At 41.1% G+C, this 72,089-nt stretch overlaps 1 protein-coding gene and 1 non-coding gene across 3 annotated transcripts; both read left to right on the forward strand.

Annotated features, from left to right (window-relative positions):
* Positions 1-26,653: 26,653 nt before the first annotated feature.
* On the forward strand, positions 26,654-26,735 carry TRNAS-AGA (transfer RNA serine (anticodon AGA)). The gene has a single exon. It is a non-coding gene; the product is annotated as a tRNA-Ser (tRNA).
* Positions 26,736-27,202: 467 nt separating this feature from the next.
* Positions 27,203-50,274, forward strand: CFAP418 (cilia and flagella associated protein 418). 2 transcript variants are annotated; one of them, XM_049633081.1, is made up of 6 exons: positions 27,203-27,387; positions 32,587-32,674; positions 36,322-36,386; positions 36,928-36,993; positions 44,477-44,572; positions 48,126-50,274. In XM_049633081.1, exons 1-6 carry the CDS (start codon positions 27,233-27,235, stop codon positions 48,277-48,279), a joined length of 624 nt encoding a protein of 207 aa, XP_049489038.1. In that variant the 5' UTR covers positions 27,203-27,232; the 3' UTR covers positions 48,280-50,274. The 2 variants fall into 2 exon arrangements, with proteins under 2 accessions (XP_049489038.1, XP_049489039.1); XM_049633082.1 differs by lacking the exon at positions 44,477-44,572.
* Positions 50,275-72,089: the final 21,815 nt, after the last annotated feature.

Genomic DNA, 72,089 nt, shown 5'->3' on the forward strand with positions numbered 1-72,089 from the left:
TATATGCATTGGTTTTACATTTGCTTTAGTGGAATTTCCTTGAAACAGATTGGCTTTGACTAACAACTTGGTTTGGGGTTAACTGGGACTGAAAGTTTTAAGACTTGCATTAAGGAATCTGGAGCACGTTCAAGAAGGGAGGCCCAGAGGCCTGGGTTCCAGGGGCCTTTAGGTACCCAAGGGCAGCAGAAGGACCCTGAAGGAATTATAGAAGGACCCTGAAGGAATTTGTGAACACTTAAATTTTCCCTAGGGTAGCAAGGTGTTCAGATGGTACCACTCCCATCTCCAAGTGTGGGCCATGTCCCAAAGCTTAGAAAATAGATGCCAAGGCCATCCCCACAGGATTTGCAAGGGGGTCACCAAAGAAATTCTTTTTCCAAAGAGAGCTCATCACCCACATCCTGACAATATAAAAAGCAATGTATTCATTGGAAGAGAACAGAGCTAGGAGGTAGAAGATATTTTAAGAGAGTTGGTGCTCCAAGAGTCCTCCTCATCATGGACAAGGAGGAAGTGGTGCCTCCCCGCCCCCAACCCCTACTTTCTGTGAAGTGAGGGATTCTTCAAAAGAACTTAGAGTTTGTCCTTTGTTCCCTGGAGACTGCAGGACTGACACCGGACTTGTCCCTCAAGTGTTAAAAGGTAAGAAACTAGCTGAAGTATCCCGCCTGCTGACAAGGACAACAAAGGAACAGCCAGCCTTTCCAGAGTTTGGTGTGGTAAAGATGTTCAGGACTTTCCTGTTGGGCAACCATAAACCCGCATGGAAGAAAAATAAATAGAGACTTGGTTTATCTTAAATAGATCCCCTAGAAGGTCAAAGTGATCCCAACATAGGGACATCACAAGGAGTCAGGAACTGAGAAACACAAATGTCCACTGCCCATAGCAGGGGAGCTGTGGGTGACAAAATGCTATGACTGGAAGCCCTGAAAACTCACTGAAAGCCTCCCTCTCCCCAGGAGTAAATACTAGCACTGTAGCATCCAACCCACCCAGGCACCCCAATGCCAGATAACAACTGTTCTGTCAAATAAGACCTTCCAGCTCTTGCTCATGTCCTCCCACTGCCACCCAGTGCAGTCCAAGGAGTGATGCTGAGGTAGAAGAACAAGGAGAGGAACAGAGGAGCCAGCCAAGCCCTCCCTTTCTCTCCACACAGGCTCACAACTCAAAGAGCCTGATGTGGAGGAGAGGAAAACTTGGCTTTAACAAAACTTTGCAATGACGGCAATTATTCCTTTATTCATTAATAGATAAGGAAGAAAGACAAGGAGTTCCACTGCAGTTCGGGTGATGATGCTGGAAGACATTCTGTGTATGCCTCTAAGTGTAAGGAAAACACAAACACCTGAGACCTCTCAAGGTGTCTCTTTTAATCTTCTAGTCTAAGAAACAAGACTTGGGAAGGATAACAAGTAGTACTGAATAGCACTTTCCAAACCACAGTCACATGTTATTACTCTATTTCATTCCCATTATCATCCCCATTTCAAAGATGAAAAAAAAAAAAAAAAACAAGGTTCTGAGAAATAACTCACCCTGGGAGCAAGTGCACCTGTAACTGAATTTGAACCTAGCCTGACTCCAGGGTACTGAGAGCACCATTTGTAAAACTCAACTTTCAGCTTCTCTGGAAAAATTCTGAAAGCTTCAATGGATACAAAGGATTTGGTGCTTTACTTCCTAGCTACTAATCCGTTAATGTGATCCACTGGCTAAATGCCAGAAGCCAAGCCTACCAGCCAATAAATGTCCCTTCAAGACGACCATCACTGATTTTCCTGTGCCTTCTTAAACTCCTTAAAATACTCCTGAAAATTGATCATCTTCAGTTACTGAAAGATAGTTAGGAGGTCCTTTTTACACTGTCAAGCTCTGGACCGCTAGATCATTTCATGGTTTCTCACAGCCTGCCCCAGTCTCCAGACCATCTCACTGCCCAGGCATATAGGCCTTCCGGTGAGCTGTGTTTCTCTACAACCCACAATAAGCTTTGCTTGTTCCTCAAAGCTGAAATAGGGGTTTTTTTCCACACTAACAAATCCCAACACGCGTTGTTTCCATAACAACTAGTTTAACGTTGTAAATGATTTTTAATTATTTAGGTCTGGGATACAGCATTCATATTTTCTCAAACAGCATGGCAGGTTTTATTAACTCAGATTATTGGCCAGCCCCCCTCCCTTCTCTTTTATCAAAAAGATGGAAGAGAAGGAAGGAAAGGACAAAGAGGAAGAAAAGCCCAATGCAATAATACAGAAACAGCCCAATGCAATAATACAGAAAAATAAATTCAAGGCAGGAAGGAGGTTTAACATTCATCCGTTCTCCTGGGGTACCAAACTCAGGTGGATAGAACAGCAGCTCTTCTCTCGTGCCCCTCACACATCACAAGAGAAACTAGTCTTCACTTTCTGGCAGCCCCTTGCTTCATAGCCAGAAGCCTCTCTCCTGCCTTTTCCTTTATCATGGCAACCACTCCAGATACAGTTGTTTCATTCTTAGTTACACCAACTTCTAACTTCTTAGCAGTAAACTAGACTCACAATGTGCTTACAGCCAAGGTACTTTATTGTCCAAGAGGGGAGCCAAGAAATCAATTTGCAACTTTAAAAAGGCCATGCGGTAGGACAAATGGAGAGGCAGGATTCACTGACGTTGCCTCCACCCCTACATTCCCACCACTGACCTTAGGAAAGTAGACAAGAGTTCCTATCCTGGCTTGGCCTGGGACCTCAGAACAGCTCTGGCACCATATAAGCCTCAGAAGGGCTAGAGTTTGGACTGGTGGGCTTGTCTGCCACATCAACGGTCCCTAAACCTTGGGGTTTAGGCATTTCCCTCCCATTGGCTCTAAAAAGCAAACCCCAAACTAGCTCACTTTCTAGTCCTCCCATCTCTGTCCTGTTAGAGCCTGGTTTCTTTCCCTCAGCTTCAGTGTTCTGAACCTTGGTTCTGTACCCCAGTAGGAGGCATGAACTACTTTCTCTCACTCTTGTCTCACTTACTATAAACCTTGCCTCTATCCCTATCCCTAAACCTCCTCCAGGTTTAACACTTACCTATGCTCTCCTGGCATTTGAACCTTGGCCTCCCTGACCATGATCTCCGGGTCAATTCCCTGATCCAGCTCCAGCAGCGCAGAAGGGCCTGTTTTACAGACATGAGAAACAGGTACAGTGAGCTTGAACTGCCTGCCCCAAGAAGAAAACCTGATTATATAACCTAGATTCTTATCATCTGCGCCAGTGGTTCTCAAACATTAAGTGGGCATCAGAATCACCTGTAGGGAATCACGAGCTTACCAGGACCAAATCCCAGAGTTTCAGATTCAGAAGGCTTAGCATGAGGTCTGATCATTTGCATTTCTAACAGGTTCCCAAGTGATGTTGTTGTCTGGGAACTGCACTTCGAGAACTCTTGCTTCTATACCGTTGTCTGCATTTAAAACAGGTCAATTAAATCAATCATTAGAGGGGCAGCCTAGGCATTTCAAAAGCCCTTCAGATGATTCTAACATGTAGCCTGAGTTGAGAACCACAGGTACATCCTTACCACTCAAGGCACAATCCAGAGGCAGCAACAACATCACCTGGGTCCACTCAGGCCTGTTGACTCACAAGATCCCCCAGATGAGTCATACTGCTTTAAAGTTTAAGGAACACTGATAAACACTCTACTGCCTCCCAGTTCCTCTCCAGCCACTCAGCCCATTACCAGGGATCCTGGAAATCACTGTATCAGTTTCAACCAGAGAAACAAAACTGGTAAAAAGATATTATTAAGAGATTTATTGTAAGGAACTGGCTTCCAAGATTGTGGGGCTGCTTAGGCAAGTCCTAAATCCATAGGACAGGCCATCAGGAAGAGAAGGCTACACAGCTAAAGACACTATCCTAGAAAAAATTTCCTCTCTCAGGGAAACTTTGGCCTTGCCTTTTTAAGACATTTCAGTGGATTAAATCAGGCCCACTCAGATTATCTGGGATAATCCCCCTTAAAGTCAACTGACATGGGCCTTAATCACATCCACAAAACACCTCCATAGCAACACCAAGGTACAAGATTGACACATAAAACACATAAAACCAACCACTGCAACCACGGAGAATGTTTGACTTAGTAATAGAGCCCACAGCTAGCACCTTCCCTTTTATGCTCAACTGGAGCAGACAGCAGATCAATACATCTTTACCTGAGCACTGATGAAAATAGGAGTTGTGTGACAAGTGATTAGCTCTGCCTCCTTCAACTTTCATCATTGACTTCCCTTTCCCTAGGTGCTCAGAAATCCCAATAAGAAGGCAACACAAATCTTCACTTTCTCTAAAAGGGGCTATCAACTTATAAAAAACTTAAAGGGTCCTTACCATGTGTGGTTCAGAAGACTTTTCACATGTCTTCTAGCCTCCGTAAATTATAAATAATTATTACCTCTATGAGCTGGACTCTGGACTTCAAATAATACACCCTAAGATTGTGCAACATTTTTTAGCAGCCATGTCACATTATTTTGTTATTTTGAGCTTGAAGTCTACTGAATAATTCTCCATGTAAATTCCTAAAAAGCTGGATTTCCCCATAGCCCATACCTCTATGGTTCATTATTTGAACCCAATTTGAGACTTCACATTTCTTCCTTTATTAATTTTTTTTAACAGATATGCTAGGCATGAGACACACCGTCAAGTAACTTCCAGTCAGATGGGTGAGCAGAACCACATAAGAATATAATAGAGATAAGTACAAAGTAAAAGTCCGTTTTGTTAATTTTAATTCATTCTTATAACCTATAAAAATCTCTTCCTTCTGTTTCCAAGTGTATAACTACCCAACCCAGCTTTATCTTAACCACAAATTTAACAAGCATGTTTTATATTTTTGTCCAAATTGCTACTAATATTTTAATTGCATTGGTTGATACCTCAGAATCAATGCTCTTTGAGTTTATTTATTACAGCCAGTTGAATAGCAATGCCAAAAAAGAGGTATCACCATCCTAGCCCCTAAAACATGTGCATGTGACCTTATGTGAAAAAAAAAGGCTCTTTGCAGATATATTTAATTTATACAGATCTTGAGATCATCATGGATTACCTGGGTGGGCTCTAAATTTAATAACAAATGTCCTTATCAGAGACACTCAGGGGAGACAGAGAAAAGAGAAGGCCATGGAGCAAAATAGTCACAAGTCAAGGAACACATGCAGCCATCAGAAACTGAAAGAGGGAAGGAAGGAATCTCCCCTAGAGCCTTCAGAGGGAACACAGCCCTTCAGATACCTTGATTTTCAACCTGTGGGCTCCAAAACTGTGAAAAGAATAAATCTGTATTGTTTGAAGCCACCAAGTTTGGGTAATTTGTTATAGCAGTCCTAGGAAATTAATACTATAAATTTACTACCTATTGTGCATCACTTTGGTGTGTATATTAACAGGAGTGAGATGTTGTGTGAAGAGGACCATCAAAGGAGCATACAGACTTCAGGGACATAGGGTAGGGGGTCAGGTTAAAGAGGAGAGCTGTGAATGACAGGAATTTTGACTTGACTTGGTCCAATGGGAAGTCCAATGGTCCAAGGCTCTTGGAGCCTTGATTAAAGCTGGGTTTTTTAAAGGTTAAGCTGGAAATAATGGGCAGTACCTATGGGTATGAAAGCAGGGAGGGGTGGTTTCTGAAGTCAGGATACCATTTAGACACACAGTTTCAAGAGTCTGGACATTAGGTGAAGGCAGTGTCAGAGGAAGAACCAATGGGAACTAATATACTAAGCATAGAGAATTTCAATCAGATATCAAAATCAGAGCAGGAAAAAAAGCCTCTGTCCAAACTGAGAATACTGGAAAGAAAAGCTAGCTTAAATGGCAGCTTTAACCAATGTATATTTGAGTATCTGAGGCCTGCACTTTGTTGAACCATGAACAAATTGCCTGTATTTTCAGTATCAGTGAGAGAAGTCAGGTATATATCTCCATGGTTAAAGAGTATCTTTGCCCTTCTATTAGTGATTTTCCATTCTGGCCTTCCACCTCTCCTCATTCCACCTACAGGTTTCCCTTCGCAACCAGCAGTCGCTCAGCCTGGGACATTCAATAACTATGAAATAACTCTAGTCCAGTCATGAAAACAAGTTCTGATCCATTTGTCCAGTGACTGGATGTGCATCACCTTAGCAAGAGCAGGTATCGTGAAACTCAAACCATTGGAACTTAAAAAAAAAAATGTAATTTGCTCCACCCTCTCTGCTAATGAGATTTTTCATTAGAACTTATATTGGGGGAGAGGGGAGCATGGATGTCATTGAATTGGTAGATGTTTTAGCTCAATGAAATAAAGAGCTGTAGGGGCGCCTGGGTGGCTCAGTCGGTTAAGCAGCTGACTTCGGCTCAGGTCATGATCTCGCGGCCCGTGAGTTCGAGCCCCACGTCGGGCTCTGTGCTGACAGCTCAGAGCCTGGAGCCTGTTTCAGATTCTGTGTCTCCCTCGCTCTCTGACCCTCCCCCGTTCATGCTCTGTCTCTCTCTGTCTCAAAAATAAATAAGCGTTAAAAAAATAAAAAAATAATAAAAAAATAAAGAGCTGTAAGAAGAAACAGGCTAGCGGGCAGATGAAAAGGGAGAGGGACAGGCATACAAGCAGTGCCCATTTATATTTGTCAAACACATTTACTCTCAGCTTAACAATTTTTAACAGCAATTTTGTTTAAAATTTCTTTAATTTTGGGGGCGCCTGGGTGGCTCAGTAGGTTAAGCATCTGACTTCGGCTCAGTCATGATCTCGTGTTCTGTGAGTTTGAGCCCCGTGTCGGGCTCTGTCCTGACAGCTCAGAGCCTGGATGGAGCCTGCTTCAAATTCTGTGTCTCCCTCTCTCTCTGCTCCTCACCAACTTACACTCTGTCTCTCTCTCTCTCTCAAAAATATATATATATTTTTAAAAATTTTAAATAAAAATCCTTTAATTTTATAAAAATTTTATTAAAATTTTGTTAAAAGTGCATAGTAGTCCATTAGAGACAAGAATCTATTACAATAGCATGTAGTAAAAGTTGTAGGATGGAATCAGACCCAAAATCAAGGTCAACCAAGGTTCTGGGACAGAACTATATGGGTTTGAGGGAGGTCCCCTCACTAAGAGCATTAGTTAGTAAGAATCAAGACAGAATGAGTTAATTCATCTCAGAAATGTTTATTGGGTGCCTCCTGTGTGTTCTGCCCTGTCCTAAGTGCTTCTGGAAAGAGTGGTAAAGACAGACCAAATGCCTGCCTCCTTAGGTGGCTTGCCTAAGGTTATGATGATAATGGGACTCAATTTCCCAATCCAGTCAAAAAGATCCAAGGGTTTTTAGGTCCTTAGAGGTGAACAGGATATATCTACACAAAAACATTAATGAAATGTAAAGGATATAAAGGAAACTCCAACCCTTCAATTGTATTACAGCCACATGAGCTACTGATTTCAGGAGTGGATTCTTCCTCTTTAAAGGGAATCTGGGGGTCTTTGCAGTAATGAAAGAGTTCTGTATCTTGATTATGGTGTTTACACAAAGCTACAAATGTGGTAAAACTGAAAAGAGCAATTCACACACACAAATAAGTGCATGTAAAACAGGTAAAGTCTGAAAAAGTTCTGTGGATTGTACCAGTGTCAACTCCCTGGTTGATACTGTACTCTAATTAGGTAAAATGTTACCATTGGGAAAATGGAGTGAAGGACCTCACTGTACTATTTTTACAACTTCCTATGAATCTATAATTATTTCAAAATAAAAAGATTTTTGGAAAGGGATTTGAGAATAAGAGTGTTTTTGTGAGTTTGATCTACCCAAGATAGAAGATGGTCTGATTCTGGGACCATCATCAGAGTTCTAAGCACATCCCTAGAAGGAAGAAGGTTGATCCATGCAGTTTCCTCAGAGTCCTAGAAATCAAGCCTCCTCCCTGGCAGCTCCTTTAGCTCTTCCCAGGATACCCACACCAGAGGCACACATAAAAAGCCATGGCAAACACTGGACTCGGCCTCAGGAAATTCTTCCAGAATGCCTCCACATAGCCTGCCTGGAGCCTTCTCACACATCACACATGGTTCTCAGTTCTCTTGGCTTCTCACCTTGGCTCCCCCTCTGCTTATTTCCCAGGGTGGAGCTGGTAACAGTGCCCCAAACTCTTGGCACTGACCTAAGACTTTGTGAAGTAAGACCCAGACATCACCTCTCAGCTCCAAACACTGATGTCTCTAAAAAAGAAGGCTGAGGCCCTGTGACCTGGAGTCCAGAGGGACCAACGAAGGTCCCTGGTTCCATATCCATCCAATCCAATTCATTTTTTTAATGTCTTTGTTCTGATTTTATGCTCATCTTGCAACAGTTGATCATGACTTGGACTTTCAAGTGGATTTTCTCAATGGAAGGAAGTGACCAGAGAAAATAACCACTTATTACATCTCCTGTTGCAAATAAATCAACTTCCATTCTGGTTTCAGCAGGAGTTAAATCAGCCCCTCAGTATAGTATATATGACTCAGAACCAGACTGCTTGAGTTTAAATCCTAGCACTACCCTCACTAGCTCTGAAACCTTGGATTTTACCATTTACTTGCTATAGGACCTCAGGCAGAACCTCATCTCTCCGAGGCACTTTTTGTTTCCTCATCTGTGAAGTGGGTATAATAATAGAACTTACCTCATAGGGCTGTTGAAAACATAGGGCTGTTGAAAAAGGAGAAACACATCTAAAGTACTTAGAGCTGTGCCTACATAGTAAGGGTTATGTTGTAGTTATTATCACTGCCTGGAAATTAACAAATATTGAGGCCTATAAAGCTAGAAGGCAGACCCTATAACCATAAGAACTGAGTTACCCACAAACACTGACACAATAGCATACCCAAGCTAAGAAATAAGCCATCTTCAGAGACTTCTCTTGCCCCCAAGTGCCTATAGAATTGGTCTGCTTGGTGATAAAGAAAGGACACATGCCGATGCTAAGTTTTGCCCCTTCAAGGTCAAAACAACTTGACAAATGATTCAAGTCAGAGAAACTGCCTGGTAGTTCAGACAGTCTGTTATTCTGATGAACTGATTCACACATGGAGTAAGAAGAATTCCAAAGACAATCCATGTAATGGTATCTGAAAATATCCCCTGAAGCAGGGTTTTGAGAAGTGCTGCTTGAGAAACTACAGCGAATCAATACTTGTGTTTACAAGAAGCTAGGGGAAGTAAAACTATTGCAGGTTCTATGTATATGATAACAAACCAACTACTCAAGAAAGTTGACTGCAGAAACTAATAAATCAATTAATTCATTCAATTAACTTGCCAATTTAGTAAAAGATTCAGTTAACTTTGTGTTCAATTCAGTCAAAGGTATTCGACACGCTTTGTGATAACCACAGATTTTACCTATGGCTCACTGGCCAATTAAAATGGCAGTTCACCCAGGGAAATACACAAGGGTTAGAAAGTGATTACATTATTTCATAAATTACCAACATAAACTAAAAGTTAGGTATGGAAAGAGCTTAGAGAGTCAAGCTATAGCAGCTGTTTATCATTACCACCCCAAAACATGATCCTGGCTAAGTTGCATAAACAAAAGACATACCGGTCGCAGCATAATTAATAAATACCAAAGTTACAGCTGAATCAGAGCAGGTAATAAGGGGTAATTAGGCAGAGACACCTGGATGGAACTGATTCCCTTGAGTCAACTGGGGAAATGATATAACTGCCTCCCTGGAGAGACAGAGACTGGCTGAACACTTCTTTTGTTTTCCCTACAGGGAGTCACAAATGCAAAAATCCTGTGTCCAAACTATGCATAAGTCTAGAACCTCAGAAGTTAGCAAAATAAAACCAGAGATAGGAAAAAATAATACATTTCCAGGGACCACTGTGACCTAACAGAGCTGTCCTAACTGTCCATTCATGAATGTGTCAGGGGTTGGAGGGATGGGCTGGAGAATGGAGCTAGAACTCAGAAATGCCAAATAACAATAGCCAAGATGTGCTGGATGCCTACTGTGTGCCAGGCCCTCTTCTAAGCACTCTCATACATTAACCCCTTTATTTCTCAGGAGAGTAGTGTAATCAGCCTCATCTTACAGGTGAGGAAACTGAGATACAGAAAAATTAAGTAACTTCCCCAAGATCCACAGTAAGTAGCAGAGCTGGGATATTTTATCTAGGCAGTATGGTGTCAGAGTTTATTTATTTAAATACTATATTAGGGGGCTAAACAAAAGAATCCACTTAAATAAATGCACTATGGGGTCAAATGAGAAAGCAATCTATCAAATCCCCTTTGCCTTTAAAGTGCCTCCAACAATGAGCATCAGCACATATAAGGGCAGTGTTTGTAAAGAGGTTAGTCATTTGGACCTGTGGAGCAAACCAAAACTGGAAAGGGGCGGGGCACATGGGTGGCTGGTGGGTTGAGCATTCAACTCTTGATTTCAGCTCAGGCTCAGGTCGTGATCTCTCAGTTCATGGGATCGAGACCTGTGTCAGGCTCTGTGCTAAAAGTGTAGATCCTGCTTCAGATACTCTCTCTCCTCTCTCTGCCCCTCCCCTGCTCACGAGTTCTCTCTCCCAAAATAAACACACATTTAAAAATTAAAAAATAGAAGACTGAGGGGAAAAGGAAGGAAGAATTTGGTACTGTGAAAAAATACCACTCATCACTCTCCCTTTCATAAACCTTGGTATAGCCTCTATAGGCTGACCACATCCACAGGGTGCCATGCCTCTGAGGCATGGCAAATACTCTAAAGTAGCTTCCTGGCAGTGTAGAAGAAAGGTCAGACTTACAAATCAACAATAATGAAGTGCAACTCCCTGCCTGCAGCCCTGCCAGGCCCTGTGAACTGTTGGCAGCTCCTGGCACCTGTGGGGCCCTGGCCTCAGGGCAGGGTGGGCAAAGCCCCGTTTCAGAGAGATTTGGAAGGAGATAAAGGGTGATAAAGCCTGCTGTGCACAGAAAAGATATCATCACAAGCAGAAACTATATCTACCTGAAAGGGAAAAGTAATTATTACTAGAAGACAATGGAATACTCTGGGAGCAGAGAGACAACAGAGCATGTCTCTCCTGGAACAGTTAAATCTGGGCACAGATCAGAAAAAGAACCAAAATGGAAAGAAGTGTAGCTATTTAGAAACAGAAAAAAAAAATCTGTTTTAAAAAATCATCAGTCCCATACCCAGTTGCATTGAAAAACAGCTAAAATCTGGAAGTATGTTTACAAAAGGAATTGACTGGAATACCAGAGAGGTGTCCTGTGTCTGCTCAGAGTTCTTACTGGACCCCTGTAAGGAAGAGGGAGGCCTATTCTGTCCTTTATCCTAGGAAGCACAGTGTCCTGAGCAGGGAGCAGCACCACCCAAGCCACATGTGGCTTTTAAGGGAAGAAGGAGGACAGTGAAGGCACCTGGGTGGCTCAGTCGGTTAAGCTTCTGACTCTTGATATCACTACTCAGGTAGTGATTTCCTGGTCATGAGATCAAGCCCTGCATAAGGCCCTACATACAGCTCCTCACTGAGGGTGGAGCCTCTCTCTGCCCCTCCCCCGTGTGCACTCCCACTCTCCCTCACACTGTCTCTATCTCAAAATAAATAATAAACATTTAAATAAAAAAAGAAAAATTTCCACAAAGCCTTTTAAATGACTGAACACACCAAAGAGAAAGGTCCCATTGCTGTGGGATTGGAGAGTATTTTCTACCCTTACTTGTAATGATTCAAACACTGAGGGATGCCATACCAAAATAGGGAAGCAGAGCAGGGGAGGGAGGATCCTGATGGAGCTTGCGGATGCAACATATGGAATAAGTTACTGAAGAAAGTGGCTCTAACAGAGTTTGTAAAAGTTGAGGAGGGGCAGTTATGCTTCTTTTGGAGACAGAGAAGATTGAGGGCGTGGTGAAAAAACAGCGAAACGGGATTAAGATAAACCAAAAACAGAGGAGAAATATTGGGCCAGATGAACTTTCACCTTCCCTAAAATGATTTATGTACTTACGAATAGCTAGACTGGACTTGATTTCTGGGTGAAAGTTGCTGGTGAACCTGCACGAATCCAGAATTTCTGCAGGAATTCTAGGCAGAGCTACAGTTCTACAGGCAAACCAAACATCAAAGTTTCATGGCGATGAGGTTCAATATTTAGGTGGGATAAACCATTACTAAGTCTTAGACTTAACCACCTCACTCTGAGGAGAGGAAAAGATGAAGGGCATGGAGTGAAGTAGAAAAAGAAGAAAGAGAGGAGCTGATTTTACAGAATTCTGAGGAAAGAAGTGGTTCACTTTTCTTAATGCTTTAATCTAGTCTTTTATCTCTTCTAAAAAAGAAGTTTCTTTCTGTCTCATTTATGACTTATAGTTATCAGAAGTCAAGAGAGACCCAACTGTAACTAAATGCCCTGTGAGGACTCAACCAGATCTAACCAGTGGCTTCCATAATACTTTGGGCCAGAGAGGGTTGGGCAGAATAAAGATTGTTAGAGCACAATGGTGAGCCAGTGTATCTAACAAATTGTCACAGGGCAAAGCAGGAGCCATAATGGCAAGGAAATAAAATGCAAGATTGAGAAATTTGGTGTCAAGTGTCAGGTACTGGATAGGGAGACTGAGAGAGTACAGACTTGCCAAGTCTAAGGCCCAAAGAGTCAAAGGTTGACCCCGAAAGATTTACTACAGCTTGAGATCCATGGAAGGGTCATGAAATCAATGTAGTCCATTTTTCTCCAGAATTAAAAAAAAAAATAGTAATAAGATAAGATGGAATAGAATAGATTAAGACAGGGTAAGATATAAAGTAAACTACAATAGACTATACTAGAAGAGTGAATTACATTCTATACTAAGAATAAATATTGTTCAATGAAGTTTTTAATTCAGGGGCATTTGTGTATATGTGTGTGTCCACACATGCACTAAGTCTTTCTATAAAATACACACCTGACCATGTGTATTTACCAAAAAAGTCTGAAACCACTCATAAATAGAGGCTTCAGGGGAAATGGGGGATGAGGGAGGAAAGAATTATAAAATGCATGAAAATTGGAATTCTCAGCAAATGCTACAATAGTTCTAATGCCCTCCTTGAAGAATGGAAACCCAAAGAATCAAAATAATGTGCCCAAAGGTCTAGGGTTCATGACAGTGCAGATACTGGTATCTTCATGCCTATACTGTGAGTGCCTAACATTAAGTTTTTGATTGCCAAGGCATCCATTTTAAAAGACATCCATCTTAAAAAAATATATTATCAGCTATGTGAAACAGGTACCAGCAAAACAACCAGATAAGGAATTAGGCTGCCCCCACCATGAAGTTTGATCTTTCAGAAAGCCCTGGGTAACCCAAATAACTGACCACCCGAGTGACCTTGCTTCATCCTTCCCACACCCTAATTCCTGCTCTTGTGCTGTAAATTAGCCAATAAAAAGTGAACTTGCAAACCTTGGACATCCTACCCTCAGACCCTAACCAAAACAAAATCCCAGGTTCATTTCCTCTCCCCTCCCTGCACCCCTGCCACCCTCTCTCTCTCTCTCCACCTCACCCTCTTGCTTTTCACTTCACTGTGGCCTTTGGGTGTGCCGTGTACCCTTCAGGACTCATGAGTAATAAACCCTGATCCTCAAAATTCCCTGATGGTTTTGCTGAGTGCATGCCATAATCATAATAAAAACCACAAGGGCCAGTACAGCCACAACATTGGCCCAGGCTAGGGAAATGTCTGCAGGGGCTTCCTACAAATAATACCAGCTGGGCTTGGCAAATGCCTCAGGCATTTTTAGCTGAGAGCATCACTGTATAGGCTGGGAGGACACAACAATGCCAGTAAATGCTTTTTCCCCCTAAACTGTAAGGGAAACAGGTTGAGAGAGTAGGAGGAAAGGAGGCACTTCAGACAAACCTCCGCTTTGAGGAGCACCTTGTGTTGGTTCTACCATTAAGATGGACAACAGTTTGTAATAAGTCTCTGTTCTGCCACCCACCTAACTTGGGCAGTCACTCAACTTCCATAACCCCAGGTGTTTTTCCTCTATAAAGTGACACCAAATACTTGGACTACACCCCATTGAGACTTACCAGCAACCATTCCCCCCTGCTTATTTCCTATCAGTACCCTGACTTTATTCATTCATCTCCCCCACTCCATGTGACCCAAGGGTAATGAACTCCATGCTCAGCTCCAAGAGTGGATCCTGAATAGTCTATGCCAATCATAATAATCCCATCCTTCCTTGCCAGTAATTGGTTCAGGCACCCAAGCCTGTCACTGTAGGTCACCCCTCCACCCTCCCACTCCCCTATGAAATAGACATTACCTAAAATTAGATAATCTATATAAAAACATTTTATAAACTGCAGAAAATCTATACAAATGGCAGCCTTTTCCAAAATTATAAAGTTTCAACTAACCTAGATAGAGGGGTTTTTAGGAAAAGTCCTTAACTATTATGAGCCTCACCTCCTTTCTTATGGGACATATTTGCCCTCTGTCTTGACCTCTGAACAGGGATTGTATTCTGTAACAACACCTAGGGCATTATCAACACTTAATAAATGCAAAATAATGTTGTGTTAACTACAAATTGCCACCAGATGTTCTTAAGGCTTTAGAACCTTCAGGTGAAACTGATTGCACAAAATAGTAGTTTAATTATTACATCATCCATCTCCGTAATGGAGAGTGTCTGTCTCAGCACTGAGATCCCAGGTTAGACTGTTGCTGCAGGGTTGAAGACTCAGTGCTCAATATGTGGTCCCTAAAGGCAGGTTTGGGGAAGAGCCAACAATCAGCTTCTCTGTACATCACCATCTTGAATTATTTTGTTCAAAGACAAGGCTGAGCATCCAAAACAAGATGTCAAACAAGAAGATGTCAAAAAAAAGAAGTTTCTGGCTGAAACGAAGTTTAGGAAGACAAGTACTCCCAACAGTGCAGACAAGTAACCAGAAGCATTACCCATAAGTGGTTAATAAAAAGATAGGATGACAAGGTTGCTTAGAAGAGCTATAAGGAATAATCTCCTCCTCTGAAGGGCACCAGGAAAGGAAAAGGATTCCTGAACCCTCAGAAAATATTCCTCCCATCCAGTGGGTTGTAATCCTGTCTGTAAATTAGAATCACCTGGGGAGGGGTGGGGGTGGAAGACGATTAGTACCATATGTCCCTGAACCCCACCCCAGCGAATTAAATCCGAATTCCTAGGGGAAGGATTTAAAGTACACATGGACTACCAACATCATTAATATCACTAATATCACTTAGGAACTCATTAGAAATGCAGACTCTCAAGCCCCACTCAAACCCCCAGTCAAGACCTACTGAATCAGGATTTGCACTTTAACAAGATCCCCACGTGATTCTTGTGCCCCTTAAAGCTGGGAAATGCAAGCTCAGAAATCAAAGAAATTTATTTTTCCTCTCATAACAGTTCCTGTGCAGAGTAGCAGGGAAGCCTAACTCCACACAGTCATTCAGGGACCCAGCTTCTTTCCTTTATGTTGCTCTGTCATCCCTAGGACATTGCTAACTACTGCCTGGATAACTATGGAGTCCAAACAGCAGCAGGAGAAGAGAGCACCAGAGAACCTTCAATTGCCCTGAGGTCTAACACCAGAAGTACTATACAATGTTGCTCCTCTGAAATTAGTCACAGAATGACAGGTAATTCAAAGGATGTTGAGAAAGTTAGTCTCCTCACATGTCTAGGAAGGAGGAGAGGACAAATTGTGGTGAACAAAAATCAGTCTCCATGCTGGACACCCAGTAAGTGTCCAATAAATGATAGCTTTTAGTAGAGCTATAATTATTTTTTTTAATGTTCACTTATTCTTGAGACAGACAGAGAGCGAGCAGGGAAGGGCAGAGATGGGGAGACACAGAACTCAAAACAGGTTCCAGGCTCTGAGGTGTCAGCACAGAACCCAATACAGGGCTTGAACTCATGGACCACAAGATCATGACCTGAGCCAAAGTCAGATGCTTCACCCACTGAGCCATCCAGGTGCCCCAGAGCTATTATTCTTAACCAGTATGTATGCTTTACTAGCTCCAAATACATTTTACCCTTCTAGTGAACTGCTGGAGACCCAAAGAACTGCTTGAGATCAGCAGGAAGTCTGGAACTCCTTCCTTAGGGCCTTCCCCCTTCCTCCATCCTTACACGGCCCAACATCCTAGGGCCTTTTTCAGTTCTAAAAGGTCAATCAGCGGCATCTGGTTGGTTCAGTTGGTTGAGTGTCTGACTTCAGCTCAGGTCATGATCTCACGATTCATGAATTCAAGCCCTGCTTCGGGCTCTGTGCTGACAGCCTGGAGGCTGCTTGGGATTCTGTGTCTCCCTCTCTCTCTGCCCCTCCCCCTCCCCCTGCCCCTCCCCCACTCTGTCTCTGTCTCTCTCAAAAATAAACATTTAGGGGCGCCTGGGTGGCTCAGTTGGTTAAGCGTCCGACTTCAGCTCAGGTCATGATCTCGCGGTCCGTTAGTTTGAGCCCCGTGTCGGGCTCTGTGCTGACCGCTCAGAGCCTGGAGCCTGTTTCGGATTCTGTGTCTCCCTCTCTCTCTGACCCTCCCCCATTCATGCTCTGTCTCTCTCCGTCTCAAAAATAAAAATAAACGTTAAATAAATAAATAATAAACATTTAAAATAAATAAAATAAGTAAAATAAAAGGTCAATCATACTTCCAAATGCCAGATGAGCGAAATAACTAGAATGTTCTACTAGCTCACCAGGTACCATTTGCTTTCGTGGCTACATCATGGGCATACTAAACATTGGCAAAATCACCAACTTCTACTCAAGATCAGTTCTATTTACCAAGTTCTATGGTGAGGGGGCTACCTTTGTCAAACCATAAACAAAAATCCCTTAATAATATTACCTCAGGGGTAAGAGGTTACTGGCCTTACTTTTTCACAACTAAGGGAGGCACTCACATGACTTTTCCTATTATAATAAAAATTGGCTCTACGGCTGCTGGTGGACGTGAGAGGCTGGTTCCATTTTAAAAATTTCATCTCACCAGGGCACCTTGGTGGTTCAGTCGATTACGGGTCTGACTCTTGATTTCAGCTCAGGTCATGATCTCTCGGTTCATGAGCTTGAGCCCCACCTGTTGGATTCTGCACTGATAGTGCAGAGCCTGCTTGGGATTCTCTCTCTACCCCTCCCCTGCTTGCATGTGTGCTTAATATCTCTCTCTTTCCCTCTCTCTCTCGCTCTCTCTCTCAAAATAAATAAAACTTTTTTTTAAAGTGTGTAAAAATCTCATCTCACTAGTTCTCAATAGCACCTAAATCTCCTCAAGACAGGCATCATGATTTCTGTTTATTGTTTTAGAAGGGAAGAATTTAAAAGAATTTTAAAGGAGGAGTTTTAAAAAGGAAGAATTAAAACATGGGGCTGTCTCCAAATGTCCATCAACTGATGAACAGATAAAGATGTGGTTTATAGATACAATGAAATACTACTTGGCAATGAGAAAGAATGAAATCTTGCCATTTGCAGCAATGTGGATGGAACTGGAGAGTATTATGCTAAGTGAAATAAGTCAGTCAGAGAAAGACAGATATCAAATGTTTTCATTCATATGTGGAAGTTGAGAAACTTAACAGAAGACCATGGGGGAAGGGAAGGGGAGAAAATAGTTTCAAACAGAGAGGGAATCAAACCATAAGAGATTCGTATAACGAGGCGGGGGCTGGGGGGGTTGGGGAGAGAAAATGGATGATGGGCATTGAGGAGGGCACTTGTTGGGATGAGCCCTGGGTATTATATGTAAGCGATGAATCATGGAAATCTACTCCCAAAACCAAGAACACACTGTATACGCTGTATGTTAGCTAACTTGACAATAAATTATATTTAAAAATTTAATTTAATTTAATTTTAATTTTAATAAAAAATTGGGCCATCTCAATAACCACAAAGTCAGCACTCGAAACTTGGGCTTTTTGGCTGATAATAATAATATCTAATGTGCATTAAGCACTTTATATCACCATGTACTTTAAAAAAATTTTTTTAATTAATGTACATACAGAAAAGTACACAAATCACAAATATGCAGCTTGGTGAATTTTCAAAAACTGAGCACACCCAGGTAGTCAGTACCACAACAGGGAACACAACATTTCTAGCACCCCCAGAAACCCTCCTCATGCCACTAGCTAGTCATTCTCCCCAACTAGGGCAGTCACTATCCTATTTTCTAGTTTTGCCTGTTTCTGATCTTTATATAAATAAAATCACACTGCATTTACCTTTTGTATCTGGTTTCTTTTATTCTACAATACACTTGTGAGATTCATCCATGTTTTTTAATTTTTTTTTAAGTTTATTTATTTATTTTGAGAGAGAGAGAGAGAGAGAGCACAAGCCAGGGAGGGGCAGAGAAAGAGGGAGAGAGAGAGAAAATCCCAAGCAGGATCTGCACTGTCAGCACAGAGCCTGACTCAGGGCTCAAACTCATTACACATGAGATCATGACCTGAGCCGAAATCCAGAGTCAGATGCTTAACTGACTGAGCCACCCAGGTACCCCAAGATTAATTTATTTTTTTGCAAGTACATACAGTTTATTCATTATTGTTGCCATATAATATTCTATTACATAAATACACTGCCATTTATCCATTCCACTGTTGATGGGCATTTGGTAGCTTCCAGTTTGAGGCTATTATAAATCCTGCAACTGTGAACATTCTAGAACATGTCTTTTGGTAAATACATGTATTCATATATATTATATATACACCTAGAAGTGGAATTGCCAGGACATACGATATGCATTGTTCCACTAGCAGACACTAACCAAATATGGTTTAAGTGCTTCACATGTATTAATTCACTGAATCCTCGTAACAGACCTAACAGTGAGAGTGATATCATTGGTCCCCATTTTTACAGAAGCGGAAATAGAAGCTCTGAAAATTAAATAGGTTAAATAACACAGCCAGTAAATAGATGAATTCTATTTAAATATGGTTTATTTTTTAAACATTTACCTATTTGAGAGAGAGAGGGAGCGCACACACACAAGTGGGGGAAGGGCAGAGAGAGAAGGAGACAGAGAATCCAAAGCAGGCTTCATGAGTTTGAGCTCCACATCAGGCTCTGTGCTGACAGTTCGGAGCCTGGAGCCTGCTTTGGATTCTCTGTCTCCCTCTCTGTCTGCCTCTTCCCTGTTTGCGCTCTGTCTCTCTCTCTCTCTCTCTCAAAAATAAATAAATGTTTTAAAAAAATTTTTTTAAGAATTAAGTTGTCTGGAGCACCTGGGTGGCTTTGTCGGTTACACATCCGATTCTTGATTTTGGCTCAGGCCATGATCTCATGGTTTGTGAGTTCAAGCCCCACTGTCAGTTCAGAGCCTGCTTGGGATTTTCTCTCTTTGCCCTTTCCCTCACTGGCACACGCATGGTCTCTCTCTCTCACTCTCAAAATAAATAAATAAACTTTAAAAACAAAAAAAGAAAGCAAATTCCTACACTTGCCTCAGTTTCTTTTTTTAATGGGGAGGAGAAAAAATAACCTTAAAATAAATAATGAAAACATGTAAACTATAGTATGACATGGTAAAATGAACATGACTTAGACCCAATTTCAAAACCCAAGCTATATGACTTTGGGCAAGTAACTCTACCTCTCTGCCCCTAGTTCTTCAGCTGTGACAATTAAATAAAATAAGTTATAGAAAGACATCAGAAAATGGTAAGTGTACATACAATAAATTATATTATAGACATGAGACTACTACACCCAAATGATCACTGCCCTGAGGCATGTGGACACCTCACTGCCAGGCTGACAAGAGGATAAAAACCATTGCAGTTTGGCTGAGGCTAAAAGAACTGACCTGACTCTGGACTTATTTGTAGAAAAGGAGTCCACCAGGAAAAAAGCATAGTATTCAAAGGCAACCTTGGATCTGATCCAGCCTGACACTGATACCCAAGAGGATGGAAGTGGAGGCCTGGAAAGGCAGTAAGAATGTGTGAGGTGTGGAGATATTCATAGTTAAGTGGATGACAGAATTTGATTCCAGACAGACTCATTCATGTTGAATGTCATAACCACAAGAGACAAGAGGTCAGCATGGGCCAGGAGTTTGTCAGGGTCCTTATGGTAAGCTAAGAAATGGCCCCCAAAGGGGTGCCTGGGTGGCTCAGTCGGTTGAGCATCCAACTTCGGCTCAGGTCATTATCTCACAGTCCGTGAGTTCGAGCCCCACGTCAGGCTCTGTGCTGACAGCTCAGAGCCTGGAGCCTGCTTCAGATTCTGTGTCTCCCTCTCTCTCTGCCCCTCCCCTGCTCATGCTCTGTCTCTCTCCGTCTCAAAAATAAATAAAAACATTTTTAAAAATTAAAAAAAAAAAAGAAATGGCCCCCAAAAACCTATCCATGTTAAACCCCTGGACTCTATAAATGTTACCTTATTTAGAAAAGGGGGGGAGGGTCTCTGCAGATGTAATTAAGTTAAGAATCCTGAAAGGAGGAGCTCATCCTGGATTATCTGGGAGTACCTAAAGGCAATCACATGTCTCCTTTAAAACTGACACACAGGAGAAGACACACAGAGGAGAAGGCAGTGTGAAGACAGAGGCAGAGATTGTAGTGATGAGCCTATAAGCCAAGGAATGCTAATAGCCATGGGAAGCTGGAAGAGGCAAGGAATAGATTGTTCCTTGAACCTTCAGACGGAGTGTGGTCTTGCCCACAACTTGATTTCAGACATCTGGCCTCCAGAACTGAGAGAATAATTTCTGTTCTTTTAAACCACCAAGTTTGTGGCAATTTGTTATTGGCAGCACTAGCAAACTACTGCAGCCCTGGACAGTGGTTTGAGGTTTGGGTGAAGTTCAAGCCCAAGAATAGAAACAGAGTTCAATCTAATGGTAGAAGAGAAGTCCATCATACAGGAGTTCATGGGGCAGACAGCAGCATGGCCTTTCACTTACCAGATACCAGAGTTAGGCTATCCAGACCAATTCCAGATTGAACCCTGATGGAGAAGAGTGAGCAAGTGCTGAGCTGACTCAGAGGCTGGTGGAGTTCATCCTTCAGGTGAGATATTTCAGTACCCACAGGAGAGCAGGCAAACAGGAACGGACAGAGCAATCAGTGATGTTCTGCTAATAAATGATAAATATCTTGTAGAACCTGGTCATATGCAGTCTAAGATGAGTTGGTTTCGGCGGTGGGATAAAAAAAGCCACAAAACATGCTTCTCCTACAATGGAGAAGTCACATGCTAGGCACATGTCAGCACTAGAGGCACAGAGATGAGGCCAGGCTTTGCCCTCCGGAGCTCCACCTCCGGTCAGTCCCCCCCTGTAGCCCCCACAGTCTCTCTTAGAACAAGACCTCCCTGCATGTGCGACAAGACTCATTCTCCTTCAGTCAGCCAAAAGTTTCTGTGGCATTTTATGCCCATGTTAGCAAGAAAGAAGAATCAGGGAAAGGAAGAACTGGCCATCTCTATAGGCTTCCAAGTCACAAGTCACAGAATCTGTCTTATTGTTAGAAGACAGCAGGATTCCCTGACCCCTAAAAGTACCATTATAATAGGATTCCAGCTTAGATTTTCTCAAAAGCCATACTTCTCCCTCCTAGGCACTACAAAAGAAACAGATATGCATCAGTTACATCTGCATACAAACAGAGATGCATCCCTGTACTTCAAGGAGCCTGTGCTCTCATATATAATATGAGGTCTACACATAACCACTAAACTATAAAGCAGCGGGTACATTAGAGTGACACAGACAATCAGAGATTAAAGAACTTGAAGGGATAAGAGATGTTTTTATTGATATATCAATGCAGGCATGAAAGGGTTCCTAAATGTGGCAATCTGATATTAAACTTGTATCATCATTCATGGCCACCAGAAAGAGTCTTATCCAGAATAACCCAGCATGATAATGAAATAAGACAATGTAATGGCTGCAATGAAAAGCTCTTAATAATCAAAGAATTTCTAAATTATTTCAATTCTCGGGGTGCCTGGGTGGCTCAGTCGGTTGAGTGTCCAACTTCAGCTCAGGTCACGGTCTTGCAGTTCATGAATTCGAGCCCCATGTCAGTCTCTGTGCTAACAAACAGCTCAGAGCCTGGAGCCTGCTTCAGATTCTGTATCTCTCTCCCCCTCCCGTGCTCATGCTCTGCCTCTATCTGTCTCTCAAAAAAATAAATAAATGTTAAAAAAAATTTTTTAAGGGACGCCTGGGTGGCTCAGTCAGTTAAGTGTCTGACTTCAGCTCAGATCATGATCTCTTGGTCCATGAGTTCAAGCCCCACATTGGGCTCTGGGCTGACAGCTCAGAGCCTGGAGCCTGCTTCAGACTCTGTGTCTCCCTCTCTCTCTGACCCTCCCCCCTTTCATGCTCTGTCTCTGTCTCAAAAATAAATAAACATTAAAAAAAATCAAAATTTTAATCAAAATTTTAATCAAAAAAAATATTTTTGATTGTTTCAATTCTCTGGCCTTGATTGCTCCTTCTATAAAATGGAGGAGTTTTATACATAATCACCAAAGTCTTTTCCAGCTTCCAAATATTCTTTGGGCAGTTTACCATAAGAGAGATAGCCCTGTTGGCTTTATCCTTATTGACTCCCACGAGTTTTTTGTGGATGTGGAGAACTTTTGGATTTTCAGAAACCTATAGACATCTTTTTTTAAGGCCATAGAATGGCTGACATGTGGAAATGTGACTGAGAAAATAGAGCAGACAGGTCTGCTTAAAACTCTGGGTTCCTCCCTAAAAGGTAATATGGCCAATCAGGGAATGGAAGACTGATAGACACAAAACTTAAGCCCTGGCCTTGAGACATTTCTGATTGCCTCGGTCAGTTTCGTTCTCACTTTTCTTTCATTCTAACACCCAGCTGTAATTCCTACTCCCCCTCCCACATAGTTCTCCAATCGATCCTTTTTTTTTTTCTCTTGAGTCAGGTTTAACTTTCTGAAGGTTGAAAATCATAAAGAAAAAACTAATATGAAACAAGGAATTGGGGGAAAGGGAGCTGTACTCAGAGAACTGTAGAACTGAAAGGAACATTGTAATGTTTAAGCCTCAAAAGAAAGGCTGGACTACTGACTCCTCAGAGGGCTAAGTGGTTTGAGCCACATACATTAGCACTGGCCTCCTCAGACTGATCTGTTGGTTGGTTGCTATATGGAGGGTGATAAAATATCTATTTGGGTGGGGTCAAAAATTGTATTACACTCTTAGAGCACATCTGTGAATACTGGCCTTTTGAACAAATGACCATAGTTCACCAGGCTTCTGTGCTGTCAGAGGCTGCTTCCCAAATACCAACTTTGAACCTAGCTCTGCCATATGGACACATGGGGTCAATGAAAAATAGTGTCCAAGGGCCCCCAAGCATGAGAAGGTCTGGCAAAAAGTGACAGGTTTTATCCAGGCTGCTGAAGAGAAATGTACTGAGACTGGAAAGACTAAGGAGGTGCACGCCTTCCGAACGTGTCTGTGGATCAAAATACACCCTAACAGATTTCTGAGAGAGCCCCTGGTGGCCATGTTAACCTTGGCATTGTTATCATTAAGAGGCTATGCTCATTTCTGGCACCTAACATCGGACACATTGACAGCAACAGGGTTGATGGAAGAGGAAAGAATCTGTTTTGCAGTAAAAAAAGATTTAAAGATAAAAAAAAAAGCAGTTCTCAGATTTCTCAGGCCATTTGAAATCACGCCAGAGAAATACTTGATTTCAGCATTCTTAAGCCCTCTGCGATGATGCTGTGAGTGGTGTCCCCCACGTGTGATGATGTATTTTGGGGCCAGAGTTTTCTCAAGATGTTCCAAGCCTGCAGGCTCCTGATCCTTTTTCAAATTATGAAGATGATAGTATCCCAGTGAGGGTTGTGATTAGTCTAAACTCTCCACAGCTGTGAGAGTAGAATGGGCAAATTCCAATAAAGATCCTGCGTGTTCTGGACTGAATTTACCTACACGACATCGAGGCCTAACTCAGGGACCACTTAAAAGAACCGGAGCTGCCTCAGTGCTGTTCTGTTTCTTCCACAGCATCAGCTGCTGGGGGCTGGCAAATGTTCTGGGAGGATGCCTCCCCTCGCACCACTGTCATTGGGCAACAGTGGATGTTCATTTAGAAGGTCTGGGGTGTGTGGGTGAAAAGCAGGGCTGGGGAAATTAAACTCAAGTACATGGGAATTTAAAGAGGCCTTGCAATTCATTATGTGAATGGCCAGGAGGATTTTAAAACACCTTGTAACTGAAGAGGTTGGCCTGGAGCTGTGTGGGACAACAGAACCAGCTGTATCACCACCCCTAACTCATTTAGAACAGTGCTAGCAAGAAGGCAGGCTCAGAGCTTTCTTCAGTTACTTGGAAAAGCCAACAGGGCTTTATTTTCTTATTTTGGACACTTTTTTCCTAAAATACTTCCTTGGAATACTAAGTAATGTAATAATACACAGCATGCTCCTTTTACCATGTTTAATAATTGTATCATCTGAAGACACTTGGCTATTCTCCCTTACGACACATCTGACACTACGCTTTCCAAAACTAGGAAAGACTTAGGGGACAAGGATTTACATAACTGTCTACACATATTAACAACTATAGAAATAATAAGATTCCTCACTTTGGAAAACAAAAAGAAAATACCAAAAATATATATATAATAGTTTTTTTAATCTAATATGATTTGCATGAATGTAGAATCTTCTAAAGCTACGTATACATTCATCATGTACATCCACTTCCATTGTTTACAGTCCACTGAAGCACACCTGGTATCACTCCTGACACCTAGAGATTTTTAATAGTCTACTCTCTATGATTTACAGTTTATCACATAGCCACACACATATGTGACATGTGACATTTCTCCTTGTAAACACTGAACTTTTCTCTAAGGCAAACCAGAAAGACAACATGACTAAAGTCAAGAAACCCAATGGAGAGTTGAATGAGCTGTAAGCCAAATTCTGAAAGCACCAACCTCTGGATGATCTATCCATACGTGGTATTTTATTAAAATGAGGATGTGAGTGGAAGAAGATGGAAACAAGCTCCAATTTTTTCTAATATTCATAACAAACAAAACACACAACTACAAGCATTTCCACTTTTAACTTTTCATGGTCCTTCATGCAAATCTTCTACATGCCAATAGATCTTTCAACTATTGGCCCTACCACCTCAGATGTCATCATTTCTAGAGAAAAATCAAATCATTAATTTAAGCCTGTTAAACTGGATGGCGACTGTGCATTACTCCCCCTGGAACCCACGTTGCAAGGGCAACTTCAGTATCAAATGGCTTACTCCTGTCTTTCTGCTGGAGGCCATTTCCAAGTACAATCACCTAGTAAGGCAACTTGGAGGGGGGGCAAGGGAGGGGAACTTTAAAGAACTGAGTGGAAAATCAGACAGTATGTCAGGATTCTTATGGCTAAAACAAAGCTGCAGGGAGAATAAGCAGGGCAGCCCTACGGATAAGAGGAGTGTTGCCTTGCTGGGAATATTCAGTTGGTCTGATAGTAACATTAGTAGTTGCTGGTAGATGCTTGACAATCAGCTCTTACGGAGAAAAAGCCATGTTTTATAGCATTTGCAATTTCCCTGGTGTTATTACACCCATGAAGGCTGATTTCAAACTACCCAAAGTGATATCCCTGCATGAGATTCACCGTAACAACCTCTGTATATTTCAGACACAGACATAACTAATCTCAACAGCATAAATTATAATAAAATGTGGGGAAATAACTAGACTATGGTGAATTTTGAGCATTACTGTTGTTTTTAGTGTCATTATTTTAATTGTAAGTTTATATAATTTAGTTCTAATTAATGGTTGCATTTAACAATTGGCTCCCAAAATTCATAAAAATATAAAGGTGGGCTCTAGTGAGCAGGTACCATTGGCTCCAGCACACCACTGCATTTTGTTCTTCAGGGACATTAAAGACATTTTAAACAAACAACAAACCAAATAAATGAAGCTACTAAATCACCTGGATCAAACTATTTTCAGGGATTCCAAGGGTTACACTGTGAGTAGTATTTACAGGGATACCATTAAATGACAACACCTTACATTTGTATCACGCATTACACTCTTCAAGTTTAGGGCACAATGGGACAGTCTGATCCTGCGTAGTGAATTTAAATCGGTGAGTAATAATAGCATTCTAGTGTCTGGTGCATGAAAAGAAATTCCTGGGAGCTATCTGTACAAGAGAGAAGTGTAAGGAAGGAACTGGGAGCCAGGCAAGGAAGCCTAGAGCTGGCCAGAGCCCCTAGGTTCCAGATTCCGTCCCGGCAACGGCTCCATTACTGAGAAAGCAGGTGTACGTTATAGTACCAGGCTTTCCTAGCTCCCTCCTGTTTTCTGACTCTAACTTAAGAAGTCAGACTAGAACTCAGTTTTTTCTGATAGAAAAGAGTTGGGCGGGATATCCTCTAAGAATCCCTCAAAAAGATAAATTAGAACCATAACATTCAAATACGCTTTTATCTGACAGAACAGCTTTGAATGGTTTTTCTCCCCGATCCAAACATACCTGTTACACTGTACACACTCGTGTGAAGAGTCTACATAGATCTCACTGCCAAAATTAACAGCAGCAGTAGTCGTGGCCGAGTGGTTAAGGCGATGGACTAGAAATCCATTGGGGTCTCCCCGCGCAGGTTCGAATCCTGCCGACTACGGGAAGGTGAACTTTTGCTGCCGATACTTGTTTTCGTTTCGGAGAGTTCTTCCCAGTGTTTCCCGCAGATTATTTAAGGAATTTTGAACGGTTGGAATACAATGGGGACCCCAGTGGGACCGTAAAAGGAGCGCGTGAGGGAGCTAGGGTGTCGCGTGATTGTGGTTACAACCTGAGCCCAGGAGGGGGAGACGGAACAAAACACGCCAATATGGAGCGAAGAAAAGCAAAGCGTCGCGAGGTCGCGCAAAAAAGGACAGCTCCGACCTCCGGCCCCGCGGGCTGGCCAGCTCCGCCAGGACTCGCGGACCCCCTGCGCCCCTTTGCGCGAGCGCGTCAGCGTCCGGGCCTCTCGGACGCCTGGGCAGCCTTGGGACGACAAGCGCATGCGCGGGAGTGGCCGCGAGCGAGAGCGCGAGCTGTAATATCCTCACGTTGCCCCTGGAAACCACCCGGCGCTGTCGCGATGTGAACGGGAGAAAGACGTAACGATTCAAGATGGCGAAGGACCTGGACGAGCTCTTGGATGAGGTCGAGTCCAAGTTTTGCAGACCAGACCCACTCAGACTGGGCATGGTCGAGCGGCCCAGAGGCTGCGTCGGCGGCATCCTCAGCAACGACCGGAACCAAGCCGAAGCGAAAGAGAATCTCAGGTTAACAGGCGGGAGGGGTGAGCTGTCCTGGTAAAGCCTGCTACACGCCCTAAAGCCGCCCGCTGCCCACGATCTCCAGCTCCTCTCCCTACTCGGGCCGAGATCCTCAGCTCCCACTCCTAGGGCAGCATACACGTCAATTCCCTGTCCGAGAGGATTTGGGCATTTCTTAGCAAGGACCAGCGATCCGCCCGTGAGAGCCCTCAGCCAGTCTCTTTCACCTAGACAGGTCCCGGGGGCCCAAATGGAGCGGGGGAGTGCGAGGTGCAGCTTTGGGGTCCTCTCCTGAGACCCGCCCTAGAGGGCCACTCTGACCAGGGTGTTTGCCTTAGCGTGAGTCCTCATCCCACTGTAAGATTCGTTCGTGCAGAGAACCTCAGTCTATCGCCTCTGACCCAATTCCCCAGGCAGAATAATCCTTGGGCCGGTTGTTCGAGAAAACGATTCCGTTCTATACTGTGTCATCATTAGCTCATTTTTTTTAAACTCAGAGAAGTGAGTAATATTAAATTTTGGATAAATAGTTAATTATTGTGAATACAATGTTAGTACAGCCACCTATCTTCTCCCAGTGGCCCCCAGGTAAGGGTCTCAGGGAATCTCAGGCATCCAAATTGAAATTTCAGACTTCTTAAGTATTCTGGGTTTTGATCCTAAAAACTACCTTTCAAATTTGTCCATCTTTTTGATTCTGTATAATCATGAAATAATAAGACTTCTTTTTCCTCAATCCCAAAAAGTCAAAATTTTTGTGTCAGAATGAATATTGCCCTTCAAAGTGATGACCTGGGAATCTCTGTAGTGACTATGTTGGAAATGTTTGTGTAATTACACAGAGGCAGCTTTGGAACAACTCAAGAAAGTCATTCTTGTCAATTTATGTCTGAGTCTGTAGTTTGGTTTTGTTTGGCCTTGATGTACAGGTGCATGATTTCCCAGAAGTATTTACCCAACATTGGTACCCAAATTATCCGACCTAACCTCTAGTGACATTTGTTTATAAAAATTGACCCTCAGAAGATAAAAACATTGAAAAGATTCTAACGTTCAGAAACAAATTCTAAAAATTAGTTAAGTACTGGGCAGTATTCTAAAAAAACAAATGTAGAGCCAACTAAAATGACTACTTTGAAGGGGCTAATACTTATTTGACTGAACAGTTATGCAAATATCACTCGTTAATTTATATATTTTTGCCTTGTATGCTGGAGGTCTTATGTACTCATTCCCAGTACATCCCACCGTCCACATTCCACAGCAATGTTATTTTGCAATTTCTTTGGTTCTTTTTATTCATTCCTTTGGGGGATGGAGAGAATTTATCAAAGAGCTTTCCAAAGCCTTCATCTTAGGAGAGCTAGCATGCAGATGGATAGGATGTCTTGGAGCATGCTGCTCAAAATAGAAAGGGCTGCTAAGGTGGATCCTCTTTAAAAACGGGTCCTTTATGCCTCTCCATGGCCTGTTCTTGCACTACTAAAATCCATCCATAATGTTTCTGGCATCCCACCCCATCTTACTACATCAAATTTTTAAGTAATACTCTTATAAAAGCTGTAGCAAACCAGTACTGCTGTTATTTGTGTGTTAAAACTTTTCATTTGGCCATGTACTTGTAAAGGTAAATTATGCAAAAAACAGCAGCAAAGGCCCTAAACCTAAAACCAAATACAGTCCCTACCTGGTATATGAGGTCAAACATTAAAATTTTATCATGAGCCAAACTGATATTAAAAATTAGGAACTGGGGAACCTGGGTGGCTCAGTCGTTGAGCGTCCGACTTCAGCTCAGGTCATGATCTCATAGTCCGTGAGTTTGAGCCCCATGTCAGGCTCTGTGCTGACCGCTCAGAGCCTGGAGCCTGCTTCAGATTCTGTGTCTCCCCCTCTCTCTGTTCCTCTCCTGCTCTCACTCTGTCTCTCACTCTCTCAAAAATAAATAAAAAAAATTTTTAAATGTTTAAAAAAAATTAGGAACCTATTTATATTATGAATTTGTTAACAGACTACCTGTCAATTGTACAGCAATGTAGCCAGTATCTCTTCCCCTTATAAGAGTTAAAATACTGAAATTGTCTCTTAAAATGATAGCTCCACAAATAATAAATGACCATGCTACATCTGGATACCAGGAACAACTGCTTATGTAAGAGGTCAAAACCTATACAATTTGTTGAAGTATTCAAATGATAAAGAGAAGGACTGGTTAGTTTAAAAAAAAAAAAACTGGGTTGAACTGCAATAGGACTAAAGTGGTTCAGGATGATACAGATGGGAATATTTACAGATAATATAACCTCCTAGATGATAGCTATAATAATAGCCAACATTTATTGAGTCATTTATATATGCTAAGTGCTTTGTATGTGTCATATCATTTAATATCCACAACCCTGTGAGGTAAATAATATTATTATCCCCATTTCACTGACCAAACTAAGTAAAAGTTACTTGCCCAAGGTCATATTTCCAGGTCTACCAGGATATTGTAGATCTAGATTTAAGCTTTTATATATACCGTTTACATTTAATTTGGGTCTGAACTGTTTGTGTGTGTGTGTGTGTGTATATTTTAGAGTATGCCTTTTACTTTTGACAAAAACTGTATCTTTAATCAAGATTAGAATATAAGAAGCCAAGTTGGGGGGGACCAATAAGTGTTTATTAACCTTTGATTAAGATTATTGTGGGGCGCCTGGGTGGCTCAGTCAGTTACGCATCCGGCTTCCGCTCAGGTCATGATCTCACAGTCTGTGGGTTCGAGCCCCGCGTCGGGCTCTGGGCTGACAGCGCAGAGCCTGGAGCCTGCTTCGGATTCTGTGTCTCCCTCTCTCTCTGCCCCTCCCCTGCTCATGCTCTGACTCTCTCTGTTTCAAAATTAATTTAAAAACATTAAAAAAAAAAGATTATTGTATTATAGGAATGCCTTGTGGCTCAGTTGGAAAAGCATGCAACTCTTGATCTTGGGGTCATGAATTCAAGCCCCATGTTGGATGTAGAGATTACTAAAAAAATAAGTAAATGAACTAAAAAAAAGATTACTGTATTATAGCATCAAAAGACCAAAAAAAAGTATTATAGGGTCCATTAAAATTTGTATGAGTTCTCACTGAAATAATGGCATTCTTTTCTTCTTTTTTTCATTTCTATAATAAAGCATAGGCAATTGTATGCATCATGAAATGGTATAACAGACCAGACTCTTATGTAAGTGTGGATCCCTAGTAGTTCTATTGGGTTCATAAAGTTTGAGTGCATCTGATTCTTGAAACTGTGAATATCCTAAAAACTAAAGGAGGAGAGAATTTCAGGAGAACAACTTAGCAACCTGCTGTCATAAAAGAAATTGAAGGAATTGGCCAAGGCCTCACAGCCTTGGGCATTTTTGAAAGATTAAAGGGGGGTGGAACTGAAAACAGCCATTAAATTTTGTGATGTAGGCAGTGTTGACATTTGAGAGAAAAGTTTCACTACAGTTGAGGGATGTAGAGGCCAGAGATAGTATATTAAACCTGGAAAAAGTCTTAAATAGTTATCTAGATCTCATTTTTACAGGTAAAATATCTGAGGTTCAGAGAGGTTAAAAAGTTTAAACTAGGTCAGTAGCTCTCAACCAGTGATGATTTTACCACTCAAGGGCATTTGGCAATGTCTTGGCATATTTGTCACAACTGGGGAGGGGTATGCTACTGGCATCTATTGAGTAGAAGTTAGGGATGCTATAAAACATCCTGCAGTGCACAACAGCCCTGCTTCTACCACCACCACCACCACCACACACACACACACACACACACACACACACACACACCAAAGAATGATGTGGTCCCAAATGTCAGTAGTTCTATGTTTGAGAAACCCTCACCCAGATCACCATCCCATATATTTGTGAGAGAGTAGAAATAATGGATATAGACTTCAGGAGTGAGTGAGAGGGTGGCAGCTTAAGAGAATTTTTGGAGTCCTGTATATATTTGTAAGTCAAGGGAACAAGCCAGTATAGAGTGGAAGAATTTAAGGGTAAAAGTTATAGAGGGAACAACTGAATAGGCAAAGCCTGGAGATAGATGGAATCAGACATTCAGTGTCTGGATTTTCTTACATTGGGTTAATTACTCCAGGCAATAACAAAGAAGGATTATAATCCTGAAGTTAAGAATTTTCAGGAGCACTTGGGTAGCTCAGTTGGTTGGTTGAGCATCCAACTCCTGATTTCAGCTCAGGTCATGATCCCAAGGTCATGTGATCGAGCCCCACATCAGGCTCTGTGCTGAGTGTGAAACCTGCTGAAGATTCTCTCTCTAAAATAAATAAATAAATAAATAAATAAATAAATAAATAAAAGAATTTTCAGAGTAGATACATTTCTGAAATCAGTCTGACTAAACTTATCTTCTAAAATATATACTTTAATGGTCTAATGAAGTTATGAAGTTGATATAAAGCATCTGTAACAAACTCTAAAAAGAGTTCCTCTTGTTTAGCATTAGGTGTGCGGACTGCCCTAGATTGAATTCCAAACCTCTCTTCCCACTAGTTATATGATCTTGGGTGAGTTTCTGAATTTCTCAGTCCCTGCTTCTTCATCTGTATAGTAAGTATTCAGTAAATGTTAGCTATTAAAGAGTTTTGTGCAGTAACAGTTCATATCAATAATCCTGTGATGGCTTTCCCTGCACAAAGTAGAAAGGTAGTTGAGATATTCTGTCAAGTGAATGCTCTTGATAGATAGATAGCATAGATAGATAGATAGATATAGATCATTTGATTATATAACATTCGGCTCCTGTAGTTAAGAGATATGGTTATTGACTTACAATGGAACTCTTAGGGAAACAATTAGAAAGACTAATTAAAATTATCTTTGTTTATAATTCTCAGGTTCTACTTATAATTGTACGTATCTTGTGTTCTTTAAATAAGTGGTTGATGTAATTTAGAAAGGTAATGCCCAGCTTTCTCTTGAATATAGCTTTAAATGTCTTATTTTAAGTGTGAAATAGTAAAGTACATATGTGAATTTGTACCTAATAAACTGCATCTTTGTGTCAACAGTCTTCAACTATGTCTATAGAAGGAAAATAATTAACGTCACATTTATCCTCCTGTTATCAACTCTAATAATAAACCAATTAGACAAAATTCTTCTGATACTGACTGACTTTATCTGCACTTAAGCTTCAGCTGTTTTGTTTTCAGATCAACAGAAACATTTGCAAAAGAAGATGATCTTGACAGTCTTATTAGTGAAATATTTGAAGAGCCCAACTTTGACAAAAAACCTTTTGTAAGTCAAGTATTATAAATGTGCAGTAATTCTTTCATTATTTCAAGACATGTTTAGAATAGTCTGTAAATGTATAGAATGCACAAGTATCTGTAGTCCTTTGAATTCTGAGAAATACAATTATTTTAAAGGAATTATTCTACTCAGAGTTATAGAAAAAATAAAATACTAAAAACTCTCAGTATGTGTTTCGCTGTTCATTTCTCAGCATTTCTCAGCAAGCATGAAACTAGAAAAGCTGATAGAGCAGAAGTCAGCTCACAGATGAAATAGGTTTCTTACATTTATTTGTATACTCTAAGAACACTTTTCTAAAAGACTGAAAACGGGTACCTGGGCATCAGATCCTTGATTTCTGCTCAGGTCATGATCCGGGGTTGTGGGATTGAGCCCCATGTGGAGCCCGTTTAAGATTGTCTGTCTCTTGTGTTCTTCTCTTGTGTGTCTGTCTCTTGTGTCCCTCTACCCCTGTCTCCCTGCCCCTCTCCCCTATCCATGCTCTGTCTCTCTAAAAACAAAATAAAAATAAATAAAAGATTGAAAACAGCTTTAATTATAGAAATATGCTTAATGTTTCAGATGCAATGACATTGCTGTTATCCCATGAACATGTATGATGAGTACATTGTTTGTATTTTTATGTTTAAGTGCTTTTCTATCTATCAACTTTATAAAAAGCTTATAAAATAATATAACAGCCAGCTATATACTTACCACCCATAGTGAACATATCTTAATGTTTTGTCATATTTGCTTCTCTGGATTTATTTTTAAAGAAATAAAAATTATAGTTTAAGAACTCCAAATCCTACTCTACTGCCTTCCTTCCCACAGGTAACCTATCCTTTCCATCTATACTTTTATATTTTAATTACATACTTACATAATCCTAAACCATTTTAACTGATGTACAATAGTCCATTATGTAATTCTGCCACAGTTTGTTTACCCACTTCCCTGGTAATAGACCTTTAGATTGTGACCAGTTGTTGCATTTAGGAACATTGCTTCTTCAAATATTCTTTGCATGGCTTCTTTTATCCACGTACGAGAGTTTCTCTAGGGTGTACAAACCTAGAGGAGGAATTGCTAGGTCATAAGGTGTGCTTATCTTCAACTTTTCTACCCATTGCCAAAATGTTTTCTAAAGTGACTATACCATTTCTATTGTGGCCAGCAGTGGATGAGAGTCTGTATACGTTAATTTTTACTGGTTTGGTGAAAATACATTTGTGAAATTTAAGAGAAGGAGGCCAGATGGAAGTCTAAATTACAAGGACCACGAAGGGAAAAAAAATCTAAGAGATAAATATAATACCAGGGGCGCTTGGGTGGCTCAGTTAAGCATCTGACTCCTGATTTCAGCTCAGGTCATGATCTCATGGTTCATAAGTTGGAGCCCCACATCAGGCTCTCTGCTATCAGTCACAGAGTCCACTTCAGATCTTCTGTCCCTCTCTCTGCCATTCCCCTGCTTGTGTGCTCACGCTCGCTTGCTTGCTCTCAAAAAATAAACATAAAAAAAAGAAAGAAAAATATATTATCATAGAGGGCTTTTTTAATGTTTATTTATTTTTGAGAGAGCACAAGCTGAGGAAGGAAGAGAAAGGGAGACAGAATCTGAAGCAGCTCCAGGCGCTGAGCTGTCAGTGCAGAGCTCGAACTCACAAACTGTGAGATCATGACCCAGGCCAAAGTCAAAGTCAGACGCTCAACCAACTGAGCCACCCAAGCGCCCCTCAAAGAGGCTTTTTTTTAAGGGAGAAAATTACTAGGCAGTGGTGGTGGTAAGGATACAGGTAAGAGCCACTTTTATTTTTGGTAGCCAGACTAAAAATCAAATGACTAGTATAGAGCTTAAGATCTTTATTTCTCTAAATTTAACATTTTCTGTTCATAAGCAGATGGTAAATTAATAGGCTGATGACCTAGTTGATTAACATATCAACGTAGTAAGAATGATGAGTACTCTGCAAACAAGAATGCATCATAAATGCCAAATAGCAATGCTAATTTAATCAATAGTAGGATAAAACTGCATGATGTTCTTGTTATTCAAGGATCATCTGAACAATTTGTTACTAAGTACCATAGGGCATGTATCTGTATGTGAGGTACTATCTCTTTAATTCAAGACAGTTCAGAAGGAGACGGAAATACTTCTCTGCTTTGGCTTTAAAATACACCAAATTGTGGGGCGCCTGGGTGGCGCAGTCGGTTAAGCGTCCGACTTCAGCCAGGTCACGATCTCGCGGTCCGTGAGTTCGAGCCCCGCGTCAGGCTCTGGGCTGATGGCTCGGAGCCTGCAGCCTGTTTCCGATTCTGTGTCTCCCTCTCTCTCTGCCCCTCCCCCGTTCATGCTCTGTCTCTCTCTGTCCCAAAAATAAATTAAAAAAAAAACGTTGAAAAAAAAAATTTTTTTAAATACACTAAATTGAAATAATAATTTCTACAATTGTGGGTAGATGAACTTCTTTGCATTTTTTCTGATACTCCTTTTTTTTAGTTATTGTATCCAGTTCTCCAGATCGTGAGGGGAAAAAACAATCTAAATAAACTTCTGGAGGAGAGCAGATCTATGTAAAACATGGATTGGGTGAGGAAGAGAGGTGTCTTTGAAGAGGTATCTGTGCCCACCTTATTCTTAGCAGCTCATCTTCCAGAGAAGAGAGCACTGCTTCCTCCCCCATTGCTCACTCCTATTGAATTTCTGAACTGCTCTCAGACCCACACAAGAAAGCCCGAGAACAACAAATACTGTGCGTGCAAGCCTGGATGGTACATGAAACATGTTCCCCCAAATAAAAAAAAAAAAGACTCATCCACGTTTTTATCTTTTAGGCACGCATCAAAAATTTTTCCAGTTCTGTTTAACATCAAATAAAAAAGAAATAGTGAAACAAAATACTTCTGCCTCCGTTAAATTTCCTCACCTACTAGGTAAAATAAAGGCATGTCTCTGCATAGTTTAAATTGCATTTTCTCCATCTTACTTCCTTTCCTTGGCGGTGGTCCTGGTATGTGGTTGGTTTATGTTGTTTGGTACCATATACCAGTTAACACTTAATAAATGCTTGCTAATAATGATGATGTTATGTAACCATATAGGAACTACTGTATGGTTGTAACTAGGTAGTTCTACAATTTCCTTGAATGTCTATTGGTTGGTACCATTCCATTTGATCAAAATTAATATTTCTGAAGTTACCCAGGAGTTTGGTTAGTTTATTTTCAGTTCAGGTGAGTACCATTTACAGCCTTTAAAAATGAGTCTGAGGTTTTTTTCCTCCTCAATTGAATTTTTCCAGGATGAAGTTTTAAATAGCAGGTCCTTCATATTAAATCATTGAACTTAGTATTAACTGAAGAGTTATAAAGTGACTCTAAATCTTAGCATGCTAATAATGGCAGTATATCAGTTTCCTAGACTAAAAGCTGAGTAATTTACAAATTCCTTAGGGAGGTCTACTTCCCTTTTGCCTTTAAAAGGTTTTGATCATTGTTTTTATTTCAGTAACTTTAAAATTATACAAAATTTTTATTTAAGTCATTTAAAAAATATTCTTGTTATAAAATAAAGAATATTAGATTTTATGTTAGAATTCTTCAAGTTACCCTTGGCCTTTATTGTTTTGTTTTTTTAACAGAAATTAAAATCTAAATCTTCAGGTAATACATCTGTCAGAGCTCCCATTCAAGGCCTTGGTAAAAGGTAAGTTGAGATTGCTTTAGTGAATTATACACACTAGTGAGCAAACACTATGAGCATAGTCTAGTAGATTTTGTAAGCATTTAAACAACAGTGACATTGAACAACAAAGCACTGGTTGGTTTTCAAGAGAAAGACCAATAGCAATATCTTCGGTGTTCTTACGGTCTGTGACCCCACAGTGTAAAAGAACTTGAATGGAAGATTATTGCATTGTAAATAATTTTCTGCCACATGAAAAAAAAATAAGTGTGAACAGTTCCTCAAAATTAATGTTCTGTTATATTCTTCAGTGTTTACTTTGTCCCTTATATTATTTGGCAAACACATTTTTCTGTGACTCATTTTAACTCCTTGAGTTTTCCGGAATGTACAGGTTATATCCAATAACACAATGATCCTGGAATAAATACCTCTTCTTTGAAAGTTAGCCTGATCAGGAAAATATACTATTTGATTACAAGTATATAGAGTCAATGAGGCCAAACTCACTTCTCATGTTTTTTTATTGTAATTTTTTCTCCCATCTATTGAACACGTCTAGCTGCAGCCCAGTGTACCTTGGTGGAAGCACTGCTCCATGTGGAATTGGAACAAATACTTCACAGAGGTAGGAGGTCAGAAATAGATTATCTTTCTTAACTAGGTTTTTCCCAGTTGATACCCTGTCCTTAAAATGTAGCTCTTCTCATCTTGGCATCCAACTGTTTTGTAATGAGAGGTGTATTTTATTAGTCAGGTTAAGAACACTGTACTGAAATGTTTGTTATTCTGGGCGATAGCTGTTGAAAGCTGTGATGTTGGGTGTGTGCTGTTCATTGTGTTGATGCCCATTTCTAAGCCCCACTTGAAGTGCCTGGTTCACTCCCATCCAAGTCTGCTTTCCACAAGACACTAAGAGAGAGCTTCCGCCTTGCCATTTTTGCCTTCTGGGCAGTAGAAGCCAGTGGATGAGACAGGCAAATGTGGCCGTGCAGCTACATGATGTGTTACCCATTATCTTGGCCAAACAGCATAAGAAAGCTGGGTCTTCAGTACCCAGAAAGTTCTCAAACATAGTCGCTTGATTTTACATGCTTAAAAAGCAGAAACCCTCCTTTCTTTGTCTCTTCCCCACCCCTGACACCCACTGTCTCATTCATTACTTCTTTCAGGACAGTCTTATGGTCCTGATACCACCCACCCCATTACTGCTAGCATAGTCCATCATCATTGTCATAATGTAGGGAAACAAATTGGTTTAAGCATATCTTTCTGTTGTCCTGAGACTGTTGATTCTGTTTTTGCAGAGGCCTGTTTGTCTAGATTATTATATTTTGTCTAGTCATTTCTAAAACACTTTTCTACTTTCTGTTAATTTTTTAAGAAAAAAAAGAATGAGATATATAATTGCATGTTGACCACATTTTAGGAGGAATAATGGTTATATTGAATAATAGAAGTGGGATCTAAAACGTCATTGTAGGAGGGTTTGTAATGGTGCTGGCCTAGATCCTAGGAAGCCTAGAAAGAAAGGCCATGGGACTGAAGGGAGGTTGGGAGTGTGGGGAACCCTGTATTGGAAACACCAGGCAGCAGAATGGCTCAGATGGGCTACTAGAAGTCCCCCAGGGTGCTGTCTGCTGTAAGGGCTGTAAATAACAATTAATAGCACTTGAATCATTGTGCGTTGAGGGCCATCTATTCAAAGAATTAGAAACACAAGCTGGCCCTCACAGAAGAGTACAGTCTGCTTGCTGGCAGTCCTTACTTACCCATGTGGAGCCACTGGGACTTGTCTCCGTGTTTCCAGACCACACTCCCTCCAACCCCAGCTTCTCTCAGATCACCTAGGAACTGCAGTAGTTTCCCCGTTACCACCCACTCCTTCTTCTCTAGCTTCGCCCATATATAACATGAAGGATAATATCCCTAACATATTCTTTTGAGCACATCTCCCCTGTTCAGAGGGAAAATGAAAGCTACCATTCATCTCACATTAACTCTAGAGTCATTATTTGCTTTGCCAGATCGTGTTCTTCCTGGCTTCACCTCCAGTGAAAGCCGGGTTAGGATACTTCACTTCCACCAGAACATTTGTTATCCTCTACTTTCCACTTACATTTTTCTGCCTCTGAATGTTTTTCATATTTATTCCTTTTTCTAGAATGACTGTCCTTTCTAATGTATGTCCTTGCTGTCTTTGCTTATCTACAAATTTTTTTCTCATTCTATTTGAGCTTCTTTTTTCTTTTCTTTATATGATATTCTTAAAATGCCCAGCATGTCCCAGCCCTTATGCTAAATACTAGATGCCAAAAATAATAAATACATACATACATACATACATACATACATACATACATACATACAACCCTATCCAGGAGAGGAACTGGTAAAGAAGCAAATGATGACCCCTGCAGAGCATGAAGAGAAAGGGCCCTGATGGCAGAATGCCTGAGTTCAGATCCTTCACTGTGCCACTTGTGAGATGGGAAGCCTTGAGAGAAGGGATCTATCTTCTAAAACTTCATTTTCCTCACCTGTAAAAACTGAACATACTCCATGGAGATATCGTGAGGATTAAATGCAATGGTACATTAGAGTATGCCGATGGTGCAAAACATAGCTAAGATACTTTGAGTAATAGTTTGCAATTATTTGTGGGTCTTTCTCAAATGGCAGTGCTGCTAATCCTATATTTTCCTACTACTTTTCCATTTTATCTCAGGAAATATGTATCAGTGTTTACTTACAGGTGTCTTCTGATTTTACAAATGGTCTCTAAGATAATACATTCTGGTTCACTTCCAAAAAGTAAATATTTCATGAAGATTTTCTTTTATATAGTGTTTTTTACATGTACTTTGGTTCTAGCACAGAAGAGTCTTGCTCCAGATGGAATTTAAGTAGACAAAAGAACAGCCTATTTTTATACCTGGAGGATCCTATTAGATAATATTGACCCATGAGCATGCCAATATCCATCAAACCCCTTCCTACTTTCTGCACAGCTACAAAAGGAAAAAACACATACTGTTAGCATATATATGCATAGATAAATGTTTATATTCATGGATCTTTTCTTCCTTACCATTACAAAGATACCCTCATAGACCATCCTTTTCATAACACAGATCTATACCCACAGGAGGGTAAGGATAGACCTGTTCATATGCATGTAAAACATTTTATGTGTGAAGTACTTTATGCTGTCCAGAGCACTGTTTTAAATATGCTTATTGGTTCAACTCCACAGGAAAAAAACCAGGATGCAAAGAGAGCAAGATTTTTTAACCCCATTTTATAAATTAGGAAGTTGAGACACTGGTGTCAAATTCATTGAACACATATTAGCCACCTGTTTACTAGGTCCTAGGTTGTCAGTGATAAATAAATGCACACTTCTCTGCCCTCAGTGAGTTATCAGTCTAGATAAGAAAGACTTTAAATAGGTAATTCCACAAATAAGTATTTAATTTCCATATAATACATAATTTGAAGGGAAAGTGCAGGGTACTATAAGCATAGATAATTAGCACCCAGTTAATAGGAAGGGTTAGAGAATGCTTCCCTAAGCAAATAACATTTAACCAGACTAGAGTATGAAAAATGAATTAGCAAAGAGAGGAGACCATTAGAGCCAGAGGGCACATGGTGTTAGATGATCCCTGAGCTGGGAAGGAGTTTTGGAGTAGCACAGGACAGCCAGGTGAGCTGGAGCATAGTGAGTGGGGGAGAGAATGGTTCTTGATGGGGCTGGCAAGGTAGTTGAGGGACATTTTTGTTTGGGGTCCTGTAGCCCTCTGGAGGATTTTAGAAAATGTATTGATACATGCAGTGGAAGCCATTAGTTGTTTTGTTTGTTTGAGGAAGGGGGACTGGATTTTGTTTTTAGCAGATGGAGTGACAATCGTATTTGTATTGCTAAAGGAAGTCATTTTGGCTGCTGAATGGAACATAGATAAGAAGTTGGAGGGACAAGACTGGTGAGGACACAGGGAGACCAGTCAGCAGGTAGTAGTTATGGTGCTCCAGGAAAGAGACAGTGATGGTTGCTGTAACCTGAGTGGTGACAGTAGCTGTAGGGAAAAGGTGTCATGTCTATGCTATTTAGAATCTAGAACTGACAGAACTCAGTGTTTAAATGGCTATGGGAATTAAGAGAGAACATTGTCAAGAATGACACCCCAAGTAATGTGCCTTGCCAAGGTCACAAAAATTACTACAAATCAAGGACTCAAATATGTAACGTGTTCTTGGCCTATGATGCTTTCTAGTATACCAGTTTGCAGAAGACCATGTAATATATGCAAAAGGGATGAATCTTAGATGTTTTTTCTATTGCTGCTACTGTCATTTTCCAACTGCCAAACATCAAGGCTTCCTAGTCCGCTGTGCATATCTGACAGGATTTAACTGAGAACCAGAGTCTAAGCAGAAGACTATATTGGACTGTATTTTGGGTATTCCCATCATGAACATCTTTAAAATTGTAAAGATTATACTTACTAACTGGACAAAAGGACAAAGCTGATGGTGACAACTTGGTATTTGAGTTCCCTCCACATTTTGGAGGAAGAATTCTGACAATTTATCTTTCATTAGAATCATGCCTTTTTTTTTTTTTTTTAGAGGTGCTCTAATATGTACATAGTTATGAGAGAGAAATGTATTTAAGCCCTAAAAATAAGCACTTATTTACATGCCAAGAGCATAAAGGAAATTGAGTCTAATTTTCCATATGTTTTATTTGTCTGATTTCTAGCTGAAGCTCTGGTTTGGGAGTAATGCTGAATGAATTTAGAGTGTAAAGATTTGAGTCTTTTACCCAGTTGGTGGAAAGAAGAAAGAGTAGTAGCAGGAAGCATGGTGGCATTAGTAAAGTATAGATAAAACCAAAGTGTTATTTTCAAGCCAGATCGAATTTTACTCTCCTATTTTTTAAACTACTTGTAAGACTGGATTATTTCATAGGCTGCTACTAATTATGATCTAATAGAGTGAATCGTAGCAGCAGAATGATTTCTTAGCTGCAAGTTAGTTTTATTTTTCTCACAGGGCAGTGTTTGTAGGAAAATGTGGTAGTGTGAGTAGATTTGAATAAACTACTAAATTTTAAATTAAATTAAAAAGCTATATTTAACATTATGGTTGAGATTTTACACATACAAAATGTCAGGAGATTCTGAATTATAGTTCCCGCAACAGCAATAATTTAGCCAAATTGCACATATGTATTAAGGCATTAAAGTTAACACTCTGTGCAATCATGTAATAAACTACATATGCATAAGAAAGCAAGTTACGGCAGCTTTGGGAATCATCATTTTGCATTTCCTGACTTGTACGTTCAAACTCCAAGTTCAAATACGTACGAATGTAATTGTGTTAAATTGCCATATGTACAAATACAACCCTATAAATTGTTAACAGTTTGAAAGAAAATACAGAATTGTTTATGAAACTTGTATAGATTTTGAGTGTTTATTTTTTTATGAGTAATCGTTTTTAAAATTAAAGCATTTATTTTCAAAGAAATTGTCAGCACAAAAAATATTCGCGATTTTAAAGTTACCATATCTGAATTTTAGAGAGAAGTGGAAATATATATAATGATGGGGTTTTTTTATTATTTTTTAATTGCAAATGTCTTGAATGCTTATTTTAAAAAATAAAAACGAAATTTAAAAATGTATGAAGAGAAAGGTAATAATCTTCTCTCCCCTCCATTCCCACTACCCCTGAGGCAGCCAGTGTTAGTCGCATAGTATATAACCTTCCACACTTTTCTCCATGTTCTTCCAAACCTGCAAACACCTATATAGGAAATTTTTTCGGTTGTTTTTACAAAAATAGGATCATGCCATATATGTTAACTGTGCACCTTACTTTAGACATCCCTCTAGGTCAATAGATAAATCTAATTCTCTTTATCATCCAGCTACCTAATATTCCATAGTATAAATATATTTCATGTTGTTCAGTCTTTTCCCTTTTTAATAGGTATCCAGGTGCTATCCTGTTTTTGCCACTTCAGCAGTGCTGCAGTTCAGTACAGATTCTTGATAAATGCTTATATACTGATGTTTTTGTTTATATGTAATAGGTGCCCAAAAATGGGGTTGCTAGTGCAACAGCTAGCAATAATTTTGATTTTAAGATAGTGCTAAGATTTTTCCCAAAAGGTTATAGCAATTTACATACCCACCAGGAGTGTCTGAAAGTGCTAGATTAAAACATTTATTTGTGGTTGCTTTAAATTTTCATTATGTTATTTTTTAACTATTTAACAAACACTATGCCAGGCACTGTTATTAGCACTTTACCGGTATTAACTCATTAGGTCCCAATAATAATTCTAGGAGGTATAGAAGTATTCTTATTACCCCCATTTTATAGGTGGGAAACTGAGTCACAATGAAGTTTTTTGACTACAGCTAGTAAATAGTAGAATCACATTTGAAGCTAGGCAGTCTATCTCCACGTCTATACTATGATGCCTGTATTAGAGAGATTGAATATATTTTTAAGGGTTTTTTGTTGTTGTTGTCACTTGTAAGCACTCTTTTATAGCGTTAAGTATTCAGCAACGTGTTGAAAATATTTTCTTCCACTCTATCACCACTGGTCTTTTCACTTTGTTTTTGGTATCTTAAAGCCTCTTTTTATTTCCTTTTAATTTTTAGATGATCAAATGTGTATCTACATTTGTTTAATTTTTTTTAATGTTTATTTATTTTTAAGAGAGAGAGAGAGAAAATGAATGAGCGGGGGAGGGGCAGAGAGAGAGGGAGACACAGAATCCAAAGCAGGCTCCAGGCTCCAAGCTGTCAGCACAGAGCCCGACTCGGGGCTCGAACCCACAAAGACATGAGATCATGCCCTGAGCTGAAGTATGGCACTTAACCAACTGAGCCACACAGGTACCCCGTACATTGATTCTAGTTTTTAAATACTTCAAACAGTGGAGGAAATGTCTTCTTTTTTAAAGTAAATCACAGTCACTATACAAATCAAATTGTTTGCAGCAGCATTTCATAAGTATTTCCACATATTGTCATTTTACTCCTAAACTTACTGTGTAGTATGAGTTTTGAGAAACGTGACATTTCAATTCCTCACATTTTCAGTAAGCACCTAGTACCTGTTAAGTGTCATTCCAGTCATTCTACCCTCTTTCTCCTGTATCATCAGTGTTTTTCTTTTCTCTGCATCTTTACCATCAACATAAAAATATGCTTTTTTTCCTGGCTTCTTAAATATAACCTTCTCTTAATCCGTTTTCTTAACCACCTCTCACTCCCTTTAAAGAACCTGCTCAGATGTACTTCTCAGTGAGGCCTGTGCAGACTACTCTACTTAAAATTGCAATCCGCTCCCTCCCGATACTCCCAATTTTATTTACTTATCATTTCAAAAACTGGAAACACTTTTCACCTTCTAACATACTATATTATTTAGTTATTATGAGTATTGTTTATTTCTTCTCTCATTAGAATCTAAGCTCCATGAGGACAGAGTATTATCAGCACATAGTATGCTTTGGGTAAATATCTTTTAAGTGACTGAATGAATACATTAATGCCAAATAGTGGGGCAACTGAAGCAAGTAAGATACTGTCCCAGCATTTAAGTAGCTTATGGGGTGATAGATTTATTTCCATATAATGTGGCAAATTCTGTGATAGGGGCACCCCTGGAATTTTCAATAGGAAGGGAAGCAACTTAAAGAAGTTATCCTAAGTGAAGATCTCCCTCAGACACAATTTGAAAACCACTGAACTAAAAGATCTGCACATCCCTTTTGTCTGTCTTATATCTGTACAGTATGCATGTGTGTGTGTGTATCAGTATGTAAGATCTTAGTAAAATATTTAGGTTTGTACAGAAATCAAACTTGCAAGTTTGTGCAGAAATTTAACCTGAAAATTTTTACCTGAAAAATAATCAGTCCTTTAGTTAAAAAATAAGATGTAATCATATTAATCTTTACTTTTCTGTTGTTTACTCAGTCATCTCTAATATGTGGTGTATCCTATTAATAAATCATGAGAATTCCCTATTTAATTTTACCAGTAATCTTTAATGTACTGTTCTTTTTCTCTGAACAGAGCTTGTGACCATCTGCGTTGTGTAGCATGTGATTTCTGGGTAGTAAGCTACGACGACTTTATGTGGGACAAATCATGCGATTATCTGTTTTTCAGGTATGTTTCCAGAGAACTTCCCTCTGTGAAAAAACGTACCAGTATACCTTTTTATTTCTTATTTTGTTCTAACGTCTCTTGGTGGACTTGGCAAGATCATGTAGCCTCCACCTCTTGACCATTTCATCTCTCCATCTGCTGTCAGGCTATGTGATGATTTGTTACTTCTGGCAGGAGTGTAGAAAGAGCCTCCTCACTGATTTTTCTGCCTACCTTCTCTTCTTTCTGACCACCCTTTCCTTGCTGAGAATTAAAGCATAACTCTGAGTGTGCCATTCTCTTGCCCAAAAGTCTTCTGCTTATGGAAGCATGTCCAGGTTCCTTAGTACAGAGCAAGACGCTTCACAAGCCAGCCCCCATCTGTCTGTCATCCACCTTGCCCTTCCCCAGTTTACTTCTCACCTTCACAAGATTTTTGCTGCGTCAGAGTACTCAGTACTGCCATTTCTTCAGACAATGCAAGCTCTTCCCGTCCTGGGACACCTTCCCACCATCCCACCATTTATCTACTTAAACCTGAACTGCCCCTCAGGGTACAGTTCATTGCGTGTCTTCCATGATTCCCTCACTACTCCTGTCAACTTGGAAGTAATTTCTTTTTTTCCTGTGTCTCCACAGCACTTTGTACCTATCATAGCACTCACTGGAATAGAAGATTGAAAATCTTAGTTGGTATACGTCTGCCTTCCTCCTTGTGCTCAGGATAGTGTCTTACTCATATTTTGCAGTTTGCACATTCTTTTTTTTTTTTTATGTTTATTTACTTTTGAGAGAGAGAGTGCACTGGTGTGAGTGGCAGAAGGGCAGAGAGAGAGAATCCCAAGCAGGCTCCTCGCTGTCAGCGCAGAGCCCGATACGGGGCTCAAACTCATGAACCGTGAAATCATGACCTGAGCTGAAATCAAGAGTCAAACCCTTAACTGACTGAGCTACCCAGGTGCCCCACAGTGTGTAAATTCTTGAATACTTACACCATACCTAACATTTTTAAGATGATGTAAGTTATAAAAATGTATCTGAATTGTACATCACATTTTCAAATAAAAATTAAGAGCTGAAAACTAATAAAAGCGCATAAGGTATGCATTTTGCACTCCCCCTCCCCCGCCCAAACCTGGGCCTGAATAAGAATTGTATTTTCTGATACAAGTAATCAGAATACATTGCAGCTGTCTCCAGTAGTGAAGAGAAGGAAAAAGGTGAGAGTTTCTTCTGCACCTCTTTTGGCAGCCATTCTCACGTAAATCCATAGGAATCTTCTCTACTTGAATTATTTTTAAACTGTCTCACATCAAACCGCTTTCAAAATCTTATGAAAACTTTGAATCCTCTCCACAAAACTTCAAATATACAAGTACATGGAAAAATTACAATTTGAGAGGTTTCACATTTCCCAACCCAAATAAAGCCTAGTAAAGTCCCCAAATCCCAGATCAGGTTAGCCCACTTGTTAATTCTAGAGTTGGAAAAGTTAGCTTGTGATTTCAGATCCATTTTGCCATTTCTGACTTTTCTCAATCCTGTGCTCTATACTAATTTCCGGTTAATGTAATGAGTGGTCAGTAACCCCCATATGTCACCATTATAAACCATAAATTTTTATAAAACTAGTGTAGAATAATAGAATGCATGTAGTATCAATCCTGGGATGAGCCCTCTGTGACTGAGTAGAGGGAGGTAAAATAGTGATGTATTCAGGGGGAAAGCTAGGAAATGGAAGATTTTTCACATTTGATGACCTAGCTGTCTGAATGAGGATGTGATCTACAGAAAGTAAAGGACTGGAGGGAAGATGAAACACTTGAGGAGGGTAGGGAATCACAGCTGAAGAAAAGCACAAGTAGGTGGTCACCAAAGAAGGCAAGTTAAAACGTTTGCAGGATGCCATTAATTGCCTGACAGAACACAGGGAACCATTTATAGTGGTATCAGTCTGTACCTTGGTTTGTTTTATTGTCCTTATTTTATAGATGAGAGAAATAGTTTATTCTAGCTTTGACAAGTTCTGGAATTTTCAAAGAGAAGTATAAGCTCTATTTGATCATCCTGCCATAATAGCTAAATAAAATTCTTTTGTTTTTCTACTAAATCATTTTCTTTACAGAAAATTATATTTCTAAGCTTTTTTTTGTTTATTTTGAGAAAGAGAGAGAGAACAAGTGGAGGAGGAGCAGAGAGAGAAGGAGACAGAGGATCCAAAGCAGGCTCTGTGCTGACAGCAGAGAGCCCAACGTAGGGCTCAAACTCGCAAACCATGAGATCATGACCTGAGCCAAAGTCGAATGCTTAACTGACTGAGCCCCCCAACAGGGACCCCTCTAAGCTTTTAAGATATGTGCTTCCTTAAAAAAATTCAGAATACATTAATTAGTTTCCTGGCTATTCATGATTCCTGCTCATAAAATCTCCAATTAAGGATTCAGTCAAGTATCAAATGTTAAATTTGTCACAATATATTACAGCTTGAATAAAGAACTTTTTTTTCTTCATTTAACCACTTAGTTTTCATTAAACACAGTTTTGTGGAGTTTTTTCCTTTCTGATAAAACTTAGATTATTCATTTCTTCCCCTAGTTTGCTGTAACACTTACCTAGTCAAAGTGTCAGTTTCCTGAAAACAAAGTTGGCCAGGAAAATCTCTGAGATTTTGTTAGGTTCAAACCTAAATTATGCCTGGGTTTAGTACAATACAGTACTGAGTATGGTGCCCACTGGCCACCAGAGGGCACTTTGTAGCCTGCCTTCCATTGCAGTGACCTCAAAAGTAATAGCACTTTTTGTCTCTTTTTTTAATATTTATACTGTGTTTCATAATTTTGCTTTGTACTTTTTCATCACTTCATTTTGAATTTTTCCTTTTTTTCTGTTACATAAATTTGATACATTGATTATCATGAAAACCATAATTGATTTTCAGTTAATTAAACAAATTAACTTCTTTTTTTTTTATAGTAGCATCAAGTCAGATAGTTATCATTTTTTATAATGGTCCTGCCCATTGATTTAATTGTTTTAACATTACTGACAGGGGCTTCTGGATGGCTCAGTCAGTTAAGCATGCGACTTTGGCTCAGTTCATGATCTCACAATTTGTGAGTTCGAGCCCCATGTCAGGCTGTGTGCTGACAGCTCAGAGCCTGGAGCCTGCTTCAGGTTCTGTGTCTCCCTCTCTCTCTGCTCCTCCCCCAGCTCATGCTCTGTCTCTCTGTCTCTCTCAAAAATGAATAAACATTAATGCAGCATAGACATTTATTCTGTTGCTAATAGTATATCTTGCTGATAAATGAAAGATACAGTATTAGTTCAACAAATAGAAAAAACAGGCACTTTTTCTCTATTAATGAGAAATTGCTATAGTTAACCCATCAGAAGCCTATTGTCTTTATGCCTCTTATGTGCCTTCCACTGACCGTATTGCAGGCTTTTAAAAATATGGTATAGGTGAGTATTTGAGGTAGGAGATGAACCACCATCCCTCCTACTCTCTTCTCATATCATGTCATCTCTGATAAGACAAAGCCACTATGCTAAAATCTTCATTTTTTATTAATAGGAACAACATGCCAGAATTCCACAAATTAAGAACAAAGTTGGTAAAGAAGAAAGGAACACGGGCATATGCCTGCCAGTGCAGCTGGAGAACTATTGAAGAACTGACTGACCTTCAGACCGATCATCAGCTTCGTTGGGTTTGTGGTAAACATTAAGAATACAAACTTTTTGTGTTTAAACAAATGTATCCGTGAGAGCAATCTCCACTAATCATCATCATATTTAGGTAAAGGTACATAGCAGTATCATGCCCTTTGGAAAAAGACAGGAAATTTCATTTAATGGCTATACAGCATAGATTTTCAAAGACCAAATGGACTTGAGAAGATAATGTGTCCAATAATTTTGGAATTATTTCTTTTCGATATATGGGCATTTTACTTAGTAAATAAGATAGCAGTTCATCCAAATTCTTTGCTAACCTATCTCCTATTAAATGGAAGTTTAATTATGATGTTTTATACAAACATATAGCCATTCATTAGCAACTGCAGTATTAGTCACTGCTAATACATTTGCTAAATATTCCTCACGTATAATATTTAAAGGGGATAAAGCCAGCCAGTGTAGAGAGGTCACTGAGAGGTGTATACATCATCCCCTCCGGTCAAATCTATTGTTGCCAAAGATCATAATTTATACATGGCAGAAACCATGTGATCAGTGGCTCACTGAAGGATTTTTAGGAGTACTGGTATGCTGTAAATGAAAACACTGCCTATATCTGACCTTACCTCAACAACTCACAGTGATATGCATAATAATGATAAATATGTATTACTAGTTTTAACTTATTTCTTCTTTTGTTGATTTAGATATCAAAAGTTACTTAGTTTGCTCTTTTAACAAATAATCCATTTATATATAAAAAAAATTTTTTTCGATGCACCTAAAATCACAAGGAAAAATCCTAATACAGATAGATCATTGTTAGATTTTTTCCAAGTACTTTCTAGCCTTCAGTGCCTAAAATTCCATCAAGTGAACATCAAGTAAGATATTTTCTCAGGCAGCCTGTTGATTTTTTGGTAGGATCAGGTTAATATATTATTTACTACAGGAGTGCATGAAAGAGAGATAAAGCATAATTGAACCAACAGGTGATCTGTTAGGCTTCTCCTTTACATCACTGAGACTTGAGAAACCCTACAATAGCAGCCCATTCAGGAAGTCAGTTACCTAAAAACTATCAGTTCCCAGCACCATCAAGAAATTTTGGGGGCTTTGCAATCTACCATAAGCTCTTTATTGCATGTGTCTAAGATATCAATCAAATGTGTGACACAAGGTATGCTGAAAGAGAGTAATTGAAGCAAAGTTGTGATTGCTTAGTCTTAAGCTGAATCCATTCCAGTCACCTGATTCAAGTAAGAAGAAAGATCAGCCATTAAAATCCTTTTCCTAGCCGTGACACATTTGCTTACCTGTAAAACTTACTCTAGTAGGTCTAGCATTGCAACGGAACACATAGTGAACTCATAGTGGCAGATGCTTACATTTTTGTATTGACAATGTATACAGACCTTACTTACTTTATTTTTGAATAAAAAGTTTTTACTCCCTAAAATTTTATCTGTGTGTAATTATATGAGAAACAAGGGGATTTGATTGAGAAACCATTGGTCATAATGATGACGTTTTCTTTATATTCAAATGTGCAAATTTACTAAATCATTAATTTGAAATTTTTTTTCTTTTTTATTGTTTCATACCTATTCTATATCCTAGATACGTTGCTCATGTTTGACATTCCATAACATAATTCCCCAATGTCAGAAATGTATATATGAGCTCACATTGTTGTTGGCAGTTGTACAATCTGTAATCTAAAATGTAGAAAGAATATTATGTTTGTATACTGATGGATAAATAATTTAAGCCAAAATGCAACTATTTTAGTAACAATGCATAAGAAAAGTATAGTTTCTGATAAGTTATAATTTTAAAATGCAAAGTCTATAAAACTTTCAAGATGTTTTGCCTATTTGTTTTCAATATTTCTCATTTTCTACTTTAGCAATTACCTATTTTTTGTCAAGCTAGGTAGCTACTTTCCTTGAGCTGTATTATACTCTCAGATCCTTATCCTGCCTAGAATAATAAATAAATAATAAATCCTGCCTATAAATAATAAATAGCTTTATTCTGTATTTAGTTGTTTTATTTCATAGTAAAATATTCATATGAGGATTAATTTGAAATAATTTCGGTAATTTCTTTTAAAATGATAACAAGAGTTTCAAACCATCCAGTTGAGCAGAGAATTTATTTATTTACATTGGAGAAGAGAAACATGCCATAAGTTTAAGTGTGTGTGTGTACATGTATGATTAAAGAGCAGTGGTATTTTTTTTCTAATGTGAAAAAGAGTCTCACTCCACAAGACCAATTTTTTTGTTTCATATATCAGTAATCTCCACGTTTTGATATAAAAACTTCCTGTTTCTTTATCAAGTGCCATGGCAACATCATCGAAAATACTTAGAGGTAAACTGTGAGCCATAACCTTGGAACAGACAAAAACAACTCATGTAGCTCCTTTTTCACCTGTATTCTATGATTTTCATTATTTATTTATTTATTTTTAAGAGAGAAAGAGTGATCAGGGGAGAGAGGCAGAGGGAAAGAGAGAATCTTAAGCAGGCTCCATGCTCAGCAAGGAGCCCGACACGGGACTCGATCTTACAACACTGGGATCATGACCTGGGGTGAAACCAAGAGCCAGACACTCAACTGAGTGAACCACCCAGATGCCCCTTCTATGATTTTCTTATTAATCAACGGTCTAATCTGTCCTTCTGTCAATAGAGAATCCACAATAGACCAACCTGGGAGATACGCAGAGAGCTCAGGTTTGGTTGTAAGGATCTTCTCAGTGAGACTCTTACACGTTTGTGCTTTTCTTCAGTGTTTACCGTGCCTTTGGGCGGCATTTTGTCATCCTCACGGTAATCCAAGTTTCCTTTTTCATAGTATATCATCACTGACTTCATCCTCAAATTTAAGACACCATCTATGGGGAGTTTCTCTCCCTTCACAGAATTAGACTGACCAGGACTGTTGGAAGTACCCCATTTAAGACTTAGCCCTACTAGGGGCGCCTGGGTGGCTCAGTCGGTTGAGCGACCGACTTTGGCTCAGGTCATGATCTCGCGGTCCGTGAGTTCGAGCCCCGCGTCGGGCTCTGTGCTGACAGCTCAGAGCCTGGAGCCTGTTTCAGATTCTGTGTCTCCCTCTCTCTGTGACCCTCCCCCATTCATGCTCTGTCTCTCTCTGTCTCCAAAATAAATAAACGTTAAAAAAAAAAAAAAAAAAAAAGACTTAGCCCTACTCATGGGTACCTGTCTGGCTCAGTTGGGTAGGCATCCGACTTCAGCTCATTTCATTATCTCATGGTTTGTGAGTTTGAGCCCCACGTGGGGCTCTGTGCTGGCTGCTCAGAGCCTGGAACCTGCTTTGGATTCTGTATCTCCCTCTCTCTCTGCCCCCCACAAAAAGTAAGTAAACATTAATATTAAAAAAAAAAAAAAAAAAGACTTAGCCCTATTGTTTGGCCTATGTTCTTCAGGTTGTTGTTGATCTGGGGAGTCTTCATGAGCAATAATAATATCACAGGGAGACTCATCCCCAAGACTTTTGGGGGTTGCATTGCCACTGGCAGAGGGAACAGATGGGGCAGAACTGATGGCCTCAGAGTGAGTTTGAGACCAGGCTTTTGCTCTGGCTCTTCCTCTTTCATGGGTTCTTCTCATTTTTCTTCTTTTTCTTGCTTTTCTCCTTCCTCTGGTTCTGGTTCTTGCTTTTCTTGTGCTTGTCTGCGCCCTCTCACCCTCTCATTGCATCCTCTGGAGCTCTTCATCTGGATCCTGGCGCCCTTCAGCCAGAAGGCCCTTCCTGATTTCCTCTAGTTCTTCCTTCTCTCTCCTCAATCCCGTTCATCTGCTTCCATTTCCTTTTCCCTATCATGCACCCTTTTCTGAAGGAAGCTCCTCTGTAATACTCGGTCATCTTTACCATCATAATCTTCCAAGAATTCCGTTAGGCATTCAGCTTCTTTTGCCATTTCTCTTCTCTCTTCTCTTTCAGCCTCTTTCTCATACTCCTGGGTTTTCTTCCAGTCTCTGCATTCCCAATTCTTAAGGCACTCTTGGTAAGAAGTCTTTCTCTCAAAGTTTTCAGGTTTTCTTCATTCATCTGCATCTTCACCCTCTTCACAGTCCTACTTCTTGTCTTCTCCCCCTGCACTCCCACTTCCTTTCTCTCTCTACATTCTTTCTCCCCATTCCCTTTCGGGATCTCTGCTCTTTTCTCCTGATCAACTCCAATGCTTATTCCTATGTGAGCTCCTCTCCCAATCATAGTCATGGTCCCTATCCCATTCGCCCATTCTCATTCTCATTCACGTTCTCTCCCTTTTTCATGCCCACTCTCACCTTTCTTGCTCCCCTTCACATTCTTTCTCTCCTTCTCTCTGTCTTTTGTCAATTTCCTGTCTCTCCATTTCCTTTTTTCCTTTCTCCCAGTTTCTTGTGTGTGTGTGTCTGAATTTACTGATCTCAGGTCTCTTGTCTTCTAACATTTCTATAGCATTTATATCCTCCTTAGTGGTGAGTGGGTAAGGGATTAGTGGAGCCGCTGGAAGTCTGAGGAAAATGTGCTGCTTTTCTTCTTCATGGAGTGAGAGTCAAATTCTTGTGAGGGGGGCATTGAGTTCACTGGAGTATTCAGTATTAAAAGTTCAAAGGCCCAAAGGCCCATTTGATCTCTTTGCTTCTTCATCTGAGGCTTCTTATCGTTAGTGAGTTTCTGGCCTGGCATTTCCATCAGAAGCTTTCTTCTTTGTTTTCCACTCATCCAGTTGTGCCTTTGTCTTTGCATCTACTTTAACAAGTAGCTTCTACCATCCAATCTGCAGATCATGCCATAACCTGAATGCCATAGGGATAGATTCAGGCTCTTTATACTCACAGAATCTGAAGGCTTGAAGTTTTCCAGATTCACCTTGTACTCTCTTCCAGCTCAAAACCAAGCCACATTTAGCAAGGAGTTGTCTTATAAGCATGTCCAAGGCTTACTCAGAGGTGTTACCAAAAAAACTGTAGTGGTGGGATCACAGTTTTCATCATTTTCTTTAGTCTTTAAGCCTGGATAATCCTTTCTTATTCCCAAATGCTTTCCAACCATAGACACAGTGGGTACTAAGACCTTTGGAGCAGCAGCAGCCATAATGTTCATTGGTACAAGACTCATTGGAGTCCCTGGAGGTACAGGTGGAGGAAAGCCAGGAACTGTAGGGGCGGGATCCCTGATGGGAGTGCTGGGATTCCCATGGGAGGGCAGCTCAAATGAGAGGGGAAAGACATTCTTACTGCAGCAGTCCACCACTGAGGAAATGGTACTGTCTTCATGGCCTTCTGGGCTCCAGGTTAGGTGTGGGCTCCACCGGCTCCAGGTTTCTGTGTGCTGCTCACCAGGAGACTGGTTCCAAAGTGCCTCCTCACACAGGCTGCAAACACAACCACACTGTGCGGGGAGCTTCTGGAGCATTGACATTCAAAGGAGCAGGTCCAAGTACAAGAACGAGCCATGTTGGTATGGTGGTATATGTCTACACCCTTGTTGACGTCTGTGAACTCGGTGTCTTTTTTCTCTTGGGCCAAAGAAGATTGCATCAGACTATGATTTTGAATTGCTGTCCCTCCTTTTCTCTGTGATATTTTAAAATATGGAATAAAAAGGTGTTTGCATCCAGTAAGTCCTGTGGTAAAGCTTAGCAGTAACTTTCAAATGCTGACTTTTCTCTGTTGTTACTTTTTTTTTTTTTTTTAAGATTTTATTTTTAAGCAATCTCCATGCCCACTCTGGGGCTCAAACTCACAACTCTGAGATCAAGAGTCAAAAGGTCAAGAGTCAAGAGTCGCATGCTCTACCAACTGACCAGCCAGGCACCCCTCGTATGCTACATTTTAACAAAACTTCTGTCAGCCAACACACTACTAGTAATACAGCTTTACCTATTGTTTAAAAAATAGTTTTTGAAGGGAAGAAAAATTCAAAATATGCATCTTTTTAAAGATTTAATGTATTTATTTGGGTTTGTGACACCATTTTATACCCTATTTTGAAAGATTGAATGGATATATGGATATATTGATGTGTATGTGGTTGTTAATTTGTTTTCAAACTCTCCCCAAATGTGTTGAAATAATAGGTGACAATATGAAATGTTACTAAATCAGAGTTGAGTCATGTCCCTTGGAAAGTTACTCAACTCTCTGGGGTTTTTCTGCCTCATCTGTATGAATGATCTGTCTTTTATAAGCTTGTTGTAAGGATTAAATTATACAAAAAGTGACTAGCATTGTGTTTAGTTCACAATAAGTGCTTAATAAATGTTCTCATTCTTTTTCCTTCTGAAAATAATACTGTCTAAATCAAATAGTGCAGCATGTTTTGTACAGCAAAGCGTTTGACCACATGTTTATTTTTCATTCCCTAACATTACTTATGAGGAAAACAACTATGCTTTCATTTTTATTTCATAACTAGCAAATGTAAACATGGCAAGCTTTATTTTTACATAACTTGAAACTAAAGCTTTCAGAAACAAAACAAAAGAAAAAAACCACTCACCCTAGCCTCCTCTTCCTGTCTGGTTTAAACCTAAATAACTGTCATGAAGGCATCTGGGCATTTCAGGGTGTCTCCTCAGCTTATCTCCCTCTGCTTCCCTCCTCTTCCAACCAGACATATATCCCACCCACTATTCCTTAGATACACCTCACGTTTTACAGCCTCTTGATGTTCCTACTCTCCTTCATCTTATCCTATCAAAATCTGACTCATTTTTCAAAGTCTGTACCTTTTATAGTTGTCAGAGCCTTGTACACTCTCAGGAGAGGGTCCACACGATCAAACCTATTTTCATAACGCGAAGACATTAACTTCCCTTTTCCCTGTGTTGACATTCATACTGACGGTGCAAATGTAGGCCCACCTCCTGACACCTTATTGAGCATGATATAAAGTAGTGAGTGGCACAGGCATATGCAGTAGAAAAAGCCAGTTTTACTTAAGAATGTCCTTGGTAAAGGCAGTAAAAATTATTAATTTTGGTCTTCAAGAACGTATCTTTTTAATACACTGTGTGACTAAATGGGGAGTTCACCAAAAGCACTGGTGCAATTGAGTTGTGAGCTGAACAAACCACTTTTTCCATCGAATTCATTTTTGCGTGAAAGAACACTGCAAAATCAGACTTGAATATTTGGCATATGTTTTCTCAAAAATTAACTGAGTGAGTCACCTCCAAAAAATAACTGACAGTGTTTGTTGCCAATGATAAAATTCAAGTCTTCAAAGCAAAAATAAGAATTCTGGAAAAGGTATTGCGCACTGTATGACATCATCCTGAATACTTAAAGACTTTCCTGACGAGACTAGTGGTGATATAGACAAGTGATTTTTTTTCCATACTATGTAATGAAATGTGAAAATATTTGGAAAATCTGTATAATTCAGCAAATCAACATTGCTAAATGGCCAACGCATGATATCACAAAACTATGCATTTAAAATGAAGGATATGGGGCACCTGGGTGGCTCAGTCAGTTAAGCCTCCGACTTTGGTTCAGGTCATGATCTCACAGTAGGTTTGAGCTCCGTGTCGGGCTCTGTGCTGACAGCTCAGAGCCTGGAGCCTGCTTCGGATTCTGTCTCCCTCTCTCTCTGCCCCTCCCCACCTCATGCTCTGTCTCTCTGTCTCAAAGATAAACATACACACACACATACATACATACATATATACATACATACATACAAATAAGACACAAGATAGACCAATGGATTTTAATGTAAGAGAATACTAAAAGTTCATCGATAGGATTTCCGTTTCCACAGGGTAACTGGCTTTTAAGAAACTAGCACTTTTCGAGTTTTGATATAGAATTGAAGAAGAGCCACAGTTACCTGAAAAGGCTCTTAAAATACTCTTCCCTTTTCCAAATACATGTCTACATGAGGCTGAATTTTCGTCTAAGTCTTCAACCAAAACAAGATCTCAAGAGACTGAAGGCAGTGGTAGATATGAGACCCTAGCTGTCTTCTAGTAAGTCAGAGTTAAAGGGATTGGCAGAAACATTAAATGCCACTTTTTTTTTTAAGTTTATTTATCTTGAGAAAAAGAGAGAGGGAGACAGAATCCCAAGTAGACTTTGCGCTATCAGTGCAGAGCCCGACACAGAGCTTGAACCCATGACTGTGAGATCATGACCTGAGCCAAAATTAAGAGTCGAATGCTTAACCAACTGAGCCATCCGTTAATCCAAATTTCCACTCTTCTAACTATATTTGTTTTGTAAAATATAGTTATTTTCATAAAAATATAATTGTTCATTACTTTTAAATAGTTTTTAATAATGTTCTCAGTTTTAATTTATAATATAAATATCAATAGATATAACTGCAAAAAACAAGCTCTTTGGGGTTCACATAATTTTTAAGAGTGTAAAAAGGTCTTGAGACCAAAGATGAGAGCTGTTCTACAAATCCTTTGTATCCTCCTTACCCACACCCCATGCCAGCCTGAAGATATGATTTCTCCCCCTTTCATCTGCTTTCAAACTTTCTTTTTCTCATATAATACCTTGTATTTTTTGTGGCTTACTATAGTCACCCTGAAGATTAGATTTCAAGTTCTTTAAAGTCTTGAATGATCTCTCACTGGTATATGAGGAACTGTCTGAGACAGCTGTGCCACTAACTTCCTGGGGCACCACGGGGAAGCCACTGTGTCTTTGGCCCATGTATAAAATAAGAGTTGGATTTAGGGGTGCCTGGGTGGCGCAGTCGGTTAAGCGTCCGACTTCAGCCAGGTCACGATCTCGCGATCTCGCGGTCCGTGAGTTCGAGCCCCGCGTCAGGCTCTGGGCTGATGGCTCGGAGCCTGTTTCCGATTCTGTGTCTCCCTCTCTCTCTGCCCCTCCCCCGTTCATGCTCTGTCTCTCTCTGTCCCAACAATAAATAAAAAACGTTGAAAAAAATTTTAAAATAAGAGTTGGATTTAATAACATGTTTCCTTTTGGCTTGAAAATGGTATGAATACTGTTCCTCTTAAAAGGACTTGGGGACCCAGTGTTGTACCATCCATACACTGAGAGGTGCAGTACTTGTAGTGGAGAAGTACCCAGATTCTAGGGTCAGAGAAACATGGGTTTCAAAAAGACACTATGCATCCTCTTAGAGCCTTCAGTCAGTGGGGGAAACAAGTGAACCACTTACTACAGAGACCATGACTGCTCTCAGAAGTAAACAGGGTCCTTACAGAGGACAGGCATTTAAATCAGGTTGGGAGAGAAGAAGGTTCTTCCTCCTTGGAGAAGATTATTCTCAAGCTGTCTTGACGTGTTTGAAGAATTACAAGTAAATTGATATGGTTTGATTTTTTGTAGTGAATGTGGGTGGAGGAATGCAGCAGTAAGATCTGAGGCTACCCAGGCAAGTAGGGTTGAATGAGGAAACCTGTCCATTACAGTCCCATGGAATAGAAATTGAACTAACAGGGAGAAGCAGCTGAGAGAGAAAGCTGACAAACACTTTTTCTGAGGGATATGAGTGTGTGTGGTGCTCTTGTTCACACTCTTTCCCCTCCCTCCAAGAGGACTGCACATCCTCACCTGTTGAGCTCAGAGGGTTAAGAATGATATCCCACACCCTGACAATGAAAGAACCTTAAGGAGGCATTCCCAGGAAAGCTATGTTCAGTGAAGGCAGAGGGAGAGCATGTGGAGTTTACCATAGAACGGGAGTTCCAGAACTCGTGGTGAACAGAGTTGGCCAAGAATGGAGCAGTGTTGAAAGCAGAGGCTGGAAGGAACTTCACACTTCAACCAAAAAACAATAGGGATCAGAGCTCTGGGGGATTGGCCTGCCTCAAGGATCTAAATGAACCTCTGGTTCCAATTAGAAACAAGGCAGTGTCTGCATGACTCTCTCATGGCCCTGAGTGGTGACCCAGGCTGCTGGACTGCTGTTTCCTGCATCTGGATCAAAAGTCTGCATCCTTTGCTCTCAGTTTTGAATAGAATCGATTCAAATAATCCAGATTGTTAGGAAATTTCGAAGCTTATCTCTGGCTAGGGGAGTACAAAGTCCCCAAGAAAAAAAATGTGTTGAAACATAGTCATTGTCTTCAGAAGGCCATTATAGGCTCTTGGAGTACTAGGGAGTGAGGCCTAAGCACCAATCCTTTCTTGTCAAGAATTTGTTCGTCAGAACAAGCTGTTATCAAGGAGCCCAGAGGGTTCAGATAAAGAAGGCCTCAATTTGCTAGAGACCAATACCAGAAGAGAGGCAAGAAGAATGAACCCATGAGACAGTTTCATCATTATTCTTACTAAGGGTTGAGGAAACTGACACATAAAGAACTTGCCCAAAATCATATGGGTTGTAAATAGCAGAGTAGGATTCAAACCTCGATCAACCTGGGGTGCCTGTGTGGCTCAGTCGATTGAACATCCACCTGTTGATTTCTGCTCAGGTCATGGTCCCAGGGTCATGGGAATCAAGCCCTGCATTGGGCTCTGCACTGAGCATAGAGCCTGCTTAGGATTCTCTCTCCCCCCCCTGCACCTCCCCCTGACTCGTGCTCTCTCTCTCTCTCTCCCTAAAATAAATTAAAAATAAATAATTTTTTAAAAACCTAGATCAACCCAACTGCATCTGTGTGTGGAGGGAAAGGGAAAATTGCTTTCCACAGGATGAGCTAGAGCAGAACCTTAGTTGAGTAATCCACGGCCTTCACCCTGGTATGCCCTAGCAGAGCCCTGGTGGACAAACAGATGAACACGCTGGACTATGAGAATATATGATCCTGGTTTGACCAGAATAATACCTTCAGATATTTTCTAGAATTTTGTTTAGAGGAAGCAAGATACCGTGAGTGCCCAGAAATAGCTAGGTCTCAGGTTGTCACCCAATGCCGATGGGCAGGTGGTAGCTTCCAGGAACAGTATGAGGAGGAGGCCAGGTGAGGCACAGCAGGAAAGCATTCCATGATCCACTAAGCAAGTCTGTTATGGGCTCAGGGATGAGGCATGACAGACTACAGTGGATTTGATTACTCTAGGTTCTTGCCTAGCTCAGTGGTTCTCAACTCTTGGCTTCAGAGTAAGACACCTGGGAGCTTTTTAAAAAGTGCCAGTACCCAGGGTGGAGGCCCAGAAATTCTGATTCATCTGTCTACAGTGTGACCCAAGCATCAGTATTTTTAAAGAACTCTTCCAGTTACTCCATTGTGCAGTCAGGGTTGATTACTAGTAGCAATAGGACCTTGGGCACATCACATTCCTCTGGGTGCTTATTGTTCTCACCCATTTAAAAAAAAAAAAAAGTATTTGGGTGGCTCAGTCAGTTGAGTGTCCGACTTCAGCTCAGGTCATGATCTCACGGTTCACAAGTTTGAGCCCCATGTTGGGCTCTGTGCTGACAGCATGGAGCCTGGAACCTGCTTCAGATTCTGTGTCTCCCTCTCTCTCTCTGCCCCTCCCCCACTCGTGCTCTGTCTCAGTCCCTCAAAAATGAATAAATGTTTTAAAAAAATCCTTAAGTAAATAAATTAAAAAAGAGTTATTTGTTAAAAGCTCTTACTGCCAGTATAAAAATATAAGCTTACAGTAGGTGATTTTTTTTTTAATATTTATTTATTTGGGGGGAGAGTACAAGCAGGGGAGAGGCAGAGTGAGGGGGACAGAGGCTTTGCCCTGACAGGCTGAGAGCAGTGAGCCTGAAGTGGGGCTCAAACTCACGAACCCACGAGATCATGACCTGAGCTGAAGTCAAATGCTCAACCAACTGAGCCACCTGGGTGCCCCTGGTGATTACAGTAGGTGATTTTCAACGTCCCTTCTGGGATTAAATGTTCATGAATCTTTTTCATGGTATAATCATTTTAAAATAGGTATTTCATTTAGGGTTCAACATATATTGTCATTAGTGTTTTTCTTAGTCCATGGAAACAGTGTGGTGTCAATGCTGAGTTTAAGGTTTGAGTCCCACGATGACCTATTCACCTTACATGGGGAAGAACGTCAACCTCCAAATGTAAAGGATGCAAATCCTTCCCACGAGGAGAAGCCACTCAGAGCATGTGGCCCTCCAGAAAGTGAGTCACTGGCACCATCTTCCACTGCAAAGAGCAGCCCTTGCTACTAATATTAAGTAGAAACCGGGACTCTAGAAAGTAGATAGCAAACAATTTTAAGTCAATAGAGAAATTTTACATAACTTAGAAGCCATCGTAAGTTCTTACACTGAAGATTTTTTTAATTGACATCCACAAGATGTGTGGGGAGAATTATAAAAGATCTGCTCTCAAAGAATGTACTGCCTTATTTTTACATTTTTATTGAGGGATGGGTGATTAAACAAGGTTTTTTCCCAGTAGATTGAGGCATATCATATTATGATCATTTTCAGCCTCAACATCTGGTGCCTGGAAGGATCCAGCAAATGTCTTCCAAGTCCCTTATCTCTGGCCTTGGTTTCCCTCGACCGCTTACTTTGCACTCGGCTTTTATGGAAGAATGTTGGATATTTAATCTAATTACAAGCACAAATTTACTCATAAATATGCCAGGTCCAGTGATAAACCCAGGGACTGAGAAGGAAAGGATTTGCATGACCCCACCTGTAAAGGCATAGATGTGTCCACGAACGGAGCTCTGCACCATGTCCTCGGTGAAAGAGCCAGATGCCCCTTATGCCTTTGCCCCCGATAGTCAGGAGCTTGAACCCTAAATAAGCTGCTATAGTAGGTGAGGTTAGGAGCACAGACCCATAGTCAGACTGCCTGGATTTGAATCTTGTCATGTGCAGCTTCAGGGCATGTGACGTTCTGCAGGTCACTTATCCTCCCTGAGACTCTTCTTCCTGACTAGCGGAACAGAGGTTGTAAGAACGCTTACCTCACAGAATTAGTGGGAGGAAACGAATGAAATAATCAATGGAAAGCTTTTAGCTTTTAGCACCTGGCGCATAGTAAGTGCTTAGTAAGTGTGAATTCTTTGCTGAGTTTTGTCAATGTAAAAGTGCATGCCTTAAACACTACTTTCTGCCACAATTCTAGATAGGTATTTTTCCTTCGGCATTCTTCCTATTTTGCCTTAAACATGTATCACCACCACCAAGCTTCCTCTTATATGGAAACCCAAAATGACCCACTTAAAGGAAGCCTCAAATCACACGTGGTTTTACTTAAAGTGCCCACCTGCACTATGCTGGGTTAGCAGCAAGCAGGCCCAGAGTTGCCGGTCATATCCAGGAGTAGAGTTGGTAAAAAGTGGGTTATTTCTTTTTTTTTTTTTTAACGTTTATTTATTTTTGAGACAGAGAGAGACAGAGCATGAACAGGGGAGGGTCAGAGAGAGGGAGACACAGAATCTGAAACAGGCTCCAGGCTCTGAGCTGTCAGCACAGAGCCCGACTCAGGGCTTGAACTCACGGACCGTGAGATCATGACCTGAGCCGAAGTTGGACGCTTAACCAACTGATCCACCCAGGTGCCCCAAAAGTGGGTTATTTCTTAAGGAACTGTAATAATGAGTTCTTTTATGTCCAGTGTCTGACTGGTGAATACCAAACATCAAAATACAGACATCTACAGGCAGACTTGGTACACATCGACAATTTCACAACCTAGTGAAATTCAGCGTAGGACACCCCCTGCCATTTGTTCATCATTGGTTATAATGTGACCAAATGGAAACTGCTAATCTATGTGCCAGTAATTGTTCTAGAAACGTACACTTCTCCCAGGCAAGGAGAAAGGAAAGCAATTTGCTTAAACTTCCCCTTTTATAGTCTAAAATTCTTACTGTAATTTCAGGTCAGCTGTTGAGTCATAGGGTCACATCCTGAACCCAACTCTGGCCATGCCTGAGGCCTGAAGAACCCAGCAAAGGAAGGAGGTCGGTCCTGAAGAAGTCTTTATGGAGCTACAGCTAGTTACAGTGGAGAAGAAAGACACAAATTTTACTCTGGGGACTGAGGGATTTAAGAAAAGCCATGAAACTAATAAATTGAGAATCTAGCCAGTAGGGGGCAGACCTGCACTGAGAATGGGATAAAATTTCTTTGTTGGGCTGTGGTCTGGAAAAAGCACCCATAACACTGTTCTAAAACATCATCCGTTCCATTTTTCATCAGTCTGCCTGCTGTTGTTAATGATATCCTGCAGTGGTGGAGTTCAGTGTTTTTTCTCTGGCCGAATTTAGAAATCCTCTGTAGTCTAAACCATCTGTCTGTTTTTAGGAGAAAAGAGTGGGCACTAAACACTAGATGTTTTACCAAGGAAGTTTAACAGCCCTCTCTACATGGAAGCCCTTGTCATCTTGAACTTGTGGCCCCACCTCTAGAAGAAAATTGGAACAATGTAAATAATTCACTTCAAAAAAATGACTCCCTGAGGCATCTGGGTGGCTCAGTCAGTTAAGCATCCAACTTCAGCTCAGGTTATGATCTCAAGGTTCATGGGTTCAAGCCCCACATCAGGCTCTGTGCTGACAGCTTGGGGCTCAGAGCCTGGAGCCTGCTTCAGATTCTGTGTCTCCCTCTCTGTCCCTCCCCCACTTGTGCGTGCTCTCTCTCTCTCTCTCTCTCAAAAATAAACATTAAAAAAATTTTTTTCATTAAAAAAAAGACTCCTTAAGTACTTCAAGGAATCTAAGTGGGTCGAAAGTTAGAGAGGAGCAATGAAATGATTCCTCACCACCAACAAAAGATGGGAAATCCAGATGACAGGCTTGGCAGAGGCCATTGAGGAGACTGCAGGGGTGAACAAGTTTGTGCTGACTAGCCTTCTGAGACCGGGAAACCATTATCTTCATGACCTTAGAGCATGATTATTCAGCACAAATATTCCCAGAATACCGGGATCTGGCTTTATTTTTAATTTTGCTTATTTAAATGTACAGAAAAACAAAAAAGAAAAAAAAATCACTTGTAACTCTCACATTTTTGTGTATTGAAATACATGTATAAAAATGCAGACATCCCTCCACTATTCCAAGAGGTAAACATTGTTCATCTGGTGCCCATCCTCCTGGATAGATGGATGGATGATTAGGGATATTTACTGATTTTTTTTTTTTTTTTTAACAAAGACAAACATGGAGTCCTATTAGCAGACTGGGCAAACTCAAGCCCACCATCTGCAGAGGAAGGCTCAGTGGGGACAGCGGTCTCCCCCACAGGGCCTCCTGGCAGAGAAGAGCCTGGTCTGCCTGTATGTGCTATGCTCCCAGTCAGTCAGAAAATGAACACTCAAAACAAGGTCACAAAAATTCTGATATCATTTAAATTATTACATTGAGCAAATTACTATATTAACACAAAAGTACAAGCCACACAAGATTATTACAGAATTTAATCACATATATATTATATATGATATATAAAATGTATGTGTGTATATACTTTTTAATTATCTGTTTTTTATTTAATTTTTTAGTGTAAGTTGCAGATTCTTAATTTTTTTAATATTTTTTAACGTTTACTTATTTTTGAGAAACAGAGAGAGACAAAGCACGAACAGGAGAGGGGAGAGAGAGAGGAAGACACAGAATCTGAAGCAGGCTCTGAGCTCTGAGCTGTCGGAGCCTGACACAGGGCTCAAACCCGTGAACTATGAGATCATGACCTGAGTTGAAGTCAGATGCTTAACCAACTGAGAGACCCAGGTGCACCCCCTCCTTTTTTTTTTTAACAGCACATTTTAGGCAGTAGGTCCTACATGCCTTGATTGACATCTTTACCCCTGCTCTGTTCTCCTACCTGTGAACAGCTGCTGCTGTTCTTGCTTTACCATAAGAGCTGGAGGCCAGAAGCTGCCAGACACCTTCCAGTCCTGTCCCTATATCTCTGTGCCTATATTTATTGCTGTAATATCGAAATATAAACCTGAGCACTTGGTGAATGTGCCCTCTGGGCCTCCTGTCTTTCCATCCCTTAACAGACCTTGTGCCAAAGGGTCCACATCCATCTTCCAGTCTCACAAACCAGCCTGGGTTCTCCACCATCACCCTACATCAGGTCTATGTTCTTCCAGTCATCCCCAAATGCTACCTGTACCCGCTTTGGTGCCCCCTGACCACTGACAGACAACCACAGCAACTACCTCTGCTACGCTTCTAAGGTAAGGGCCTTCTCCATTCTCTCAGAGGTGAGGGACAGCAGCCTCTCTAGGGTTATGGTCACCAGCACAGGTTTTTGGCTCTGCAAAAGTCCACTAGCCAGTGAAGGAGTCTGCTGCATCAGGAGGGCATTAGAGGGTCTGCAAGCGAACCTCAGAGGTGCAGGGTGAGCATGGCGGGCAGTGTGTCAACAGCACAGTCAGCTCACATGCTCACTTATCCACTTAACCTCCATGAGCAATATTTACATACAGGAAGGAACTGTGAATGTCCTTGCTAGATACTATAAATCCCAAACTCTCTTCAGTGGTTAAGCTTGGCATGTCCTAGGGTTGCCTGGGTGGCTCAGTCACTTAAGGGTCCAACTCTTGATTTCAGCTCAGGTCATGCATGATCTCATCGTTTGTGAGTTTGAGCGGAGCCTGCTTGGGACTCTCTCTCTCTCCCTTGCTCTCTGCTCCTCCCCCAGCTCACTCTCTGTCTCTCAAAATAAATAAACGCTAAAAAAGCACTTTATAAGCATGTCCTGAAGATACATGTATTATTCCCTGATTATAACCTGTGTCTTTTCTGGATGGGGCAGGGCTTTAGAACAGATTGCTAGAAGAGAAGACAGCATTTTAGAATGAGAGCATCAGAACTGAAAAGGACATCAAACATCCAGCCCCTTCATTTTATAGATAAGTTAACAATCTCAGAAAGTTGAGAGGACATGCCTACAGACATAAAGATAATAGCATCAGGAACTTTTTTAGATAAGAGGAGTCTTGGAAATTATCAAGTCCAGCCAGAGGCAGGTAGGTCCCTAGGAAAGAGTATTTTTGATGCCCTACCCCTCCCTTTGACCTAATTCTCCTCTCACCTAGTCAGATGGGCGGACTGCTTAGGTTGGACCTCACCAGATGGTTCCCCAGGTCCTTCATCCCTCTTTCTACCTCCCCTCCCTCAACCAAGACAAACCACTCCTATCCAGACTATCATGGCCTCCTCCACCGAAACCAGCTCTCTCACTTGAAAAACAAGTGATAGATAAATGCTACCCATCCCAGCTGTTGAAAGCTGATAATGGCTCCTAGTGGTTCTGCACTCATGGATATTCTTTTTTTTTTTTTTTTTTTTTTTTACTTAATTTTTGGAAAGGCTCAATTCATATGGCTCAAATTCAAACAATATAAAAATTTTCATTCCTATGCCTACTTTCCATTGAGCCAATTCCCATCTCAACTCTGCAGATAACCATTTCTATACCTTTTCAGAGTTTCTTTGTACTCATATAAGCAGATACAGATATGTGTTAACGGAGAATTCTTAAAAGAATTCTCAGAATTGTGGGGCGCCTGGGTGGCGCAGTCGGTTGGGCGTCCGACTTCAGCCAGGTCACGATCTCGCGATCCGTGAGTTCGAGCCCCGCGTCAGGCTCTGGGCTGATGGCTCGGAGCCTGGAGCCTGTTTCCGATTCTGTGTCTCCCTCTCTCTCTGCCCCTCCCCCGTTCATCCTCTGTCTCTCTCTGTCCCAAAAATAAATTAAAAACGTTGAAAAAAAAAAGAATTCTCAGAATTGTAATCCAAAGAAATCTTGACAGTAGAACTTGACACACTCTAAAAATCTCATTGAGCAACAGATCTTCCCCAAAACCGCTTTGGACATGACTTATAAGCAGCTGCTTTCTTGTAGTCCATGTTCCCTGCTCTAATGAAAATTAGTTCCAATGGGAGTCTGTAATAAGATCATCACCCAGAGAGAACCATAACCTACTGCCTCATTTTCAAGTCTGAAAGGAAGAGGGGTGGAGTTGGAGAAGCTCTGAGACCCCTTTCTTTATTCTTTGATTCATTTGTTGAACATTCCTATGGGCCAAACACTAAACTAGGCCCTGGAGACACAGATGTAGTCCCTGCACTCAGGGCAAAAGGAAGACAACATAGACCAAAGTTTTCATTTATATTATTTCAACTGCAACTGCCAGTAAATCCAACCCAAACAGGTTTATGTTTAAAAAGAGAATTGACTGACTCCTATACCTGAAGCCTAGAAGAATAGAGTTGGCTTTAGGAACAGCTTGATTCAGAGCTTAAATGATGTCACTAGGAGCCATCTTGGCTCTGCTCCCTCTCAGTTGGTTCAATTCTCAGACAACTAATGGTGGCCCAGGCAACCTGAGGTTCATATGATTACCACATTAGGCCATTAGAAATGAGTGAGTCAATGATCCCCAAAACTCAAATATTCGGGAATTGAGTGCCCTTAGCCCTGATTGGATTATTTAGGTCACCTGCCCATTCCTGAGCCAATCACTGAAACCAAGGGGGATGGACTATACTGATTGTTCTAGTCTAGGTCAAATGCTCCACTCTCAGAGCCCAGGGTAGGGGTCAACATTACCCAAAGCACATAGGTTGAGAGTGGAGGTGAGGTGGTACCCCAAAATAAAACAAAGGTACAGTAGCTACACATGCAAAATAGGCTGCTAGACCACAAAAATAGGCACTATCCACCCTATCCATGTAATTCAAGTGAGGAGAATATTTCAAAGGGAAACGACAAGGTGCCATGGGTCACCTGTCCCAGGGTAAAGCATCAAGGACATGTTCCCTAAGGAAGGAGCAGGCATCAGCCAAGTGAAGGTTGTGGGTTCATATTCATAGGAGGGGAAACCCATGGAAAGGCCTAGGGATGGGAAAGAATGAAGCCCCTTAAAGGAACTTAAAGATTTACAATATGACAGAATCTCAGAGAGCAGGCCTGAGGAATGACAGGGACCACGGGAGCATTGAGGACTGTCATCCATCACAGTACCTGGGGACCCAGTGCTATGTGAGTATGAGGATCAAATCTGCCCAGGTCAATTTCCTGCTTAAAACACAGAGTTCCATGTTCACCATGACCTTCAGTGCCCTGTCCACTCTCCAGCCTCCTGTCTCTCCCACCTTGGCTTCTCCCTGCGTTGCTAGTGCTACGCCCCCAACTCAGATGAGCATTCAGAGGGGAATTGGTCCAGGTGCAAGCACCAGCCAAGGGCCTGTCCTCGAGACCTGTTGTCAGGGGCAGCACCTGTCCTCCCTGTACTTGCCAAGGCTGCCTCTCAAATGGACTTCCATCTTGTGAGCTGAGACCAGGACAGGGAATTTCACAGGGTCTGTGTTCAAGAACAAACATGGGGCAGTGACCTTTCCAGGCAAGGAGAAGGCAGCACAGCATCGGGCCACAGAATCAAAAAGGATGGTCCTGAACTCTCTCCCTGGGCTCTGAAAGCTCCTGAGAGCTGATCCAGGCTCCAGCTTTGAACTCCTTGAGAAATTTTTCGTAACTTCTTTTGGGAGGGAGCCATGGGAAATGCAACTTCTTCAGGGTCACATATATAAGAAGGTGGAGAAAACAAGCAAGTAATGCCTAAAATCCTTACCTTAGGTTCTGGGCAGAATTTTCTCCCTGTTTCCTCTCTAATTAAGCTATCCAGTTCATATATGTGTTTTTTTTTTTTAATGTTTATTTTATTTTTGAGAGAGAGAAAGGCAGACAGAGTACAAGCAGGAGAGGGGCAGAGAGAGAGAGGGAGGCACAGGATCTGAAACAGGCTCCAGGCTCTGAGCTGTCAGAACAGAGCCCGACACGAGGCTTGCACTCACAGACCATAAGATCATGACCTGAGCCAAAGTCGGATGCTAAACCTGGGCCACCCAGGCACCGCTATATATGTGTTTTTAATCATAAGTTGCCTCCATTACTTTCTGGAAGTAAATTAATAAATAAATGGAAGAAGAAGATTGTGAAATGGGTTTGGTTGGGTTTTGTATTGGTTTTTTGTTCGTTTGTTTTTTTCACAGAGCCATCATGGGTGTAAAATAATTTGCCAGATGAACTCCAGGCCCTCCCGTGTTTTAAAGCATTTCCTTATCTTATGTCCATGTTGTTAGAGTGGAATCAGAGCCACCACTGGTGGACCGTCAGCTTCCTCTCCTTGATTAGTCTCTCACTAATGCACAATACGCAATTTCTTCCTGACGGCCCCGGGAAGTCTAGCTGCAGCTGCAAGCACACATCTGTGTTTAGCTAACAGACCAGCCAGGCTCACGCCAATCATCTCTTTTATGCAAGGAGACCAAAAAAGTGCATAAAGCTTCACAGGGGCCCCAGTGTCCTGAATGCAGTTTATATGCAGTAATTGCCATCTGCATTTTCTCATTCGTCAGCTAGAAAATTACGTTCCTCCGGATCTGCTCTTAGAATCTGACCTTAGAAATCAACCACTCCAACCCCTGGTGGCGGAATCTTTGGCTACAACTCCAGGGGCCACCCCTCTCCTTGCCCAGACACAACTCCTCCTTCAGTGTTGTGCAGTTTACTAAATCTCAATTTTATATTTCTTGACATTTGAACTATGTGAAGGCAGCACAGTTCTTCTTGTTAGGTGACACTACAGCTACCAGAAAACAGGGAAGTCGTCCCAGCTGAGGGGAAGGCCTGTGTGGGATCCAGAACCTGGCAATGCTGGGAACCACACCACAGAGACATCTACGCTATTCCCCAGCACCTGTCTGCCCATTTTCTTCTTTTCTCCAGAGTATCTCCAAGCACACTGTGGATATGGCCGCCAGCTTTTTAATGCAGGCCTTGATCTGTGTGAATGCCTATATGATCATTGTTTCTAAAAGGCTAAGGAACTAAACCAAGCCTTCTCCTCTTCCTCCCACCGAGAGGCACTGGAGTTCAACAGGGAGGGGGCAGAAAGATTTGACTCTGGGCCTTGCATCTGGCCTTTCTCCTAGAACAGGTTTTCCTCACTGCCAATCATCCAGGAATTCCAGAAACCTGTTCAGCCTTTTTCTCAGAGAAACTGAGTCCCAGCAAAAAGCCTAACAGCAACCATCCCCCACTTGGAGAAAGGTCACGTTTGAAATAGCCACCTTTCAGGGTACCTGGGCGGCTTGGTTGGCTAAGCATCTGACTCCGGCTCAGGTCAAAATCTTGAGGTTCATGAGTTCCAGCCCCGCATCAGGCTCTCCGCTATCAGCACAGAGCCCACTTCAGATCCTCTGTCCGCACCCCCCTCTCAAAAATAAAACATTAAAAAAAAAAATAGCCACCTTTCTTGCTCTGCCTCACACCACTTAAGGTCTCCTTAAAAACAAGCCCTGGGTGATTCACCTCCCACACCCAAGCAGCCTCTGAAGTGTTTTGCTAGATAAAAGCCCATCCACTCCTGAGACAAAGATGCCCTAATTCTGCCATCATTCATAGCTGTACATCAGAAATTTCCTCCTTCGCTTCAGTAAGATTTGCCTGGCAACCATGAGTGGTCCGCTCGGGCGTTGGGGAAGGCTGGAGACAGCCAGGCCAATGAGGAGAAGAGGGTAGGGAACCCTGAAGGAAGTGAGAAGCCCTTGTTAGCTGGGAGTTTGTTAGAAAAACAGACATACGGCTCCCACCCCAGGCCTGCAGGATCAGAATCCATAGTGCAGATCTCTGGGCGGCATGAACGTTTGGGAAACTGATTTCTGTGCAACTCCAAGCTTGATTAGATCAGAGGTGAGTCTCTAGTTCATTTCTTTAACTCTCACAAATGACCCCTCAGAATAATAAATGTTCGGTATGAAGGTCTTTGTGCAAAGTAAGAAAACACAGCTTTTCTTACTTAATTCTGGTAACAATCCTGGGAGGTTGGTGGTAGTCTCTCCATTTTACAGACGAGCGCCTAGGCTTAACGAGGCGAGACTACTCGCTGGAGGCTGCAAACTCAAAGACCTGGGATTTCACCCCGGGCTGAAACCACCTTTCCAGTCAGGAATTCTTTGCTTCGGGGGCTGGATCAAAAACAAAAAACAAAAACAAAAACAAAAACCCCAGGCCAAAAACATCCCCACCGTAAATCCTAGCTGGAACTCATTTTAGGAATCTGGGCTGAGGCTCCCGGGGTGGGGAGGAGGGAGGAGGCTGCTGCCTGCAGGGGTGGGAGGAAGGGGAGGGGCCCAGCAGGGCAGGGCTTTGAGCTGCTCCCAGGAAACAACTGGGCACAAAGTCCCTTCACCCGGCCCTGCCCGGGACTGTCCCTTCAGCCACAAGTTCCCTCGGAGCAAAACAGAGCCCTTTGGGCCTGGGCCTAACTCAGCAACTTCAGAGGCAGGCTGGGGACACATTACCCCAAATCTCATTACTGTTCCTGTGCACTCACTTCTCCCCTGGAAACTGCCTTGCCTGAGGCTTCACAGAGTGACAGCCCCCCTCACAGAGACACTTCTCTCTGGAAATGCAACTTAGAGCGCTGTCTCTGAGACCAGTGCCAGTGTCACTCCTCCATGAAGTCTGCCCAACACTAGGCTCCCACATGATGCAGCAGAGACAATTCTGCAAACTCTAACTGGACATCCGTTATGGGTCCAGGAACCCCTCAGGATGTTTCTGCATATTTTATCTCCTTTTATCCTTAGTCTATTGAGAGAGGTACTGTTGCTCCCATTTCACAGCTGTGAAAACAGAGGCTAGTGGGTTGTGGAGCTAGGATTTAAACCTGAGTCCTGGGGCACCTGGGTAGCTCAGTTAAGCATCTGACTTTGGCTCAGGTCATGATCTCGTGGTTCTGGGTTTGAGCCCCCTGTTGGGCTCTGTGCTTATGGAGCCTGCTTCAGATTCTGTGTCTCCCTCTCTCTCTCTGCCCATCCCCTGTGTGCACGCTCTTGTTCTTGTGCTCTCCCTCTTAAAAACAAATACGTAAACTTAAAATAAAATAAAAAAAAAAAACCTGGGTCATAACTCCAGATCCAGTACTTAACCATATAGGAACTGCATCTTTCATAGATTTGGTTTAGGATTTAGCATATTTGATAATTATTTAATTGCAAGTATGGGTGCCTTTTCCGCTGAACCATACACCTCCAGGGGCCCCCATCTTATTCATTCTTGTGTCCCAATGCTTAGATTGCCTAGAACATAATTTATACCAAATATTGAACTAAATTATTCCGCAAACTTTTACCAAGCAAAATACAACGTGCCAGACCTTGCTTGTGCTAGGAACAAGAGCTACAAAGATGAAAAAGAGGTAACAAAGAAATTTTAAAAACCTGCATTCGACATACGGACATTGCAGTAGAATTAGGAACTTGTAAGGATGGAAGGATTAACAAAGTATGGTGGAAACAAGAGGAAGGATCCTGGAGTTGGCCTGGAGAAAGGGGTTGGGGGTGACCACCACAGCTCATGCAGAACCTGAGTGAGATTACACACAAGAAAGAAATTCACAGTGAAGAGGGACAGGACCTTTCAGGGAGGGAAGGGCAGAGGCTGCAGCATGAGGGTTTGAGAGTGCCTAATTTAGCAAGGGTTTTAGGGGAATAATAAATAGCACTCTGGAATGAGTAGGCTTTCTAAGGGTCCTCCATAAAGTGAATACCTCCCACCCCAAACCACAGGCCTCCCCCTTCCCAAAGCAAAGCCCACCTCAGTCAACAAACATTGGAAAACATGCCCACATGCAGGACAGGAAAGGGAAGATACCTGGCTGAAAGTGTTGTTTTTCTCCCAAGTCAACAAATGGCCCACCCCCAGTCCCAGAAGAACAGAGGGGAGGGCTGTAAGTCTTCTAAACCATTCCCTCTGGGGAGTCTGAAACTCCTTCCAGTCTATAGAAACAGAAGACCTTGGGAATAACTGTCCCCACTCCAGCCCACCCCATCCCAGTAGTGTTCAGAGTGGCTGCCATGGGAAGTGCTGCAGAGGGAGGCCACACTGGCCACACAATGCCTCATATGGTGTGCAGTGAGGGAGAGCTTCATCCCTGAAG

The sequence above is a fragment of the Panthera uncia genome, chromosome F2 (assembly GCF_023721935.1).
Source record: "Panthera uncia isolate 11264 chromosome F2, Puncia_PCG_1.0, whole genome shotgun sequence".
NCBI classification, from domain to species: domain Eukaryota; kingdom Metazoa; phylum Chordata; class Mammalia; order Carnivora; family Felidae; genus Panthera; species Panthera uncia.

Bases quoted from the DNA above. Each gene is read 5' to 3' on its own strand.
- CFAP418 (XM_049633081.1), top strand. From the start codon at position 27,233: ATGGCGAAGGACCTGGACGAGCTCTTGGATGAGGTCGAGTCCAAGTTT. The intron at 27,388-32,586 runs GTTAACAGGCGG...TTTTGTTTTCAG, and splicing joins GAAGCGAAAGAGAATCTCAG to ATCAACAGAAACATTTGCAA. The intron at 36,387-36,927 runs GTAAGTTGAGAT...GAACACGTCTAG, and splicing joins ATTCAAGGCCTTGGTAAAAG to CTGCAGCCCAGTGTACCTTG.